The sequence below is a fragment of the Amphiura filiformis genome, chromosome 8 (genome assembly GCF_039555335.1).
Source record: "Amphiura filiformis chromosome 8, Afil_fr2py, whole genome shotgun sequence".
Classification (NCBI taxonomy): domain Eukaryota; kingdom Metazoa; phylum Echinodermata; class Ophiuroidea; order Amphilepidida; family Amphiuridae; genus Amphiura; species Amphiura filiformis.
Window position 1 is genome coordinate 48,248,188 of NC_092635.1, and position 72,089 is coordinate 48,320,276.

The window sequence follows — 72,089 nt, forward strand, 5'->3', positions numbered from 1 at the left end:
AAAACACTCATATTAATACGTCAATCTACGAGTGTAAAGCATCTGTAATGCATCTGTACAAAAACATAATGCGTTTTGTTTTCTGTAGGTGGCATGATGAATAAAATGCGAAATGCGCTTTTTTGAAGTCAGAATTTATCCTAAAATATGCCGTGCAGATTTTAATGGTCAAGTTAATAATAAAATAGATTTAATACGAACTATAAATTATTGTGCGCCACTGAGGGTTGATTTTAATTGATTCCCTTTTTATCTCGTGCCCACTTGTTTCCACTAGAACCCCCCCATAACATTAAAAGATCTGCCAAGGATTATTAAAGTCGGGATCTGACATTTCCTAATTAGCATGTGTCAACTGTTATTTAAGTGGCATATTTATGATGTTTTTTGTACATACTTTTAAAAACAATAATATGCTGACAGGCTATCACCATTAAGGGGGTACTACACCCCTGTGGTAAATTTGCGACTATTTTTGCATTTTTCTCAAAAAATAATAACACACTGGTAACAAAAGTTATGTATATTATTGGGGGCAAGGAATCCAATTACTATACTGAAATTTCAGTGACTCAAGACAAGCGGTTCAGTATATATGATAGGAAACGAGGTACATCATAGCGGTACCTTATTTCTTATTATAAATAACAAATCGCTTGTCTTGGGTCACTGAAATTCCAGTGTAGTAATTGGATTCCTTGCCCCTATAATATACATAACTTTGGTTACCACTGTTTTATTAGTTTTTGAGAAAAATGCAAAAATAGACACAAATTTATCGAGGGGTGTAGTACCCCCTTAAGCCTGGTTAGTTTTTATCGGGGTTTTTATCACACGAGGACACAAATACGAACAACTAGTCGAATATAGCGCCATGATGGAAGTGACGTCAGGTGTCAAATGTTTTCGTGACCAAATACTACTTCTATTTCATATGTCATACCGTGTCACGCATTTCCTTCGTATTATTGATAGCAAGTCCTAATTTCGACATTTACAAAAAGTCATTCCTGCGTCAAATTCGCATAATTGAAAAACAAATCACTGGTGCCTGATGGGATTATTATAGCAGTTTGACCCGGGAGTTTAACTCATTTCCGGAGGGTATGACCTTGCTAGAGGGCGTTTTACTCTCTTCAACAGGTAACAGGTACGATTCACTAAACTTACGACACCTTTATGTGGGGACCTCAATACAATGACCAAGTAAGAGTTTAATTGGAATTATTCCCGGGGAATTATTCATAACCAATCGAAAGCTTGCCTCACTTTGTAGATAGCAAACCAACAGAATTCGTCATAGATATGCGTTGCTAATAGAAAAACCGTGATTTAGTGTCATCCCCTATACCTATTCTTGCCTTTAATCGTGTAAATGCAACAGGTGCCGTGATGCCGTTAATGTCTTTTCGTTCGATTAGAGCAAAACAAAGTCACATCCGCCTACCCTGATATCATCGTTTACTATTTTATACTGCGATGAAAATAAAGCAGTTTGTATGGCGTAATCTGTTTAATTTCATTTTCTTTATAAAATCTATTTCGACAAAGATTTTTACAGGGAATTAATCTGTTATTGTAATATACTCTAAATAATTGAAAGGTGGTACAATATATATCTTTAAAATCATAATTTGAATTTTGTGAAAGATTTTTTTTATGGTATAAGGTACAAATATTAGAAATAGACAGCTGCATATCATAAATCATATTGGTTCATTACCTCAACATTAAATATAATTTTATGATATTTTTGTACAGTACTCTCTGTTTAAATTGGCTATACTTATTCTGTTAATTTGCGTTTCATCATCTTTAATAATTCGACACGGACAATAGTTTTCTATTTTGAAAGTTTTTACGATAACTGGCTCTCCGATATGTTTTGGAAGTAACATTCCTGAAGTTAATGCTATGATATCTTGCAAAGGATTATCCACCATTTTAAGAATTTATAAATTAATAAAACGTATGTTTTATTAATTCCATTGGAATGTATCTATTTTACGCTTTACTCCTGTCGAATTCACTTGGATTTATTTTATCTTCAAAGCAAGGTGACGGACTTTATACCAATGAATTTGCTGTTAAGGTACTTGGTGGACATTTGGTAGCCAAAGAAGTAGCTGGTCGACATGGATTTGAATATATAGATAAGGTAATTAAATAGTGAGTTGTTAGTGTTGTTGTTGTTGTTGTTGTTATTGTCGTTGTTGTTGTTGTTGTTGTTGTTGCAGTATTGTATAGTTAATTTTGTACCTATATATGGATATCAGGCTAACAAACACCACTTTAACCATCTTGCATCATTTCTGGATTCAACCATGCCCGCATTTGGCATTTTTTATCCATTGGGGTTCAGCAGTTAAGATTTGTAGACGCCCGGCCCTCGGGTAAGTTGTAACATGGCGATACTTGACCGATGTCTAGCTGTAATTTTGAGCCTTGTTGGTGAAATATAAACTAAAGGTAAGCAACTATTTTAAACTGTTGCAATTTGGTTGTTCACATGCAGCATTTTGCGGTTGGTAGTGAAATGCACAAATTGCATTGATCATTTCATAGCGAATGTGTAGAAGAATTCAAATATCACAGATATACTTTTGTAGGTCCTGTGGTTGTTGAGTTATGTTGTAAAGAGGGCTGAACCAACAACACTTTTGTAAAATAACTCATTAACAACAATAAATCAAGCAAGTTTTCAAAGTATATGATTTGTAGAAGGAACTTTTGCAAAACATCAAATGGTTGACTAAGTATTGTTGGTCGAGGCAGCCAAAAAGATCAATTTTCATTGTCTAAATACAAATGAAATAAAATATTGAAAAATAACACCTTGATGTTTTGCAGAAGTTCAGCTTACGAATCATATATTTGAAAACTTGCTTGATTTATTGTTGTTAATGAGTTATCATCTGGTTATGTTCGTTTTACAAAGATGATGTTGTTTCAGCCCTCTTTACAACATAACTCAAGAACCACGGGACCTACAAGGGTATATCTGTGATATATGAATCCTTCTATACACGCTCGCTATGAAATGATCAATGCAATTTTTGCCAAAGCTCACTACCATTCGCAGATTTAACTTGACTGATTATATCCACTAAAGCAAAAATAGGTTTCAAATAAATTATCAGACTGGTTAGAATATTGGCGTTATTGCTGTTGTTGTTGTTGTTTTGTGTGATCTGTGGTCACAATTCTAGTAACATGTGTTTCTAATATGCCCATGACTGAGTCACTACTTAAAGTCATAACGATTTCCATCAAATTTTAATTTTGTTATTCTTTACTCAAAAATGCTGTATTAGTAATAACTGTCAATAAAGGTTTTTGTCCAATAAGCTGAAATAAGAAAGTAAAGTGAAAAAACCCACTGGGCGTTTATAACGTGGAGTTCTATGAGGTTCTTTATGTCTGAATACCGTAAAAACTCCATAGTTAGCATATGTGCTTACTATCGAGCGCTTTTGAAAACATGAAATTGTATATACCAAAGTCCGGCGCTTTACCAACTGAGCTAAATGGGGTTGAGACACACATTTGCAGGTTTACTTGTTCGAATGTAAGTACATGTGTATCGATGATTTGCTCAAAACCCTTTACACTTTTGTGGATGGGCTCTTCATATTTGCACGTTTTAAAGGCGCTCGATAGTAAGCACATATGCTAACTATCGAGTTTTTACGGTATGAAATTATGTCCAAATTGCTCTGTTGACCTGACAAATAACACATTTGGCTAATTCCATTTAGTTGGGACATGGGACATGCATGTAAACATTACAAATATGCCAAAACAATCAGGTTTGAACAAAATGAACCAATTAGGCCTATATTATAAGACCGCAATGGCTTTAGCCTTGCACCGTGTGCATACATTATCACGTTGTCGTTGTTGTTGGGTTTTGCTTTTGGAAGGTGAAGTTTTTACTAATTGACGCATGTCTCTCCTATATTGTTTTTATACAGCTATATATGGCTTTATTGTCGTCTTTGTTATTGTGGTTTCAAGCATTTTTTTCTCATCTCTTTCTTTTACCACTTACCTTTCACACCCAAGAGGCGATTAGAAGCTTACAGAATACAAAAAAAGCATTAATACTGCTAGTGTTATCACTTACGTTAGAAACTTACGGACTCAAGGGACTTTCGTTGACTCGTTGTATTATATCAGTTCTGGGGCACTCGTAATTCACGGACGTCTCTGATTTCAAAGACGGGTCAGTGATTTCACATATGACGTCTGTGATATCACATACGTCGAGCTTTGTTGACAGCTGGGCACTCGTTGCAGCACATCGGAACGAAGCTGAGTGTATTAGAATAAGTTTTCCTATGTTTAGCAAATATCTGCCTGTATGTGATTTATGAGACGTCTCTGAAATATGATACTTTTATGTGACATGACGCTTCAAGAGTATTTGATATCAGAGACGTCCGCGAATTATGAGTGCCCCCGAACTGATATAGAGATGTTCGGCCTTTATATTTGCCTTTCTTATTAGACTTTCTTTAGTTTGTATAGCCTTGTATATAAAAAAAAAATCGGCATTATTTGGTTCATTCGTATATGTAAATGTCACACTTCCCCCCCCCCCTTTACACCCCCACAGACACACCTCTATTACATAGCACGTTGTATAATTATAGTCTTTTTCGATTACAAATGTGAGACTGCAGTATAGTCGTTCCTGACATTGAATAGCCTTGTAAAAAGAAAAGCGGGTCTTTTGTAGGTGCTAGGCCCTCATCTCTTCTTATTGCATATAAAGGACATTCACAATAGCGTTTCAAGTACAACCAGGTTATTTGCAGACGACTGCCTCCTTTATCGACCTATAAATTCATCTGCCGACGAAGATGCACTCCAAGAAGACCTTAATACCATGGTTCAGTGATCTGAAGATTGGGGAATGAAATTTAACCCAACTAAATGTGAAACAATACGTGTTTCCAGGAAGAGAAGCCCAGGCACCACTTCTTATAGCATCACTGGAGTCAAATTAGAGGAAACAAACCACACCAAATACCTAGGTATCCACATTGAAAAAGATCTCCGATGGAACAAGCAGACCCATTATGCTGCTGGCAGAGGTATTGGCGTCCTAAATTTCCTCAGAAGAAATTTCCATCATTGCTCTTCCTCCGTCAAAGAGAAGTTGTATTGTACTTTGGTGCGTCCTCACCTGGAGTACGCTGCAGCATCATGGGATCCCTACACATCTAAAAACATCGCCTACTTGGAAAGAGTGCAGCGACAAGCCGCCCGTTTTGTTACCAACACTTATGGCAGAGATACCAGTGTTACCCAGCTGCTCAACACTCTTCAATGGGAGTCCCTGAAGACCAGACGTGAAGCACACAGATTAACATCATTTTACAAAATGCAAAATGATCTTCTGGACATAGACTACCAAAAATTCACCGAGCCAAAATCAGACCGTTGCAGAAGAGGCCACTCAAACCAGTTTGTAATCCCGACTCGAACTACCGACGTGTATGCGAACTCATTTTTTCCGCGCACCATTAAGACATGGAACAAGCTTCAGCAGTCAACTGTTGCGCAACCAGACCCCTTCAAGTTCAAGTCATCTCTCCTGCAAGACCCAGCTCTAAACAAAAACTAATCCACCCTCGCGAGCCTCCAGTTTAAACTTCTTCAAGGAGATTTTTGGAGGTTACCAATACCAAGTAACAAGTACCAAGTGCGAACTATCAATTTAAAATCAATGGTCTTTCTTGGCTATCGCCTGCGAAGAAAAAGCCGTAATGAAGGAATGGAAAATTTGAATTTGGGGGTTAGCTGAAATGATTAAAATATCAAAATCAAGGATTTTTCAGCGCTCTGTTTTGGTCAATTATAGAGGGGTCCTTTGGAGCTGCACGGTCCAAACAGTGAGGTATTTAAGCATAACCACCACGATACAAGCAGCGGCCTCACTGTGATAAAGAAACGTACGGTAGGGAGAACAGATTAGAAGAACATAGATAGAGAGTGCAGATTAATTCACACCACGAAAAACAAAACATACAAAGCTACAAAAATAATATTTCTATGGAACGCCACAGTGGTCAAAACCATATTAAGAAGAAAAAAATCTCCGAGGAAAATAATACTAAACAGAGAATGAGATGACCACAAACGACGTTTTTGAGACGCGGCAGGTGATTATCGATTTTTGGGTTCTATTGTTTTTTCTCGGTGATTTTTTTTTCATCGGTGAGTTTCTCAATAGGCAGGTATTAAAACCAACAGCTATATGTGATGCGATCAAGCAAAATCAGTCGGATAGTAAAAAGGATTTACAAACCTGGATTTTGCAGAAACCCCCATTGAAATTGAACAACCAGTTCCAAAGATATGAGCAATTAAAACGCTTCCAAAACAATAGGAAACAAAAGGAAATATTGCCTTTGTTTGGCTATATCTCAAAATCAATATTTCCGAGTTCCGACTGATTTTGCTTGATCGCATCACATATGTGCAATAAGCGGAAGTGTGAAGTACTATACTGCATGCGGTACTGCACATAAACGGGTCCCAAAAATAGTTCCAATAGGGTTTTGTCACTGTGGGCGTGCCATATTAGAAAACGCAGGTGTAACATCACATTTGTAATAATGCTTCACGGCCATATTGCAAAGACTACACTACGTTGTGTGTGTGTGTGTGGGTGGGGGGGGGGGGGCGCGGTTATAGGAAGGGGTGAAATTATTATCCCCTTTCAACATTAAGCCTAAACCAGGTAAACCAAAAGTACATTTTGTTGTAAAAAGAAAAATAATTATGTGTCCATGTTTTGTACTCTTATTTTCAAAAATATTAAAATTTGACTTTTATTGCCAGTTAGTTCCAACTAAATAATTTGGATTAGCCTATGTTTCGTTTGGCCATTTCTAACATGTATAATCCCCAAAAATATTGCTGTCATTATCTGGCATCGGGAGTGCTTAGGCTAGTCAATACAATAGTAGATTGCTACTTATGCTTCGAAAGGAAGTTTTTGAATGTGTCTTATTTATAGGTTAATGTACAGGGTGTCCCAAAGGTTCCTTTAGCATTTTAAAATGCTGCACCACTTATACACATTTATCTTATGAACAGTGCCGCCGAGAGCCATTACGGGCCCAGGGGTAAAATGAACGCACGGCCCCCTGAGGGGTCTTTTCTTTGCTTTTATGGGTCCATTTCTGTATGTTTTCTTTATTTTTACTAGCCCCTAGGACCCCGGGCCCGGGGGTAAGGCACCCCCTTAGCACCCCTTGTCGGCGGCACTGCTTATGAACAATATGTATGAATTTCTGTAAAGAGGACACTTAAATTGTTTTGATACCTATTAAAACTTGACCAATTTTCTTGTCAATGTTAGATTCAAATAATGATAGACACATTTTTATCGCATAATTAAAGCCATATTATAACATTTCTGTAAAAATAAATTAGTATTTTTTTCCCATAAAATGTTAGCTTTTACTCTCGATATGTCCCCTTTTAATTTTGAGCCGAACAAGTGAGGTAAAGCATAGAAAATTGGAATTTACTACTAGCGCCCATGCATGTTACTCCTGCGGTTGTAATACGGTACGATCCTCTGGGTGTGTGTGTATGTGTATCCCGCACGCCGTGTACGTACTGTGCATACGTGTTCGAATAATATTTCCATCGTAATAAACCGGCGTTTTATTCAAAATATCGGATTTTAACAAAACTACAGCACCTAAAGTCTTGAATTTTGCAGAATATCTTTATTGACTAAAGTACATTACAATCGTGTAAAAACCAGAATTTAAAATGTTTTTGAGGGCGTTCTCCTCAGCAAATGTTATAATAAAAACATACATAAAATATTACAGCATGTAAGTCTGCTTGTGAATTGTTACTGGTTCACTCACAAAAAAATAAGACGCTTTAGCGTCCTCTTTCTTAAAATATGTGACCGTCCACGTCGAAACGCTCGGAAAGTCGGCCCCTGGACAATTTCGTTTTCTTCTCCGTGTTTAGAAAATATATCATTTGACTTCAAACAATATCCAAAAGCGGAGTTATGGCTTGTTAAACTTTGCTCCTTCAGTAAAAGGGTACCCCCGGTACATTATTTTGGTGTTATACAATATTTCTCTTTTTCCACATCGCTGGTATTACATATCAAATTGTCATAATTGGCGGTTAATCATCCTCAAGTCAACGAGGTTCAGGAATGTCCTCTCATTGTAGATTGTTAGGGAACAAACCAAAAGATAGATGACGTCCTATAAACGTAACTAGGTTCGTTTCTCGGCCGAACCCCTCCCTCCCTGCCAGAAACGTTATAATGAAATGTTGACAATTTTGACATAATAATAATAATGACACATTCTTCAGACCGATGTTTTTGTACAAACGTAATCGAGTTTTTTTACCCCCTCCCCCTAAACGAAACTAGTTTCGTTTATAGGACGTCATCGATCTTTTGATTTGTTCCCTTAGTTAACCCACCACTTAAACAGGATTTGGCCAAAGCAAACAAAGACTAGAGCTATTTGCTAACTCTATACATAAGTATAAGCTTATTATCCTCTTCAACAATAGGATTAAAGATTGGCGTTTGACTAACACTAACATGAGTAACATGTAGGACAAACATTAGGTAAATATGAATACAATACAATACTGTAACTCGAAATACAATTTGCCGACTTTACGAGCGGTTTGAGATGGATGGTCACATATTAGCATGAGTTTTAATATTGCTGGTCACCAAACGATGAATAAAATGTACGACATAATGTCTAATTTAGCACCATCTCAAAAATTATCTTAATTTTATGTTAGAGTTTCTACTTCTAATATTTCTGTTGGAGTGCAAGATTGCTTTAATAGGGCAGCTTTTCATTGCATCAAAATAAGTCACTAAAGGAAACATAATTAAATTGAGCAAAATGAACCATTTTCTTTGATTTGATGACGTTTCCTAGTCTTAAATAAAATTCTTAAAATATAACTGTAGTGCCTAAACTTCGAAGTGTATACATACAGGACGATGGTCCGGTCAACACGATTAATTAGGTAGTTGCTTGTTTTGCATCTGTTTTGAGAAACTCTAGTGACCGGACCGAATTTAAACGTCAGAAGGCCAAATCAAATAATTAAATATGGTAATCAATCAATCCACAACAAACATTTCTGACTTTAATAAAAGTTGATATCCGTGCTTTTAAAGGTTAATTGAGCTACAAATGAATTAAATGAAAAAGAAAATTATGTCAAGTTGGCTATCAAAATAATTGTACAAGTTTGCGCTTTTATAATATGTCTTTGGATCTTCTTTATACGATAATACCTGTGAGAGATGTCATGGTTCAAAGTGGGAAAGAGGTTTTTGGGACACCCTGTATATCGTAATTGGTTTTATATAATTTACTCTTTATATAGATCGGAACATTAGTGGACTATTACCTCTTCAAGCAACAATCTATTCCTACACGATCCAAACGTAGCGCAGATACTCACATCAAATCGCTGAATGATGACCCGAAGGTAAGGGACCAAACCAAAAGTTCGATGATGTCCTATAAACGAAAGTCCTTTCGTTACTGGGAGGGGGTTAAAAAATCCGATTTACGTTTGTAAAAAACTAGTTGAGATATCGGTCGAAGTTGGCCTATCGGGTTGGAATTTTCAACATTTTACACTTTCGTTTTAGCGTTTCGAACGGACTTCCATTTATAGGACGTCGCGTCATCGACTCATACATAATTAATTATGGTTTGTTTCATAAGGTGCTTGTTGGAATAATATGAAATGACATGGTATAGTAAATCGTGTACGTGTGGTGCTACACGGTGGTTAAAAAATAAAAAGTGTGTAAAATATAAAGGTTCAAACTAGAACCTATTTGTCATTGTTACAGAACCCTTCTAAAAATGATTTTATAAAGAACTAAAACATACATATAAGCTCTAAAACCAATTTATAAACTTTCATTTATAGGACGTCGTCGAACATGATATTGTTTGTTTTTTCCATAAGGCGCTTGTTGAAATGATATGAAATGACATGGTGTAGTAAATCGTGTACGTGTGGTGCTACACGGTGATTCAAAGATAAAAAGTGTGTAACATATAAAGGTTCAAACTAGAACCTATTTGTCATTGTTACAGAACCCTTCTAAAAATGATTTTATAAAGAACTAAAACATACATATAAGCTCTAAAACCAATTTATAAACTTTCGTTTATAGGACGTCGTCGAACATGATATTTTTTTTTTTCCATAAGGCGCTTGTTGAAATGATATGAAATGACATGGTGTAGTAAATCGTGTACGTGTGGTGCTACACGGTGATTCAAAGATAAAAAGTGTGTAATATATAAAGGTTCAAACTAGAACCTATTTGTCATTGTTACAGAACCCTTCAAAAAATGATTTTATAAAGAACTAAAACATACATATAAGCTCTAAAACCAATTTATAAACTTTCGTTTATAGGACGTCGTCGAACATGATATTGTTGTTGTTTTTCCATAAGGCGCTTGTTGAAATGATATGAAATGACATGGTGTAGTAAATCGTGTACGTGTGGTGCTACACGGTGATTCAAAGATAAAAAGTGTGTAATATATAAAGGTTCAAACTAGAACCTATTTGTCATTGTTACAGAACCCTTCAAAAATGATTTTATAAAGAACTAAAACATACATGTAAGCTCTAAAACCAATTTTGCTTCTTTGAAGAACCGTTTTGAGCTTTAAAGAAGCTTTGCAGAATTTAGTTTACAACCATTTTGGCAAATAGTACTTTTATGGTAATATTACGAGTGTTATTTCTCACGGTTGTTTGATGTGATCATTTATTAATTTTCTAACTAACAAAACATTATTATAATGTTCAGTTTTAGACCTGAATAATACTAACAGCTTCATGTTTAAATATCAAATTATTCATCTTTGCTTTTTGGTGGTAATTTTAATTCTATAAATTGTACATTTGTGTCAAAAATGAGGGCGCTATTTACATTTTAAATTTAAATTGGCCAAATAATATGAGTTATACCTTACATTTCATGATAAAAAGTTTTTTGAATATTCCCTTGTCATTTGTCAGTCTATTTGCTGATGTTCTAATACCATTTAAAATGTCTACCCCTTGTAAAGATGCAAACAAGATTTTAGATAAATAGCGCCATCATTGTTCAACTTTTCTTTGAAATGACTCAGTTTTAAATGCCATCAAACAACCGTGTTCTTGGTTCTCAGCTATACTCTGAGAGGGTTCACGCCAATCTGAAGGGGTTCTTTAAAGAACCTAGGCTCTTTAAAACCAATGTAGAACCATTTTGATGAGGGTTCCACATAGAGGACAAAAAGGTTCTAAAAACGACTGCACAGTGCCAGAAAATGCAGTAGCTGCCCTGTGAACATTTGGCAATTTACATACAGTATATATTGTACTCATTTTTTGCTCAATTTCTATTATGCATCGATTTGATTTATACACCGATTGTTTTGACACAGTTTGAATTAATTTAGATTAACACAAAGTAAGCAAATGGTACCATGTCCTCGCTCTCGAGAAGTGTATTAGCCTATTTAAGAAAATAGAAATAGATACTTTCATATACAATGATATTTACACCCGGGTATTTTACCGTTACTGCATTAAATATAATATAAACATTTAATAGGAAATCAGCACTCTAAACCAAGGATGCACAATATTATGTATACGCGAGCCTTGTTTCAAAATTAGGTTTGTAGAACGCCGGCCGGCCACACGTTCCACAGGTAACTCATATTAACTTGAATAAAAAACAAATAAAATGAAATGAAAATAGGTCAATATTACAAGTATCCGCAGTGTATACGTGTATCATGATCATAAAACGTGCTGAAAAATTGTAGTGTAGTCACACATTTAGGCCTACACGTTTATGAATAGGAAATTAAGGCTGTGTGTTTTTTTAGAGATTGCGATTTCCAAGCGTACGTATCGAACGTACGTGGAATCTATTCAAAATCACTCTCCTGTGACGGGATTTTGAATAGATTCCACGTACGTTCGATGTACGTTTGGAAATCGCAATCTCTCTATAGTTTTGCCGAATTCGGCAGAGTGACGAATCGAGAAGTTTGAGCAAATTGAGTTGATGCATGCTTCTGACTATGTTTTAGGTGATCTTTTATTTCCATCACAAATTAATGGAAAATACACTCTCCCCGACGTAGATATCGAAATTTGGATTTGTCGAATTGCACCAAACTGCGATTAATGAATTTAGCAAAGAGACGAATCATAGTACTTAGCCTAACTGTACAAAATAGGTAGATCTAGCTGAAACCCGCGGATTTTCTGTATTAAGGGATCTGTAATGAGCGTTTTGAGCGTCTCGACATTATTTGTGGGACATGAGAGTACATCAGACATATCGAATTGCATTCTGAATACGAAGAATGTCTTTCTGATATCAAATAATTTTCATTTTTGAAATTCACGATATAATACAAATTTTATGACTTAAAATTTGATATTTTTCACATTTTGATATATAACAGTCCTCGAAGTAAATTTTATAAATCTAATGATATATTCTTAAAGTGTATGTAGCTGGGAGGAAAAGCCGACGATCAATTGAAAATTTTGACCTTTCATATTGAAGATATGGATTTTTTCCCCAAAAGACCTAATTTTTTTGGTGTTTTGGAATTTCAAAAAATCAAAATTATTTGATATCAGAAGGACATTCTTCGTATTCAGAATGCAATTCGATATGTCTGGTGTGCTCTAATGTCCCACAATAAATACTGTCCAAACGTTCATACCCACCCTTTAAATGTCCTGCTATATTTGACACCAATGCATAGTCATGATAGTATAGCTATAGGACTCCTCCATCCAGGGATACCAAAATAAGTACAAACATTCCCCACACATAAATATGACGCTCTACAGAGTATCACAGAGAAATGCATCGCTATGACGTAATAATGTGAGTGCGTCTTCACGATACTGAAAAATCCTTGACATTGTACACAAAATATCTTAAACATTCGATTCCACCAGATTTCTTTCCCAAATATGACAGGAAATTACTATTTATAACTTATATGCCAAGTTTACAATCTATATCCATAGGAAAATCAGCAATTTCTGCAAACACGAAAACAAAATTAATGATGAGTGCTATATAATGATTTATACGTATACCGTATATTTGAATGCTTATTCGACCCTGCATGCAAATTTGTGACCGTCCACCATGCACAAACCAGCTGTAAAGTCGACAAATTGTATTCTGAGTTACAGTGTCAAATGTGCATGAAGCTCGTATTCATAGGTACCTCAAGTTGGTGCTACATGTATCTCATTTTGATAGTGCCAGTCAAACACCTTTTAAACCAATCAATAATCCTATTGTTGAAGAGGATGATAAGCTTCTACCTATGTTTTTGTTTGCTTGGCTAAATCATGTGCAACTGGCGGGTTACAAAGCATTGTATTTTATCTAGGTAATACCTAACAATTAACAATGAGAGGACATTCCTGAACCTCGTTGACTTGGGAATGATTTGAAATGACCGCCAATTATGACTGTTTGATATTTATTACCAGCAATGTGGAAAAAGAGACACATGGAGAACCGACATAAGGTACCATTTTGTTGAAGTACCAACGTTCAACAAACCATAACCCCGCTTCTGGATATCGTTTAAAGCTTATGATATATATTTTCTAAACACGAAATAAAACTAAATTGACCGGGGCTCGACTTTACGGCTCATTTGTGGTGGACGGTCACATTTATGGGCAGCGGTTGGGACTTTTTGGATTTGTCATAAAACCGAATTGCTGTAAATACCCGTTTTCATGGCTATATCAATTTTTTAGAACATAAAAGTTTTTTAAATAAATACTGCACGTTTTAAATGATTGACCTTAAATGCCGTAATAATTATGTCTCTTATCTTATCTGTCTTTGATTTGTGCATTGTTGACCATGGAATGGAAAACCATTATGATTGGATGGGAGCCGTAGACCTAAATGATGTGCACCACTGTTCTAATCTCTCTCTTTTCTTACTGATTTTTTTTTATTTGTTATAATATGTTCAAGGTGGAATGGCATAAGCAGCAAATTTCACTAGTCAGAGAAAAACGTGAAGAAGACAAGAAATTTGATGATCCAAGATGGGACGACCAATGGTACTTGGTGAGCTGGAGGATTTTGTTTCTTTTATTAGGCTATTGACCATTTCGGTAAATCCCATAAGCCTTTGCGAGTACACCTGAGAACTCTTCATTTTACGTCATGCCGATCTGTGCCGATGCGAACATCATTTATCGGACATCGTTACTGCGCATTGCAAGTCGGCGTGACGTCAAATGACAAGTTCTCAGGTGTACTCACAAAGGCTTATGGGGTTTACCGAAAAGGTCAATTGAAAACCACACACCCACCCCCACACACCCCTATGGAAGACATGACTTTAATCTTCCACACAGGGGGTGTGAATTTCAATTGAGGCTACCTGAATGAGTGACTCCATTTGTAATCTGCACCCAAGGTCATGTCTTCCATAAGGGTGTACGTATATCATCTGGAATAACTCATTGGTGAAAAAAGGAATAAATATAATTAGTGAAAAGAAAGAGTAAAGATAAATTGATGGAATGTATGTGCTTTTAACACTTATACTATAGAGTATAATAGTGCTCCATTATAGAGGTTATCTGTGTTCTAAACTGGGCTCAAAAAGATCCTTCTAATTTTTCACAAGATCATATCTTAAAATCCTGTCCATAAAAATGAATCAAAATTGCACACAGGATTACTTCAACTACTCTAAACATTGGTCAGTAACAAAACAGTTGTCCAACTGACACAACAGCACGATGCACTGACATGGAACAGCTTCTTGGACCACATGCACAGCCCAATAGTTGGCACCCAACACAAGAAATCTTTGAGTAAATGGAATAGAGTGGAACAAGACCGGGTTCTTGAAGAAAGTGTGTGAAAAGCAGAAGCAGCTCTGTTACACACTATTCCACTTACTCTTTGGAAATAATTATCACCTGTGTAAGGATCTTGTACGCATTCTCATCGATTTCTTTTGGTGGGTGCCAATTAATTGCCTGTGAATGTGGTCCAGGAAGCTGTTCCGTGTCAGTGTATTTTGCTGTTGGACAACTGCTTGGTTACTGACATGTGTTTAGAGTAGAGTATTGAAATTATCCTGTGCGTAATTTTGGTTCATTTTTATGGACAGGATTTTAAGATATGATCAGCGACTGCTATACCTTGTTTAGGACTTTCAAAAGAAGTACCTGCATGTGCAACTGTGACTGCTTCAAAATAGCCCGCTAAAGTCATGCAAGTAACTCTATAATTATATTGAATTTGTAGACTTCTTAAAATTTCAGTTAACTTGATTTACTCTTAATTCAGAGAGATTCACGGAAACATAGCATGAATGTGGTCCCCGTGTGGAATCGTGGTATAACTGGCAAAGGCGTCGTCGTGTCCGTTTTAGATGATGGTAAGAACCTATACAATTAAATAATGATTCAGAAAATTCCATTTTTATCATTAGTTACAAATTATTTTGCATCTTTGTTCCTTCATTATAATTGAATACCGAATTAAAAGACTAGCTTGCGTCTGACGTCAGCATGGTCAGGGCAAAGGCGCGATGTGATGGTTCCTGACATTCGCAGTACAGCATTTTTGGTCTGGTTGACAGGACGTCATACGCAAACTAGTCTTTTTATTTCGGTCTTCAATTATAGGCCATCTGAATTTAATTAAAGTTCGTCTCAAAGCTCGCATTAGTAAAATCGCCGCACTGGGTAAATTTCAGTTTTTTCCGCTGTTTAATGTTTTTTCTAAATCTACCACACCAAAATATCACGCCTGACATGACGTTAAAATAGCCTAAATCGTTAAACTCAATAAAATTCTTCATCTCGACCACAGTATTCCTCTGGGCTTTAGTATAAAATTGCAGATGTTAACATTGACTTGTGTAGTATGAAGGAATAGGGATCAAGGATGTGACGGGGCTCAAATAAAGAGATGAAGATCAAGGATGTGACTGGGCTATAGCATAGAATGGCAGATGTTAACATTGACTAGTAGTAGTAACATGAAGAAATAAAGATCAAGGACGTGACGGGGCTCAAATGAAGATATGAAGATCATGGATATAACTGGACTATAGTATAGATTTGCAGATGCTTACAGTAACTAGTGTCATATGAAGGACAAGGGATCAAGGATATGACGGGGCTCAAATAAAGAGATGAAGATGTGACTGGGCTATAGTATAGAATGGCAGATGTTAACATTGACTAGTAGTATGAAGAAATAGGGATCAAGGATGTGACGGGTCTCAAATGATGAGATGAAGATCAAGGATGGAACTGGGCTATAGTATAGAATTGCATATGTTAACATTGACTAGTATAGTATGAAGAAATAGGGATCAAGGATGTGATGGGGCTCAAATGATGAGATGAAGATCAAGGATGGAACTGGGCTATAGTATAGAATTGCACATGTTAACATTGACTAGTGTAGTATGAAGAAATAGGGATCAAGGATGTGACGGGTCTCAAATGATATGGTGAAGAACAAGGATGTAACTGGGCTATAGTATTGCACATGTTAACATTGAATAGTGTAGTATGAAAAAAAAGGGATCAAGGATGTGACGGGTATCAAATGATGAGATGAAGATCAAGGATGGAACTTGGTTATAGTATAGAATTGCATATGTTAACATTGACTAGTGTAGTATGAAGAAATAGGGATCAAGGATGTGGCGGGGCTCAAATGATGAGATGAAGATCAAGGATGTGACTGGGCTATAGTATAGAATTACATATGTTAACATTGACTAGTGTATATAGTATGAAGAAATAAGGATCAAGGATGTGACGGGGCTCAAATGATAAGATGAAGATCAAGGATGTGACTTGGCTATAGTATAGAATTGCATATGTTAACATTGACTAGTGTAGTATGAAGAAATAGGGATCAATGATGTGGCGGGGCTCAAATGATGAGATGAAGATCAAGGATGTGACTGGGCTATAGTATAGAATTGCATTATGTTAACATTGAATAGTGTTTATAGTATGAAGAAATAGGGATCAAGGATGTGACGGGTCTCAAAAGATGAGTTGAAGATCAAGGATGTGACTGGGCTGTAGTATAGAATTGCACATGTTAACATTGACTAGTGTAGTATGAAGAAATAGGGATCAAGGATGTGACGGGTCTCAAATGATGAGATGAAGATCAAGGATGGAACTGGGCTATAATATAGAATTGCATATGTTAACATTGAAAAGTGTTTATAGTATGAAGAAATAGGGATCAAGGATGTGACGGGTCTCAAATGATGAGATGAAGATCAAGGATGGAACTGGGCTATAGTATAGAATTACATATGTTAACATTGAATAGTGTTTATAGTATGAAGAAATAGGGATCAAGGATGTGACGGGTCTCAAATGATGAGATGAAGCTCAAGGATGGAACTGGGCTATAGTATAGAATTGCATATGTTAACATTGAATAGTGTATATAGTATGAAGAAATAGGGATCAAGGATGTGATGGGGCTCAAATGATGAGATGTAGATCAAGGATGGAACTGGGCTATAGTATAGAATTGCATATGTTAACATTGACTAGTGTAGTATGAAGAAACAGGGATCAAGGATATGACGGGTCTCAAATGATATGATGAAGATCAAGGATGTAACTGGGCTATAGTATTGCACATGTTAACATTGAATAGTGTAGTATGAAAAATAGGGATCAAGGATGTGACGGGTATCAAATGATGAGATGAAGATCAAGGATGGAACTTGGTTATAGTATAGAATTGCATATGTTAACATTGACTAGTGTAGTATGAAGAAATAGGGATCAAGGATGTGGCGGGGCTCAAATGATGAGATGAAGATCAAGGATGTGACTGGGCTATAGTATAGAATTGCATATGTTAACATTGAATAGTGTTTATAGTATGAAGAAATAGGGATCAAGGATGTGACGGGTATCAAATGATGAGATGAAGATCAAGGATGGAACTGGGCTATAGTATAGAATTGCACATGTTAACATTGACTAGTGTAGTATGAAGAAACAGGGATCAAGGATGTGACGGGTCTCAAATGATATGATGAAGATCAAGGATGTAACTGGGCTATAGTATTGCACATGTTAACATTGAATAGTGTAGTATGAAAAAATAGGGATCAAGGATGTGACGGGTATCAAATGATGAGATGAAGATCAAGGATGGAACTTGGTTATAGTATAGAATTGCATATGTTAACATTGACTAGTGTAGTATGAAGAAATAGGGATCAAGGATGTGGCGGGGCTCAAATGATGAGATGAAGATCAAGGATGTGACTGGGCTATAGTATAGAATTACATATGTTAACATTGACTAGTGTATATAGTATGAAGAAATAAGGATCAAGGATGTGACGGGGCTCAAATGATAAGATGAAGATCAATGATGTGACTTGGCTATAGTATAGAATTGCACATGTTAACATTGAATAGTGTTTATAGTATGAAGAAATAGGGATCAAGGATGTGACGGGTCTCAAATGATGAGATGAAGATCCAGGATGTGACTTGGCTATAGTATAGAATTGCATATGTTAACATTGAATAGTGTTTATAGTATGAAGAAATAGGGATCAAGGATGTGACGGGTCTCAAAAGATGAGATGAAGATCAAGGATGGAATTGGGCTATAGTATAGAATTGCACATGTTAACATTGAATAGTGTAGTATGAAGAAATAAGGATCAAGGATGTGGCGGGGCTCAAATGATGAGATGAAGATCAAGGATGTGACTGGGCTATAGTATAGAATTGCATATGTTAACATTGAATAGTGTTTATAGTATGAAGAAATAGGGATCAAGGATGTGACGGGTCTCAAAAGATGAGATGAAGATCAAGGATGGAATTGGGCTATAGTATACAATTGCACATGTTAACATTGAATAGTGTATATAGTATGAAGAAATAGGGATCAAGGATGTGACGGGTATCAAATGATGAGATGAAGATCAAGGATGGAACTTGGTTATAGTATAGAATTGCATATGTTAACATTGACTAGTGTAGTATGAAGAAATAAGGATCAAGGATGTGGCGGGGCTCAAATGATAAGATGAAGATCAAGGATGTGACTTGGCTATAGTATAGAATTGCATATGTTAACATTGACTAGTGTAGTATGAAGAAATAAGGATCAAGGATGTGGCGGGGCTCAAATGATGAGATGAAGATCAAGGATGTGACTGGGCTATAGTATAGAATTGCATATGTTAACATTGAATAGTGTTTATAGTATGAAGAAATAGGGATCAAGGATGTGACGGGTCTCAAAAGATGAGATGAAGATCAAGGATGTGACTGGGCTGTAGTATAGAATTGCACATGTTAACATTGACAAGTGTAGTATGAAGAAATAGGGATCAAGGATGTGACGGGTCTCAAGCAAATGATGAGATGAAGATCAAGGATGGAACTGGGCTATAATATAGAATTGCATATGTTAACATTGAATAGTGTTTATAGTATGAAGAAATAGGGATCAAGGATGTGACGGGTCTCAAATGATGAGATGAAGATCAAGGATGGAACTGGGCTATAGTATAGAATTACATATGTTAACATTGAATAGTGTTTATAGTATGAAGAAATAGGGATCAAGGATGTGACGGGTCTCAAATGATGAGATGAAGCTCAAGGATGGAACTGGGCTATAGTATAGAATTGCACATGTTAACATTGAATAGTGTATATAGTATGAAGAAATAGGGATCAAGGATGTGACGGGTATCAAATGATGGGATGATGATCAAGGATGTGACTGGGCTATAGTATAGAATTGCATATGTTACCATTGAATAGTGTTTATAGTATGAGGAAATAGGGATCAAGGATGTGACGGGTATCAAATGATGAGATGAAGATCAAGGATGGAACTGGGCTATAGTATAGAATTGCACATGTTAACATTGCATAGTGTATATAGTATGAAGAAATAGGGATCAAGGATGTGACGGGTATCAAATGATGGGATGATGATCAAGGATGTGACTGGGCTATAGTATAGAATTACATATGTTAACATTGAATAGTGTATATAGTATGAAGAAATAGGGATCAAGGATGTGACAGGTCTCAAATGATGAGATGAAGATCAAGGATGTAACTGGGCTACAGTATAAAATTGCATATGTTACCATTGACTAGTGTAGTATGAAGAAATAGGGATCAATGATGTGACGGGTCTCAAATGATATGATGAAGATCAAGGATGGAACTGGGCTATAGTATAGAATTGCACATGTTAACATAATCCGTCGGCCGCAACACATAGTGGCGTACGTGAAGGACAAAATACGTCTCCGAGCAAAACGTTTTTGAAGGATATGCTACTAGTAACTGAGTCGATACTCGTCCATTGTTATCTCTCAGTGGCCCAATTCCATTTGAAATTGAAGTTTAAGGTTCAAACTATTACACTGTACCTTTAATAGTAAATAAAAAATAACTATTATAGTATAATAGCTAGCTCTAAACCAGTACGCCACTATGTGAAACGGAAAGTTTGAAAAATCACTCTACGCCACTATGTGTTGCGACCGTGTATATAGTATGAAGAAATAGGGATCAAGGATGTGACGGGTATCAAATGATGAGATGAAGATCAAGGATGTGACTGGGCTATAGTATAGAATTACATATTATGTTAACATTGAATAGTGTATATAGTATGAAGAAATAGGGATCAAGGATGTGACGGGTCTCAAATGATGAGATGAAGATCAAGGATGTAACTGGACTATAGTATAGAATTGCATATGTTAACATTGACTAGTGTAGTATGAAGAAATAGGGATCAAGGATGTGACGGGTCTCAAATGATGAGATGAAGATCAAGGATGTAACTGGGCTATAGGATAGAATTGCATATGTTACCATTGACTAGTGTAGTATGAAGAAATAGGGATCAAGGATGTGACGGGTCTCAAATGATGAAATGAAGATCAAGGATGGAACTGGGCTATAGTATAGAATTACATATGTTAACATTGACTAGTGTAGTATGAAGAAATAGGGATCAATGATGTGACGGGTCTCAAATGATATGATGAAGATCAAGGATGGAACTGGGCTATAGTATAGAATTGCATAATTATGTTAACATTGACTAGTGTAGTATGAAGAAATAGGGATCAAGGATGTGACGGGTCACAAATGATGAGATGAAGATCAAGAATGGAATTGGGCTATAGTATAGGATTACATATATTAACATTGAATAGTGTTTATAGTATGAAGAAATAGGGATCAAGGATGTGACGGGTATCAAATGATGAGATGAAGATCAAGGATGTGACTGGGCTATAGTATAGAATTACATATGTTAACATTGAATAGTGTATATAGTATGAAGAAATAGGGATCAATGATGTGACGGTCTCAAATGATGAGATGAAGATCAAGGATGGAATTGGGCTATAGTATAGAATTACAGATGTTAACATTGACTAGTGTAGTATGAGGAAATAGAGATCAAGGATGTGATGGGTCACAAATGATGAGATGAAGATCAAGGATGTGACTGGGCTATAGCATAGAATTGCATGTGTTAACATTGACTAGTGTAGTATGAAGAAATATGGATCAAGGATGTGACGGGTCTCAAATGATGAGATGAAGATCAAGGATGGAATTGGGCTATAGTATAGGATTACATATGTTAACATTGAATAGTGTTTAATGTATGAAGAAATAGGGATCAAGGATGTGACGGGTATCAAATGATGAGATGAAGATCAAGGATGGAACTGGGCTATAGTATATGTTACCGGGGTCCCAGGAGGGATAAGGCTGCATGGAGACAAAAATGATGAAAACCATAAGAGAATAATGTTGCTTGACTTCTAGATTCAGTGACTTAATAATAATAATAATCTCTCTTTAAACCATTTGACTATTGATCATTATTACACTTAAGTTATGTTCTTTTCTTATGCATCTGACTGCGTTGAAACAATTGAATAACTACTCGTAATTATGAATCTACGTTTATCTATACTTCATTAATTATTTACATGTCAAACAATCTCATTCTTTAATTGTTGTTTAAGTAAAAGCAACTCTGTCTCTAAATATATATTAATAATCTTTCATCCATGTACCTTTTAAGTAAATACAGTTCTTAAATCTCAATGAACTTTAATCGTTTACATATTTACTAAATTAATCGTGCTGATGTTAATGTTAACTCCACAAACGAAATATTGGCTCAAATATCATAAAGTAATCAAATGTAAATTCTTGATTAACTGAGTTTTAGTATTTGATACTATTTGTAAACTTTGATAATGTAAAACATTATACACTCATTGTCTTATCCTAACAACTACCTTGAAACAATCCATGGTAACATGTTTGGTTCTGAAAACTGGCTATTTACATTATACCAATACCATAATTTAGTTTTTATATGGCCTAAATTTGGTCTCTTGTTACCATGGGCTACTTAGGCAAAATCATGACAATCACAAGTATTTTCAGGGTGCAATAATAGTTTTCTACCTTTTAACCCTGTATGCCTATTAGTTCATACACACTTCATATGCTAAGTACTTTCAAACACCCTATATTTGGTAAACAGCTTAACCTCTTACCTTTCCTGCTTAATCCAAAGAACTAGAATAAATTACACCCAACCATAACCATGTTGCTAGGGTCATTGAAATAGAGCCCAAATAGGTGTTACAATATACCAGACCAAAGACAGTTCCTATAATACCTCTTAGTATTTGGGTGCTCAACCAGAACTTTTGGTGCTTAAAATATGGCAATCCAATTCAATGGAGACAGGGCTTTCCTTGAGAAGATCTAAAGGCTACCGTGTCTTATATATCTATATAGGCATTACTTGTTATGTTCTAAAGCTTCCTGAAGTTGACCTTATTCTCAAATCTACTTCTAAATCTCTAAAAGTTAAGACCTACATTACATTAGGTCTTACAAACTTAACACTAATTAAACTTACTATTTGTATAATATAACATACATTTACCTGATTAAAGATGAAACATTTTACCGATGTTCGCTCTCTTTTGGTAGTAAAGTGTAGCATCTCTGATAATATTTACCATGAAATCCTATCAATCAACCAGTTGTCTGCTCATCTTCATATACTGGTTCTCTCCTTAAGTTCCTTAATATCTATATTCATATACTATTAATATAAGTACATTTAAGTTAAAACACATACCTGCATGGAGACAAAAATGATGAAAACCATAAGAGAATAATGTTGCTTGACTTCTAGATTCAGTGACTTGTTTAATAATATGTCACTCATCTCGAGGTCAACCAAGAAGATGCTCTCAGGGTCAACTCACTATTATGCAGCATGCAGATAAAAAGTTTTGTTTGGGGGTCTACTTTTGATCACTTTTTATGCTCGTAACATATAGAATTGCACATGTTAACATTGAATAGTGTTTATAGTATGAGGAAATAGGGATCAAGGATGTGACGGGTATCAAATGATGAGATGAAGATCAAGGATGGAATTGGGCTATAGTATAGAATTGCATATGTTAACATTGAATAGTGTATATAGTATGAAGAAATAGGGATCAAGGATGTGACGGGTCTCAAATGATGAGATGAAGATCAAGGGTGTGACTGGGCTATAATATAGAATTACATATGTTAACATTGAATAGTGTATATAGTATGAAGAAATAGGGATCAAGGATGTGACGGGTCTCAAATGATGAGATGATGATCAAGGATGGAACTGGGCCAGAATATAGAATTGCATATGTTAACATTGAATAGTGTTTATAGTATGAAGAAATAGGGATCAAGGATGTGACGGGTCTCAAATGATGAGATGAAGATCAAGGATGGAATTGGGCTATAGTGTAGAATTACAGATGTTAACATTGAATAGTGTTTATAGTATGAAGAAATAGGGATCAAGGATGTGACGGGTATCAAATGATGAGATGAAGATCAAGGATGGAACTGGGCTATAGTATAGAATTACATATGTTAACATTGAATAGTGTTTATAGTATGAAGAAATAGGGATCAAGGATGTGACGGGTCTCAAATGATGAGATGAAGCTCAAGGATGGAACTGGGCTATAGTATAGAATTGCACATGTTAACATTGAATAGTGTATATAGTATGAAGAAATAGGGATCAAGGATGTGACGGGTATCAAATGATGGGATGAAGATCAAGGATGTGACTGGGCTATAGTATAGAATTACATATGTTAACATTGAATAGTGTATATAGTATGAAGAAATAGGGATCAAGGATGTGACGGGTCTCAAATGATGAGATGATGATCAAGGATGGAACTGGACTATAATATAGAATTGCATATGTTAACATTGAATAGTGTTTATAGTATGAAGAAATAGGGATCAAGAATGTGACGGGTCTCAAATGATGAGATGAAGATCAAGGATGTGACTGGGCTATAGTATAGAATTACATATGTTAACATTGAATAGTGAATATAGTATGAAGAAATAGGGATCAAGGATGTGACGGGTCTCAAATGATGAGATGATGATCAAGGATGGAACTGGGCTATAGTATAGAATTGCACATGTTAACATTGAATAGTGTTTATAGTATGAGGAAATAGGGATCAAGGATGTGACGGGTATCAAATGATGAGATGAAGATCAAGGATGGAATTGGGCTATAGTATAGAATTGCATATGTTAACATTGAATAGTGTGTATAGTATGAAAAAATAGGGATCAAGGATGTGACGTGTCTCAAATGATGAGATGAAGATCAAGGATGGAACTGGGCTATAGTATAGAATAGCACATGTTAACATTGACTAGTGTTTATAGTATGAAGAAATAGGGATCAAGGATGTGGCGGGTATCAAATGATGAGATGAAGATCAAGGATGTAACTGGGCTATAGTATAGAATTGCATATGTTAACATTGACTAGTGTAGTATGAAGAAATATGGATCAAGGATGTGACGGGTCTCAAATGATGAAATGAAGATCAAGGATGGAACTGGGCTATAGTATAGAATTGCATATGTTAACATTGACTATAGTGTAGTATGAAGAAATAGGGATCAAGGATGTGGCGGGGCTCAAGTAAAGAGATGAAGATCAAGGATGGAATTGGGCTATAGTACAGAATTGCATATGTTAACTTTGCCTAGTGTAGTATTAAGAAATAGGGATCAAGGATGTGACGGGTATCAAATGATATGATGAAAATCAAGGATGGAACAGGGCTATAGTATAGAATTGCAGATGATAACATTTACTAGTGTAGTATGAAGAAAAGGGGATCAAGGATGTGACGGGTCTCAAATGATGGGATGAAAATCAAGGATGGCACTGGGCTATAGTATTGAATCGCACATGTTATCATTAAATAGTGTATATAGTATGAAGAAATAGGGATCAAGGATGTGACGGGTCTCAATTGATGAGATGAATATCAAGGATAGAATTGGGCTATAGTATAGAATTGCACATGTTAACATTGAATAGTGTTTATAGTATGAAGAAATAGGGATCAAGGATGTGACGGGTATCAAATGACGAGATGAAGATCAAGGATGGAACTGGGATATAGTATAGAATTACATATGGGCTATAGTATAGAATTGCATATGTTAACATTGCCTATAGTGTAGTATGAAGAAATAGGGATCAAGGATGTGGCGGGGCTCAAGTAAAGAGATGAAGATCAAGGATGTGACGGGTATCAAATGATGAGATGAAGATCAGGGATGTAACTGGGCTATAGTATAGAATTGCATAGTGTAGTATGAAGAAATAGGGATCAAGGATGTGTCGGGTATCAAAATAATGATGAGATGAAGATCAAGGATGGAACTGGGCTATAGAATTACATATGTTAACATTGAATAGTGTATAGTATGACGAAATAGGGATCAAGGATGTGACGGGTCTCAAATGATGAGATGAAGATCAGGGATATAACTGGGCTACAGTATAGAATTGCATATGTTAACATTGAATAGTGTATGTAGTATGAAGAAATAGGGATCAAGGATGTGACGGGTCTCAAATGATGAGATGAAGATCAAGGATGTGACTGGGCTATAGTGCATATGTAAACATTGACTAGTGTAGTATGAAGAAATAGGGATCAAGGATGTGACGGGTCTCAAATGATGAGATGAAGATCAAGGATGGAACTGGGCTATAGTATAGAATTGCACATGTTAACATTGACTAGTGTATTATGAAGAAATAGGGATCAAGGATGTGACGGGTCTGAAATGATGAGATGAAGATCAAGGATGGAATTGGGCTATAGTATAGAATTGCATATGTTAACATTGAATAGTGTATATAGTATGAAGAAATAGGGATCAAGGATGTGTCGGATATCAAATGATGAGATGAAGATCAAGGATAGAATTGGGCTGTAGTATAGAATTGCATATGTTAACATTGAAAAGTGTATATAGTATGAGGAAATAGGGATCAAGGATGTGACGGGTATCAAATGATGAGATGAAGATCAAGGATGGAATTGGGCTATAGTATAGAATTGCATATGTTAACATTGAATAGTGTATATAGTATGAAGAAATAGGGATCAAGGATGTGACGGGTCTCAAATGATGAGATGAAGATCAAGGGTGTGACTGGGCTATAGTATAGAATTACATATGTTAACATTGAATAGTGTATATATAGTATGAAGAAATAGGGATCAAGGATGTGACGGGTCTCAAATGATGAGATGATGATCAAGGATGGAACTGGGCCAGAATATTATTGCATATGTTAACATTGAATAGTGTTTATAGTATGAAGAAATAGGGATCAAGGATGTGACGGGTCTCAAATGATGAGATGAAGATCAAGGATGGAATTGGGCTATAGTATAGAATTACAGATGTTAACATTGAATAGTGTTTATAGTATGAAGAAATAGGGATCAAGGATGTGACGGGTATCAAATGATGAGATGAAGATCAAGGATGGAACTGGGCTATAGTATAGAATTACATATGTTAACATTGAATAGTGTTTATAGTATGAAGAAATATGGATCAAGGATGTGACGGGTCTCAAATGATGAGATGAAGCTCAAGGATGGAACTGGGCTATAGTATAGAATTGCACATGTTAACATTGAATAGTGTATATAGTATGAAGAAATAGGGATCAAGGATGTGACGGGTATCAAATGATGGGATGAAGATCAAGGATGTGACTGGGCTATAGTATAGAATTACATATGTTAACATTGAATAGTTTATATAGTATGAAGAAATAGGGATCAAGGATGTGACGGGTCTCAAATGATGAGATGATGATCAAGGATGGAACTGGACTATAATATAGAATTGCATATGTTAACATTGAATAGTGTTTATAGTATGAAGAAATAGGGATCAAGAATGTGACGGGTCTCAAATGATGAGATGAAGATCAAGGATGTGACTGGGCTATAGTATAGAATTACATATGTTAACATTGAATAGTGTATATAGTATGAAGAAATAGGGATCAAGGATGTGACGGGTCTCAAATGATGAGATGATGATCAAGGATGGAACTGGGCTATAGTATAGAATTGCACATGTTAACATTGAATAGTGTTTATAGTATGAGGAAATAGGGATCAAGGATGTGACGGGTATCAAATGATGAGATGAAGATCAAGGATGGAATTGGGCTATAGTATAGAATTGCATATGTTAACATTGAATAGTGTTTATAGTATGAAGAAATAGGGATCAAGGATGTGACGTGTCTCAAATGATGAGATGTAGATCAAGGATGGAACTGGGCTATAGTATAGAATTACATATGTTAACATTGAATAGTGTATATAGTATGAAGAAATAGGGATCAAGGATGTGACATGTCTCAAATGATGAGATGATGATCAAGGATGGAACTGGGCCAGAATATAGAATTGCATATGTTAACATTGAATAGTGTTTATAGTATGAAGAAATAGAGATCAAGGATGTGACGGATATCAAATGATGAGATGAAGATCAAGGATGGAACTGGGCTATAGTATAGAATTACATATGTTGATTGAATAGTGTAGTATGAAGAAATAGGGATCAAGGATGTGACGTGTCTCAAATGATGAGATGAAGATCAAGGATGGAACTGGGCTATAGTATAGAATTGCATACGTTAACATTGAATAGTGTATGTAGTATGAAGAAATAGGGATCAAGGATGTGACGTGTCTCAAATGATGAGATGAAGATCAAGGATGGAACTGGGCTATAGTATAGAATTGCATACGTTAACATTGAATAGTGTATGTAGTATGAAGAAATAGGGATCAAGGATGTGACGTGTCTCAAATGATGAGATGAAGATCAAGGATGTGACTGGGCTATAGTATAGAATTGCATATGTTAACATTGAATAGTGTATGTAGTATGAAGAAATAGGGATCAAGGATGTGGCGGGTCTCAAATGATGAGATGATGATCAAGATCGGAACTGGGCTATAGTATAGAATTGCATATGTTAACATTGAATAGTGTATGTAGTATGAAGAAATAGGGATCAAGGATGTGACGTGTCTCAAATGATGAGATGAAGATCAAGGATGGAACTGGGCTATCGTATAGAATTGCATACGTTAACATTGAATAGTGTATGTAGTATGAAGAAATAGGGATCAAGGATGTGACGTGTCTCAAATGATGAGATGAAGATCAAGGATGGAACTGGGCTATAGTGTAGAATTGCATATGTTAACATTGAATAGTGTATGTAGTATGAAGAAATAGGGATCAAGGGTGTGGCGGGTCTCAAATGATGAGATGAAGATCAAGGATGGAACTGGGCTATAGTATAGAATTGCATATGTTAACATTGAATAGTGTATGTAGTATGAAGAAATAGGGATCAAGGGTGTGGCGGGTCTCAAATGATGAGATGAAGATCAAGGATGGAACTGGGCTATAGTATAGAATTGCATATGTTAACATTGAATAGTGTATGTAGTATGAAGAAATAGGGATCAAGGATGTGACGGGTCTCAAATAAAGAGATGAAAATCAAGGATATGACTGGAGTTTAGGTCATACACCACTAATAGTCCTGTGCGATGCATGGAAATACGACGAGTAACTATTTGTTTACATGGCATCTGAAAAGACTGCTTTAAAATCACCGGAATTGATCAAGTTATATAACCAAAAAAGTTTATTTTGGGGTTTGATACTTCGAAATGGTGTATTTTCTCTTATCATATGACATTTTTGTTGTAATATTAACCAAATTCATCCGCAAGGCATCAGCTTTTAGCAAATATTCGGCCTACCATATTATAACTTTCAGTTTCGAGGGCGCACTGCCATTTTAAGGTGATTACGGTTCAGTGCGTTAAACCAAGAAAAGTCTCAGGTCAACCAATGTTGAGGTTTTTGATCATTAGGCATCTAAATCATATATTTTCACTTGATATTAGCAGCGTTTAACTGTGAGAATTTTGAATATGAGAAAATTAATCATTTTCCCATTTAAAACCATGTAATGGATAATAAGTGGCGTTGAACCTTTTAAAGGGATTTTTATTTTTTATTTCTTGTCATTCAGCTGTCCCTGGATGGATGGTTATAGCACCACCACCATTATATTTTTTTTCATTCAGAGGGGACGCTTTGTCGTAACTTACTATTTTAATACATAGTGTGGCATCATTTTGCAGCTAACAGAATTCTCTTCACCTTAATTTCAATCTCATTTCTTTTAATCCTGTGGCCACATGAATGAACCTGATATTCCACACAGCATATAGACTCTATGCACACAGACACTAATCTGAGAAAAATCAAGTTTTTACTCAGCAGTGCATGAACGTATGTGTGAAAAATAATACTGCCCTCTATAGCTAAAAGGTTTGGTTATCTAGGCTGTTGGGTTTTTAGCAAAGATAGATATAGTGTTACTCTGCACGTCCATGACTACAACTCAAAAATTGTGAAATTGTGGGATATCAGGTTCATGCATGGGGGCCACAGAAGGCACGTATCCAGCATTATCCGTCTGGGGGAACCTCAGTATCGTCCCTATTTTTACACTCCCTCTCCTCCGTTTTCCTTTTCGCCCCCCCCCCCTTGCTCCACTTTCCCTTCTCTTTCCCCTCTCCTTCCCATTTCATTCCATTCTCATTCTCACTTCTCTGGGCTTCCTCTTCTTTTTCTCTTTTCTCCCCTTCTTCTCGTCCCCATTCTCCATTTCGCCGTCCCCATTTTAGGTGTCCACCACCCCCCAACACCCCGCTGGCTACGCTCCCCGCCACAGAATTATTTGTGCTTAAAGTTAAACTAGTGGGGACTTTATATCATGTGTTTATATCTTTTATACTCATTTTAGGACTGGAATACACAAACGATGACTTAGTACGAAACTACGACAAGGAGGCTAGCTATAATTATAATGCCAACATTAATGACCCACTTCCTGAGTACGATGAAACCGATTTCAACAAGTAAGTGGGGCCCGAAAATACAACATATTTTTCTAAACATATATATATATAAAAAAAAAGTAACTAACCCACCTTAAAAATGGTCATTATTCAAAAAGGGACTATTGTATTGCAAATCTGTAAAATGCGTTTGAAGCAGAATTTATTTCTGCGCATTTTGACATCTCATTTGATACGATAGCCCAGAAAACAATAAAACACCGGTCAATTTAATGTAGTGAGGTCCAGACTTGAAAGTTGCACTTACATACAATACAAAAACAAATATGATTACACAGATTTCCTTCCATTATACTAAATACAAAATCAATACAATTTACGGCAACTTTCAAATCTTGGGTTTCATTGATTTAAATGTACGATGTGACGTCAATATTTAATCAATAATATTGCTACAAATGAGGTGTCAAAATGTGTGGAAAAGAATTCTGCTTCCAACGGATTTTACAGTTTGTAATACAATCGCCCGTTTTTGAATAATGGTCATTATTTAAGGGGGGTTAGTTACTTTTTTTTGAGATGTTTAGTATGTTTATGTAGAGCATATCACCAACTATCTTGAGTGTCTTAAAACAATATGTACGGAGATATGAAACCTAGACTCTTGAAAACTGACTTTCAATTCTGTGAAAAATTGGGTGCTTTTGTGGGGAAATAGTCAAAATGAGCCCAATTTTATTCGTGTTATTTGAGGGCATTTGTCTCTGCTGAAAGTGAGAGGGCATCACTTTACCAAATTTTTTGAAAATTCGCCTAAAACGAAGACCCACTGGAGAGCCCCAAAGTAAAATATGTTTATTATTATCAAAGAATATAATCAATAATATATCTGTCTTTGTTCTCAACATAATACAAACTTTTTATTCATTCACTAATTAGAAGTAATTAATTTGCAAACTCATTCGACAGTGTGCCAAAATAATGCACAATTTGACAACCTATGTATTAATAATGATAATAATAGGCAACTGCAGTTACACGGTGGCCTATGGCGACGTATCATGATACGACTGTTAGTCATAATGTCAGAATGACGTTTTAGGGGGGGGGGTTACATAAAAACCATGTCGTATCACACTAATTAGTGCCATAATTAATTCATTAACTAATTACATTTATGTCTCAAAACTCTGCGAATATATAGAGTTTCATTCACAGATTTTGAAAGTTTAGATAACTCATTTTGCCCAAAAATCGTCATACGACAGTATGTCAAAACAGCGACGAATTATATTGTACAGGCAGGGAAACTAAATCAATACACGTGTATCTTCTATGGAAAACGATACACGTGCATTGATTTTCAGACAATAGATCTTGGGATAATGATAAATATCTCTCTCCATTTTTGGTTTCTAAAGAACCCAATTGTAAGGCTTACACTTGAATATATGTGTTGAAAGAACATGATAATCTTAAGTGAGCGTATTGACCTTCACTACAGACTGTATCAAAAACAAATACGTGGATTCTGGTCGCTACCGGAAACCAGTTTGTCCGGAATGCCTTCCCGTAATGGAATATACGTATTGCATAACAGTGAAAGACTGTCTCGGCTGACGACTCTCTTACATACCAAAGTGAAACCACTGGAAATTCCCCAACTATAATTATTTATATCACTTCTACCTTATTACATCAACGGAACTTTCTCACATCATTCAATACAATGGTCACATTGAGACATAACTATGATATGTCCCGTGGATGTAATAAGGTAGAAGTGATAGAAATAATTATAGCTGAGGGAATTTCCAGTTTTTTCACTTTGGTTAAGGGCTGGGGTATGAACGTTTGGACAGTATTTATTTTGGGACATTAGAGCACATCAGACATATCGAATTGCATTCTGATTACGAAGAATGTCCTTCTGATATCAAATAATTTTGATTTTTTGACATTCGCAATTTAATACACATTTTATGGCAAATCATTAAAAATTGATATTTTTGATATTTAACAGTACTCGAAGTAAACTTTACAAATCTGATGATTTATACTTAAAGTGTATGTAGGTGGGATGAAAAGCCGACGATCAATTAAAAATGTTGACCTTTCGTATTGGAGATATGGATTCTTTTTCCCAAAACACCAACAAAAAAAGGTCTTTTTTGGGAAAAAATCCATATCTTCAATATGAAAGGTCAAAATTTTCAATTGACCGTCGGCTTTTCCTCCCAGCTACTTACACTTTAAGAATATATCATTAGATTTATATAATTTACTTCGAGGACTGTTATATATCAAAAATTTGAAAAATATTAAATTTTATAATTTGTCATAAAATTTGTATTATATTGTGATTTTCAAAAATGAAAATTATTTGATATCAGAAAGACATGCTTCGTATTCAGAATCCAATTCGATAGGTCTGAGGTGCTCTCATGTCCCTCAAAAAATACTGTCGAAACGCAATAAACGCTCATCCTAGATCCCTTAAGAGAGAGAAGGGACAGTTTCTCTTTGCAGATCTGAGTTAGAATGTGAATGTAGGCTTTCTATGTATTGAAAGTAATTGTGCTTAAAGACAGATGTACCTGTGTACCAGTTTGCAAAGCCAATGGTGTGCTATTAAGGCAGCAACGAAACAGATCTTGAGTACACAAAAGTGCTCATCCCAAAGGGATTAATATTCTTCTGTCAACTTGCTGGAGTGTGGTTAATAAACAACACAACTGTCAATAAAGTGGATCAGTGCAAGAAAAAGCCTATTTTCCGGAAGATTTGAGTGCTTGGTAAAAGCAATAGCATTTTGGGAATTAGCATCTGCGCGAGGATTTTATACGCAAAGGACATATAATTCAAGTGTGCAGTAGACTTTGATGAATATATGGATATACATCAGTCGTCCAGAACATTGAGTGCAACAGAACTTTGTAATCAACAAGAAGAAGACTACCAGTTTAAGTAGTAATTATTAGTGCGATTGTATGTGCCTTTATCATGTTTATTGTTCATGTATACAATCATTATCAATCATATTTGATTTTTCATTAAAGATTTAGATATCAATAACTTAGTTAATCAAATAGTGCATGTGTTTTTCGTTGTGCATTCGTGTGAGGAATGGGAAAATGTGACTTTGGCCTTGAGCATGTTGAGTCATTACGGCTCGTAACAATGGCAATTAATAAATTTGTATAATTATGCACTTTTAGACCGCAAATTGCGCAAAATGGCGACGCCCAGAAAAATGAAAGCGCACTCTCTATTATTATTGAAACTTGTAAATGTGAGTATAGAAACCGCACATCGTACAAGATGGCGCGCGCCAGCCAGTATTACTGTACGTGTCGGCTTAGGTTAATCATGGTGTTATTATTTAAATTGTATTACTTAAATTTGTTACAAGAAAAATATGAAATGGTTAAAATGCAATTTGGTTACCGATAAACAAATGTCATATAACTAAGTGTGAACTTTGAAGAAGACAAGTGAAGTAGATTATGATGATGAAATTGGCCTAGCTACCAAGAAAGTTTGAACTTACCAAAAATACTTGTATATTTTGGCAGAATTTGGTTTTCCAGAGATTACACTACTAAATCAGGTCCCCGACTATCTGATTGAAAAAATAACAACCAGCTTTGCCCCTCCCCCCTACAGTTATCAACCCTCCCCCTCCCCCCATCTGATTGTTGTTTATAATCAAATTAAATATTGGTATAAACATATTTTACGCAGCCATGGAACACGGTGTGCAGGCGAGATAGCAGCGGAAGCTAACAATGGAATCTGTGGAGTAGGAGTGGCGTACAACGCAAAAATTGGAGGTAGGCGGTACGGGGGCACTTAAGTGACGGGTATGTGCTTTACGACTTCGGGAAGTAGGGGCCTATCGGTATAAAAATATGTATAACTTTAGGGAATAAAGTCAAATCGTGCCGAATGAGGTATCAAAATACGCAGGACAAAATTGTCCATCTGTCAACTACTTTATTGTCTTGTAATTTGTTGATGTATGCATGCATGTTTATATGCCCGTATATTGTCCAAGCATATCATACTTTTAAGGGGGTTCGAAACGATGTTTCTGGAAAACAGAAACTGAATTTAGAACCATTTGAATAGATTGAATAAGTTAAGCTAAATACACTGAGCAAAATAGTTTTTGTTTGAAGGAAATCGGACATACGGTTGTCAAGATATGCATGTTTTTAGTTTCTTTGTATTCTATTGTTTTTGCCAATATATTGATGAAGTTAATGAGGAAAATTGGCAAAATGTGTTCATGAATATTCATGTTTTCCAATATTATACCAATATCTTATGAATAAACCTTCATACTACTTTTATTTTATATGATTTTGACATAAAACTTTGCCAATGTGTTTCTATGGCCTAAAACATTACCATGTGATTTTCCCGCCCATCTAATTTGCATATTTGCATAATTAATTAGCATTATACTTAAGGCTAATTAATTATGCAAATATGCAAATTAGATTTGCGGGAAAATCACATGTTAAAGCTTGAGGTCATAGAGACACATTGGCAAAGTTTCAGGTCAAAATTCTTAAAGGTAAAAGTAGTATGAAGGTTTATTCATAAAATATTGGAAAATATTGGCAAAATTAATATTAATGAGCACATTATTTTTGCCAATTTTCTTCATTAACTTCATCAATATATTGGCAAAAACAATAGAATACAAAGAATCTTTCAACAGCAATATCTCAAAAACCGTTTGTCCGATTTGGCTCAAATTTAAGAATTAAGATTATTTTGCATATCTCTCTGCAACAAGTCTATTTTAATCTCAATCAGAGCAACTTGATTTTGCCTTTCGTACCAGCTTAATTAAAGACTTTGAATTTGTTAACTTAATCAAACAGTGTATCATTGTTGTGCATTCGTGTGAATTTTGGTAAAATTGCTTTTTGTTTTACTAGATACGTTGGAATTGTATTATCGGTGTAAGCGAAGAGTGCGGTTCACAGGGTTAGCTAACGGTGCAGCACAGTATTGTTGACGATTATCACCGCTCATAAAAAAAATGATATGCTGCCCTCTAGAACGAAAGCGTTAATCCTTTGTTCACTAATTCAAAATAGTTCATGTATAACATAAATTTACCAAAAGTCGAATATGGATTCGGTTATCTGCCGAACTCATATTGATATGATTAGAGCTGGTCTCTACTTTTTTATCCCTAGAAAAAAGAGAAGTTTTATAATATTCAAACGTCGGGTTTTAAACTTTATTTACACCTTTTCTGTTATTCCCCCATTGGACGTTCTGTCACGCTTACCTTGTTTTTAAAACTATATTTACGTTGAAAAAATTAATTAATTATTGTGTACAAAAAGTATTCAGGTTTAAGAAACTGGTTTGCATAGTATTATAATTCGTTATGAATTCGGCAGACGGCCGAATCCGGATACGGCTTTTGGTAAATTTATGTTACGCATGCATTAGTTTTGAATTAGAGAACAAGGGATCAATGCTTTACCTATATAGAGGGCAGCATATCGATTTTTAAACGGTTATCGTCGTTGACTGTACTGCGATGCACCGTTAGCTAACCCTGTATGCCACCCTCTTTTGATTACTTATCATGCTGTTATCATCTGATCTCCGTTAAAAATTTATATGCTTCCTCTGTTGTGTACAGCATTGATCCCTAGTTCTCTAATTCAAAAGTAATGCATGTGTAAAATGAATTTAGCAAAAGCCGAATCCGGCCGGATTCGACCATCTGCCGAATTCATAACGATAGGCCCACATCATATTCGACATATTGTTTAGCAACACAGGCAGATGAAATTTAACGTACAGTGTTTTCGGTTGGTTCTTTTCACACAGGTATATGTGTACTAGATGGTGATGTAACGGATGCAACAGAAGCTCGAGCATTTGGACATAGGAATGATTACATTGATATCTACAGCGCTAGTTGGGGCCCTTCAGATAACGGCATGACAGTGGAAGGTCCCGAAGAACTTGCTTATGATGCCATTGAAACCGCCTTAGAAAAGGTATATCAAAATAATAGCTTTGATTCCGCTATGTTCCTGATTCCTCATGTTCCTCGGTCACGGTTGTTTGATGGCATGTAAAACTGGGTCATTTTTAAAGAAAAGTTGAACAATGTTGGCGCTATTTATCTAAAAAGTTGTTTGCATCTTCACAAGGGGTAGACACTTGTAAAATTGTATTAGAACATCAGCAAACAGACTAACAAATGACAAGGGAATTTTCAAAAAAACCTTTTTATCATGAAACGTAACGCAAAAATTTAAAATATATGTAAATAGCGCCCTCAATTTGCACACAAATGAACAGTTTATAGAATTAAAATTACCACAAAAAACCCTTCAAGAACCCTTTTTGTCATCTATAATGAAACTCGCAATCAAAAAGTCCTTTAAACTGGAAGAACCCTTTTAAGTTTTCCTTTTCCTCTATAATACCCTTGACATTAAGACTACATTTCCGCGCTTCTTTTTTTGTACAGGGTCGTAATGGCAAAGGCAATATATTTGTCTGGGCCGCGGGCAATGGTGGTTACAACGACGATGACTGCAATTGCGATGGTTATGTTAATAATATAGGCACCATTGCAATAGGCTCTATCGTAGACAACACGATTCCTCAATTTACTGAGAAATGTTCCGCCGTCATGGCCGCCACTTACAGTTTTCCTACAGGGGACAAGAATGATGATCACCTGATAATAACTACTGATCTTCATAATGGTTGTACCGACGAGTTTTCAGGGACATCGGCTTCGGCGCCATTAGCTGCTGGAATCATCGCACTTGCTCTTGAAAAAAAGTAAGATGACCGACTAAGTACCTTACCTTCCAAGTGAAAAATGCACCCGGAATTTTTACCAGCAGATACTTTCTTCTTCTTCCTTATAAGTGCCTCCCTCATATGTATGAGTATTGTCGCACTGCGTACAGACAAGCTGTACTTATTTTTACTCTGGAACCTAGAGTAGATGAGTGTATTTTGAAGTACAGTCAACATGACCGGGATGATCCCCTGCTCTTTTCGAATAGCCTGTGACGTTCTTTAACGTGCACACTACATTAATGTGAGAAAATATGCATGTACACGGGACCGACAGCTTAAAGTGCCCTCCGAAGCACTAAGCAAGTAGAGTGAAGTGTCTTGCTCAAGGACACAAAGAGCCGGACCTGGGATTCGAACCCTTGACCCTTGGGTTCACAGTCCTATGCCTTAACCGCTAGGCCACGCTTTCCTCAGGAACATTAAACACTTTAACCCCATGAGAACTACCTGCCGATTGGCCAAAAAGAAGTTTTCAATATCAATTGGCCCAATCAGCAATATTGTTAGAATAATTTCAATAATTTTTTTTTAAATGAAAATTACCCAATTGACTATTGCATTCAAAACTCATAATCCCTCTGTTGAGGACTTTAACTAAATCTTCCATAGGGGATATGTGGATTTTAAATGGAATAACCCGATTTCATTAATCGTTGCATTTGTGTTGCAGTCCAGATTTAACATGGAGGGATGTTCAACACATCGTAGTTTGGACATCAAAACGAGATGTAGTCAAGGCAGAACCAGGATGGTTCCAGAATGGAGCAGGGTTATGGGCCCATCGAGCAGTTGGATTTGGACTGATGGATGCCGAAGCCATCGTGGAAATGGCAGATCCTAAAATATGGAAGACAGTACCAAAACAGAACCAATGTGTTATAAGTTATAAAGACGTTCACTTCAAAGACATGTAAGATTTGTTCATCTCAAAGTATTTGATGTAGAGAGGGGTAAGGTAAACATACTGTTTGACTAGAACTGAGACGGCCAATTAGTTTAGCCACCAGGTAGCTTTGCCATGCACCTGAATGCTTTATTTTTCTATCCTATTTCTTCGTAATCCTTAAGGGCTGGGGTATGAGCGACCTTGAAGTTCCGGTATCTGGAGAGGGGAAGCAATGAGTTACCCCAAATCACAGCGGCAGGTAGTGACTGGGCCGCCGAGTGCTAATATATATTTATTTTGGAAGGTTCGTGTTTGTTTTAAATTTTGGGGCGTTTTTCCAAAATTTGATATTTTTGGTCATCATATTTCAAAAAAGCGACATGCCAAATACAACTCTTTGGGCACTTAGTTTGTTATTGTTATTGCAGTTCTTTTCCACATACCTACGTTAACATTCGATTGGGTGATTTACTAATATTATATATTTTATGACTGCGTTTTACACGTATCATGAAATTAACGCAAATATCTAGTCACGCTGCTTTTAAAACTTTTACCTGATCGTCGGCTTTTGCAGGCAACAGAATGCAGATTGGCTCACGATAGATGTCGTATTCCTCTATGTGGTTCACTCATTGATAAAATGAGTTTGCGTTCCTTGTAACAACACACACATTGCCGTCTGGAAACCGGGTCTGGTACTGATTTGGGGACAGCCAATAGACTTCAGCGCCGTATCAAATCTCATAAAAACCACACGACTGACGACTATGTGTTTATGTTTCCCGCACGAAAGCTTGTGTCTACATCTATTACTATACTTCTTTGGAAACGTTGACCTTTGACCATTCTTTGTATAACGCCCTGATATGACCTTGATATGTTCGCTTGATTGGGTACGTTATAGCGTCCATTTCATTGAGGTGTTAGGACTTGGTCAGTAGATAATACTTGCAGGGATACAATAGTTTAACATGGTGTGTGAGCATGGTGAAAGACTCATTATTGATTAGGCACGGACATATTAAAGGCACAGGTCCTTTGCGTGTATAGCAGAAAATTATAATAGAATGTGTGAATAGAATGTTTGGAATTTTGCAACTAAAATACTAACTGCATTCTGCATTATGTATTTATTTATTTATTTAGGCCTATGCCTATTTATTTATTTACTGACTTATTTATTTATTTTATTTATTTGGTATATTAGTCAGTAGGCCTAGTTAGTAATATTCCATGATAGGCCTACGTCGGTTTATTATTGATTGTTGATAACTTGAAAACTTGATTGATTGATCGATTAATAGTCATTTCACATTATATTCCTAGTTTATAGGCCAATTTGAATAACATCGTACATTAGATAAATAGACCTATCAGTATTGATTTATTCTATTCAGCAATATCAAGGATTACTATCAAACTTCTCATAGCTGATTGTCAGTTGGCTCAGTGGTAACGCAGTAGGTTTTACAACACCGAGGTCCCGGGTTCGATTCCCACCTCTGCCTATTTTTTGAAAGGCTGAGAAAAAAATGAAATTTCTGGACTGCAAACTTATTTGGCGCGCGATCTGAGCTGGTCCTTTTCTGGTGGCTGTGTCTGTTACAGGCACACTCCCTCTGCATCCAAACCAGGTTCACGCTCATTACACCTCCCTTAAAGTCCCTAGTACACACATTTTGTTGTTCCCAAAACAAAATATTGTCCCATGGGTGGGGGAAAGGTAATTAAACTTTACATGGGGTCGAATTTCAAACTTTATCAAATTGTGTCGAAAACGTTACTAATGTATTCCTCTGGTCATAAGGATTCAGTTATTACCAAAGAGGTCAAAGGTCAACCGTTGACCTCTAAATGGTCAAAATTTTAAACTTAATTTGACTTGAAATTTAAATGTTTTTCCCTTCAGTTATATCAAACGTGATGAAATCGCGACAATTCCTATACCTGTGGATGGTTGCTATGGGACGAAAGATTACGTAAAGTATGTGGAACACGTGGAATTTTTTCTAGACTTAACCTATCCTTATCGAGGATCCATTAGTGTTAATATGACATCTAACTCCGGTAAGCAAGTCATCATGCAGTTATTGTTAACTACATGTATGCGCACACGGCACAACACAGGGGCACTCATAGTAGACAATTGAACCCTACTGGTAGCGCTGTGTTGTAGATATACGAGATGAACTAGTTAGCATCATATATGAAAAAGTATAAAAGCTATGATTTTAGTACTTTCTCTATGTTTCAATTACTTATTCTTTTCAAAATATCTCAATTTTCAACCCGGTACAAGCTTTAATAACGGGGGACCATACATTTGTATGAGAAAGAAATATACCATCTATATCCAAACTCCCGTGTTATTCCAATGCACTTTTTGCTTCACCGGGCCGCCCCGGCTTGGTCACATTTGCAAGAGGCGTGTCACGAAACCGTAATAGGTACAAATTTAGTACTTTCTGTCAGTCAAGTATGGTTTATTCTCTACATGTCAATCTTTAAATCATTAGCATAGTCCTTATAATAACAGTGGACCACCTTGATGAGTAAATGACAGCAAACCAGTGATAAATACCCCAAAACTCAGTCAGTGGAGCTCCGCCCGTACATGTCAATAGCGTCATTATCAATTGGATTAGTCGACCGTAGCGGACAATTCAAGCGCTCATTGGATTAATATTATCACGTGGTAATAAATTTGCGTTGGACAATCCATTACTATAATAAAATCTTCACTAAGCGGGTTTATGGCTGGAAAGGTCACGGTGAATTTGCCGTGGACATAAGTGCACTATGTATGATGATGTTTTCCTTACGAATCCTACATGACATCGACCAAGTTTAAAAAGAAACTGATTCTGAATCGGTGCAAAAATTTTTTTAATGGATCGGGGTATATATTTACAGGCACCACCACGATACTTCTGTCGCCCAGAAAGTTTGATACTTCCGAGGATGGATTATTCTACTGGCCCTTTACGTCTGTACACTACTGGGGAGAGGAGAGCACGTCTAGCGATAACACAGGCGAATGGAAGGTATCCATCTGGGATTCGGTAAGAAAATTTTTTTTTCAAGCTGCCAGGTATAGCCATCTTTATTCTTCATAAAAGAGCGTATGCTGTTGTTTTTTTTTAATGGCAAAGAAGAGCAAATGTAAAATTGAAGCCAACCAGCAGTGTTTTGTAGCTTTTTATATACAGAAAACGAACAAGTACAAAAGAGAAAAGAATAGAGGAAACACTTCTTATTGGCTTTCCATATAAGTATGACTACTATATAATACAAAGAGAACAGGGCACTACACGAACAGACAAAAGTAATGCTTCATTTCAGAGCAGGGGGCCAGATAGAAGCACTTCACTTGACAAAGATGGAAAAGATGCGAGAAGTGATGATGGACATTTTAAACGCAGTGCCAAGATATTGCCATTTTTCTCAGTACTTTTGCCTGCCAATTTTGTTCGTTGAATTAAGCTTAACCAAATTCCGAAAGTTCTGATACGAAAGAGCAAGCTGTTGTGAATGAATATAAGATTTAAGAAAGATGAATAAAATGTTATTGCAAGTACTTTTTGGTAAGGAAGTTTATCCAGATGTGATCCTTTGAGCTCCATGGATGTCATTTACGCTATATGTAAGAACTGTCAGTGGCGTACCGTGGCCGCCCCAACCCCGGGGGGCTGAAGAAGGAACAATTTTGCCGCCCCTTCTTTAACAGCCCGAAAAGGTTGACCCAATTTTTTCACGGTCGTTTGAAAAGTGAAGAGCAAAAAAAAAAAAAAAAAAAAAAAAAAAAAAAAAATTTTAGGCGCTAGCGCCCTAAAAGCAACCATTTTGACCATTTTTTAAGCTTTTCCAATTTTTTGCGCCCTTTTTAATTTGCTAATTCGTTTTGCCGCCCCATTCGTTTTTGCCGCCCCTGTTTTTGCCGCCCTTCTTCTTCCGCCGCCCTTCGTTTTTGCCGCCCTTCGTTTTTGCCGCCCCCGACTTTGACCCCGGGGGGCTGGCGCACCCAAAGCCCCCCCCCAAAAAAAATACGCGCATGACTGTAAAGCAAGATACCATCAAATACAATCTGACGATATTCTTGGAAAAAGAACTGGCAACCGCGCGCGCAACTGAGCAACCAGCATCAGTGGTAAACAAAATATCGTCACAACAACAATTAGTGTATTAAAAGGAGTCTGCTAGACTTCTAAACATCCACAGTGAGTACTGTTTTACTGGACTAGAAATAAGAATAATCTGATATAATATTATGTATACATTATTCTTTGAATGTTGCAATAGTTATTAACTCGTTTTTTTGTATATTTCAAAAATACTATGAATTTCAGCTAGAATTTGCGGAGCCAGGAAAATATTATGGTCCCATAGATGGATGGTATTTGATTCTTCACGGCACGGAGACACTTCCAGAATATCGACAAAAGACAAAACGAACAAAGCGAAAACCCAAAAAATCGGTAGGTAACACTGGACTGATTTTGGTCGTCGAGTCTAAAGATATCACATTGCCTTCCTAACATAATAAATCACCTCGTTACAGCAAATGATGACACTCACATTACTTCGTAAAGGTTCCCTTTGTTTCATTAAGAATAGACTGGCTAAAAATAGTCAAGAAATAAAACATATTTTGCAAGATCTGGATGTGCTCTGTTCATTGAGGTACATTTTGTCACTATCGACCATGATGTTGCACTAGATAGCAAATCAATCCAGAAAGTTGAAATGGAAGAAATGCATTGTGGGAAGTGTAAGATATCTTCTCTGGGTAGTTAGTTACAATGGAAACAGCAGCATCTTATTAGATGTTGATGGCAATAACGTACTGATAAATGGTTACGTTAAAATGCATGGTGTAAATTAAATCTATCCCAACTGATAAGTGCCTTCTTTACCTATAGAACCGTTTCAATAAAACTTTCACGTATATCATTGCAGGATTCTCCGGCGGTGAAAGAAAAGCGTTCTAGCCAGAAATCAGCAGATGATGAACCCGTCGTGATCAAGCGAAGATCGACAAGGAGAGAGAATAGGGACTTTTTGCACTCCTTCACAGACGACGAAAATAAAAACGAGTTTATTATTGACCTTTTAGGTAAATCCCATAATTCCTTGTGTTAGACCACAGATGCCGTCATTTGACGTCATGCCGATGTGCACATCGTTTGGCGAACTTCGCTCTGCGCATTGCAATTAAAGGCCCTTTCAGTGATTTCACAGGAACATTAAAAAAATGGAAATTTGTCAGAGTTGCTTAGAAATAAAGAATAAGTCTACAGAATTTCATTAAACCACTTTTCCCTGAATACATCGACAAATTAGTCAAAAACAGAAGTTTTAGAAAGGTTTTCTACTTCAACTCAGATCGACTCGAGAAAATCGAGATTTTCGTACAGTGCGCCACCAATCGACTGGAAAAACTTCCTAGTCCAGTGTTTCTAACACGGGGAAGTAGAGTCTAAATTGATTTAAAACAGACGCTTAATTTTTGTAGTAGAAAACAAAATAAGCAATTAAACGTCACCGAGGCAAACTAACGGTCAATTCAAATATGAAAAACAGTTAAAATTGTGTATTTTGTTTAAAATAGTAGCTACTGATGTAATAAGTAGTAGAAACAATACGCAACGCGTGTTGGTATGGTGGAGAGTGAGCTTCTTTCGATCTCGAGTCGGACTTTTTGTACTGTCAGTATCAAAAGTCCAGATTCAAGTAAATGCTTTATTTTGTTTAAAATACACGGCTTTCGACCGAACCACTAGCAGGCTATGTTTGCACATCTATGCCAATTACAAAGGTACCAAAATCTGAATTTTGATGATTTTTACGATCGTCCGGATGAGCAAATCACTGAATGGGCCTTTAAGTTGCCTTGCCTTGCTGGCTACGTCATCCCATGTCGGCTGTAGCCCTACTCATGAAAGCTCATGAAGTTTTCATTGTTCTCTGTCTTGTGCTATCCTAGCCCAGGTTGTGCCAATGTAGATGTGATGTCGTCCCGCCATCTGCGTTTTTGTCCCCTTCTCCTTCTGCCTGTTCTAGGTTGCCACTCTGTTAGTCGTTTTGTCCACCTGTTATCATTTGATCTTGCTAGATGTCCTGCCCATCTCCATTTTGCCTCTTTTATTTTCTCCAGAATGTCCTTGACTTTGGTTTTATTTCTTATATGCGAGTTCCTAATTTTGTCCCGTATTGTGATATTCAGCATTCTTCTTTCCATTGCACGCTGCGCTGTTATCAGTTTTTGGTTGTTGTCCACGTTTCGCAGCCGTATGTCATTGTTGGTAGCACATATTGATTGATTTTCTATCACACCGAATATGTCTATATCTGCCAAAGCAGCTCCAGCCAGCCTTAATTCTGATTAGTGCTTCCTCTCTCGTGTAGTCTTCCAGCTTCACAGTCTGGCCAAGATCTTTGTAGCGTGACGTCAAATGACGACATCCGGGGTCTAACCGCAAGGAATCATGGGATTTATCGAAAAGGTCATTTGAAAGCTATTAACTATTTGGGAACCATAATTAATTATACGTAAAATTTACTTCGCGCGGAGAATGAAAATAGTATATTAAACAGTAAATTTTCAATCATAGATTTTTTTTTTAATTCCCGTAAAATTAAAATAAGTAAATACCCGCATGCCGCAGCTTATGATCGAGAAACAGCAAAAAACACCGGATCTTTGTATCCGAATTTGAAGTTAAGCACTGTAACTTTTCTGGCAGGGGCGGGACCATTTTTAATCAGAATTCAGAAAGTATTGTTATTTGTATCACTGTACTTGACTTTTATGTTTTAAGGCCAAAAAAAAAAGGGTTTGTCTCAAAGCTCACGAGAAATTTAAAACAAATGCGAAATGCGATTTTTTTTTAAATTTTATTCCCGACTTTTTTCATGGTATTTTGAGAAAAAAGTCTGATTTTCGCCGAATTTTTCTGGAAAAAACTTTAAAAATTTTTTTTTTTAAATAAAAAAAATTTCCGCATTTGTTTTTGTCAAATCGTGGATTTTACAAACGCGCGCAAGCTTTGAGACGAACCTTTTTTTGGCCTAAAATGGTTTATAATAATTATAGTATGTTTTGGCCCACTGTCAGCGAATTTCTGTAAAGTATGCTGAGGCTTGTGGGTATAATTAATCACTGCGCTTCCATCACTTTAATTAATACAAAACACAAAGTCATCAAACCAATAAGTCTCCAGTAGTAAAATAGTTGCCTTAAATTCGATAATGCAATATCAATCATGATACTTTGAAATCCTTTAAGGGATCTAAAATGAGCGTTTATTGCGTTTCGACAGTATTTTTGTGGGACATGAGAGCACCTCGGACCTATCGAATTGCATTCTGAATACGAAGCATGTCTTTCTGATATCAAATAATTTTCATTTTTGAAAATCACAATATAATACAAATTTTATGACAAATTATAAAAATTTGATATTTTTCAAATTTTGATATATAACAGTACTCGAAGTAAATTATATAAATCTAATGATATATTCTTAAAGTGTATGTAACAGGGAGGAAAAGCCGACAGTCAATTGAAAATTTTGACCTTTCATATTGAAGATATGGATTTTTTCCCAAAAAAGACCTAATTTTTTTGGTGTTTTGGGAAAAAAAATCCATATCTTCAATACGAGAGGTCAAAATTTTCAATTGATCGTCGGCTTTTCATCCCACCTGCATACACTTTAAGTATAAATCATCAGATTTATAAAGTTTACTTCAAGTACTGTTAAATATCAAAAATATCAATTTTAATGATTTGCCATAAAATGTATTAAATTGCGAATTTCAAAAATCAAAATTATTTGATATCAGAATGACATTCTTCGTATTCAGAATGCAATTCGATATGTCTGATGTGCTCTGATGTCCCAAAATAAATACTGTCCAAACGTTCATACCCCAGCCCTTAAGTGGTCATAATTCCCATGTTGATGTGAGGTACAGTTCCAACCCTTTTCCCTTCCTCACTCCCTTTACATGCTTTAGGGAAAATGTACTAACGTCCGCATTCTACATTAGGAAAATTAGGACGCGTTCTCCCTTCTATGGGCTATGGCTATGGGCAATAACATTTTACAACATTTACTTAAAAACTGCCAGTATAATCTTGCATGATGTTGTAATTAGCCAAGCCATATTTACCTTGTCGGATATGACCCAGGCTAAAATCACCTTCTACGGAGTTCACTCATCAATCACCACTATCATTAGAGAATGAATTTGGAGAAGACCTTCTGATTAAATTACAAACACTCGCTGAGCAGCAAGACCTTCCCTCTAAGCTTTTAATCCGATAAGCTGATTATCTATTTGTTTTCATGAATTGTATGATATAAAAAGATGAAGATCAAGGATGTGACTGATGAGATTATCATGAATATTATGGAATATTTTGGGACACACATAACATAATTGATGATGAGGCTTATACGGTTCATAATAAATATAATGCAGAAAGAGAAAGTTGTATCATGTTTTATTATGTGTCGGTTTCACACGGTTGTTTGATGTATATAGAATTGGCTTCATTATTAACTAAATGCAAACTATAGATGGCGCTATTTATCGTAAATCATATGTCTTTATATTTTGCAAGGGTTAGGAGATTAATACTGCCATTAAAACAGCTGGAATCGGTGAAACAAGCAACAAGGAAATTTTATCAACATATTTTATCAAACAAAAGGAATATTTTGTATTAAAAGCTTTAAGAGTAATTTCCAGTAACTAAATAGCGCCACCAATTTTGTCATCTATACATTTTATATCCGAAAAAGCTTAAAAATATACTATAAAAGTGAATAATTTTGTAAAAGAGGGGAAATTAAAGTTGGGAATGGCTCAAAAGCATCTGTATACATTAGCATGATATCACTTTTAGCTGTTTAAGCTTAAAATTTGGTTATACATGACGTTTTGTTTAAAAACTAATAAATGATCCCATCAAACAACCGATTTCAGAATGAAGAAGAGTAGTGTACAGAAATATACTTCTATGAATAATAACAGTCCAATCTTTTCATATTTTCTGAAGATCAAAAACATACCTATATACATAACGACTGCTCAGTGCCAGAAGTCGTTAAGTGCAGTTGCTGCCCTGTGCTCATTTGACCACTTACACAGAGTATCATATTGTACTTATCTACACATGGCAGCTACACATGGCCGCTATTGTACTTCACCACTTCTGGCTCTGAGGAGTAGATAAAATCAAGGAAATGATGGGAAAATTATGAAATTGCTAAAAGTGAATCGTATCATATAAAAAGATCAAGATCAAGGATGTGACGGATGAGATTATCATTTATTTATCATCAATGTTCTATTTAAATAAATCGAAGATCAAGGATGTGATGTGAATATTAGGAAATTATTTAATGTGAATTGTATGATATTAAACGATGAAGATCAAGGATGTGACTGATGAGATTATTTATTTATCATTGATGTTCTATAAAAACTCGAAGATCAACGATGTGATGAGAATATTATAAAATTGCTGAAAGTGAGTCGTATGATATAAAAATGAAGATCAAGGATGTAACGCATGAGATTATCATTCATTTATCATTGATGTTCTATAAAAACTTTCGAAGATCAAGGATGTGATGGGAATATTACGAAATTGTTTAATGTGAATTGTATATAAAAAGATGAAGATCAAGGATGTGACTGATGAGATTATTTATTTATCATTGATGTTCTATAAAAACTCGAAGATCAAGGATGTAATGGGAATATTATGAATTGCTGAAAGTGAGTCGTATGATAAAAATGAAGATCAAGGATGTAACGCATGAGATTATCATTCATTTATCATTGATGTTCAATAAAAACTCGAAGATCAAGGATGTGATGGGAATATTAGGAAATTGTTTAATGTGAATTGTATGATATAAAAAAATGAAGATCAAGGATGTGACTGATGAGATTATTTATTTATGATTGATGTTCGATAAAAACTCGAAAATCAAGGATGTGATGAGAATATTATAAAATTGCTGAAAGTGTGTCGTATATATAAAGATCAAGGATGTAACACATGAGATAATCATTCATTTATCATTGATGTTCAATAAAAGCTCGAAAATCAAGGATGTGATTGGAATATTATGAATTGCTGAAAGTGAATCGTATCATATAAAAATGAAGATCAAGGATGTAACACATGAGATAATCATTTATTTGTAGTAGATGCTCTATAAAAATTCAAAGATCAAGGATGTGATGTGAATATTAGGAAATTGTTAAAAGTAAATTGTATCATATGAAAAGATGAAGATCAAGGATGTGACTGATGAGATTATTTATTTATCATTGATGTTCGATAAAAACTCGAAAATCAAGGATGTGATGAGAATATTATAAAATTGCTGAAAGTGTGCCGTATGATATAAAGATCAGGGATGTAACACATGAGATAATCATTCATTTATCATTGATGTTTCATAAAAGCTCGAAAATCAAGGATGTGATTGGAATATTATGAATTGCTGAAAGTGAATCGTATCATATAAAAATGAAGATCAAGGATGTAACACATGAGATAATCATTTATTTGTCGAAGATGCTCTATAAAAACTCAAAGATCAAGGATGTGATGTGAATATTAGGAAATTGTTAAAAGTAAATTGTATCATATGAAAAGATGAAGATCAAGGATGTGACGGATGAGATTGTCATTTATTTATCATTAACGTTCTATAAAAAAAAACCTCGAAGATCAAGGATGTGATGGGAATATTATGAAATTGCTAAAAGTGAATCCTATCGTATAAAAATGAAGATCAAGGATGTAACGCTTGAGATTATCATTTATTTATCATTGAAGTTCAATAAAAACTCAAAAATCAAGGATATGATGGGAATATTATGAAATTGCTAAATCGTATCATATAAAAAGATGAAGATCAAGGATGTGACGGATGAGATTATAATTTATTCATCATTGATGTTCTATAAAAACTCGAAGATCAAGGATGTGATGTGAATATTATGAAATTGCTGAAAGTGAATTGTTTCATATGAAATGATGAAGATCAAGGATGTGACAGATGAGATTATCATTTATTTATCATTGATGTTCTATAAACACTTTCGAAGATCAAGGATGTGATGGGAATATTACGAAATTGTTTAATGTGAATTGTATATAAAAAAGATGAAGATCAAGGATGTGACTGATGAGATTACCATTTGTCATTGATCATTGTTGATATTCAATAAAAACTTGAAATACAAGGATGTGATGGGAATATTAGCCAATTGTTAAAAGTGAATTGTATCATAATTATGAAAAGATGAAGATCATAGATATAACGCATGAGATTGTCATTCATTTATCATTGATGTTCAATAAAACCTCGAAGATCAAGGATATGATGGGAATATTAGGAAATTGTTAAAAGTGAATGTGAATTTTGTCATATAAAAAGATAAAGATCAAGTATGTGACGGATGAGATTATCGTTTATTTATCATTAATGTTCTATAAAAAAAACTGGAAGATCAAGGATGTGATGGGAATTTTACGAAATTGTTAATGTGAATTGTATGATATAAAAAGATGAAGATCAAGAATGTGACTGATGAGATTATCATTTATTTATCATTGATGTTCTATAAAAGCTCGAAGATCAAGGATGTGATGTGAATATTATGAAATTGCTGAAAGTAAATTGTTTCATATGAAATGATGAAGATCAAGGATGTGACAGATGAGATTATCATTTATTTATCACTGATGTTCTATAAAAACTTTCGAAGATCAAGGATGTGATGGGAATATTACGAAATTGTTTAATGTGAATTGTATATAAAAAAAAGATCAAGGATGTGACTGATAAGATTACCATTTGTCATTGATATCCAATAAAAACTTGAAGATCAAGGATGTGATGGGAATATTACGAAATTTTTAATGTGAATTGTTACGGCCTTGGACTCATAATCTGAGAGCTTGCTTGACGTGCGTGGGTTCGAGTCCCCGTCCCGCCACCGTGTTGCGCCCTTGGGCAAGGCGCTTTGTCACGCTTGCCTCACCCCACCCAGGTGCAATGGGAAGCTGTTAGGGGTAGTCACAGTCGTTGTACTGATGAACCCTGCGCCATTTGTAGGCAGCAAACGTGGTCCGACATATTCTAATAACGGCGGAATAAATGTACAGCGCTTTGAGGCTGTTTACGGCATAAAGCGCTATATACATATCTACATTTATTATTTATTTGATATAAAAAAATGAAGATCAAGGATGTGACTGATAAGATTATAATTTATTTATCATTGATGTTCTATAAAAACTGACGAGATTACCATTTGTCATTGATTTTCAATAAAAAACTTGAAGATCAAGGATGTGATGGGAATATTATGAAATTGTTTAAAGTGAATTTTATCATATAAAAAGACAAAGATCAAGGATATGACGGATGAGGTTATCGTTTATTTATCATTGATGCTCTATAAAAACTCGAAGATCAAGGATGTGATGGGAATATTACGAAATTGTTAATGTGAATTGCATGATATAAAAAGATGAAGATCAAGAATGTGACAGATGAGATTATCATTTATTTATCATTGATGTTCTATAAAAACTTTTGAAGATCAAGGATGTGATGGGAATATTACGAAATTGTTTAATGTGAATTGTATATAAAATGATGAAGTTCAAGGATGTGACTGACGAGATTACCATTTGTCATTGATTTTCAATAAAAACTTGAAGATCAAGGATGTGATGGGAATATTAGAAAATTGTTAAAAGTGAATTGTATCATAATTATGAAAAGATGAAGATCAGATATAACGCATGAGATTATCATTGATGTTCAATAAAAACTCAAAGATCAAGGATATGATGGGAATATTATGAAATTGTTTAAAGTGAATTTTATCTCTTATAAAAAGACACAGATCAAGGATATGACGGATGAGATTATCGTTTATTTATCATTGATGTTCAATAAAAACTCGAAGATCAAGGATGTGATGGGAATATTACAAAATTGTTAATGTGAATTGTATGATATAAAAAGATGAAGATCGAGGATGTGACTGATGAGATTATCATTTATTTATCATTGATGTTCTATAAACACTCGAAGAGCAAGGATGTGATGGGAATATTATGAAATTGCTAAAAGTGAATCTTAACATATAAACAGATGAAGATCAAGGATGTGACGGATGAGATTATCATTTATTTATCATTGATGTTCTATAAAAACTTGAAGATCAAGGATGTGATGTGAATATTATGAAAATGCTGAAAGTGACTTACTTATTTCATATGAAAAGATGAAAATCAAGGATGCGACGGATGAGATTATCATTTATTTATCATTGATATCCAATAAAAACTTGAAGATCAAGGATGTGATGGGAATATTACGAAATTTTTAATGTGAATTGTTACGGCCTTGGACTCATAATCTGAGAGCTTGCTTGACGTGCGTGGGTTCGAGTCCCCGTCCGCCACCGTGTTGCGCCCTTGGGCAAGGCGCTTTGTCACGCTTGCCTCACCCCACCCAGGTGCAATGGGAAGCTGTTAGGGGTAGTCACAGTCGTTGTACTGATGAACCCTGCGCCATTTGTAGGCAGCAACCGTGGTTCCGACATATTCTAATAACGGCGGAATAAATGTACAGCGCTTTGAGGCTGTTTACGGCATAAAGCGCTATATACATATCTACATTTATTATTTATTTGATATAAAAAAATGAAGATCAAGGATGTGACTGATAAGATTATAATTTATTTATCATTGATGTTCTATAAAAACTCGAAGATCAAGGATGTGATGTGAAAATTATGAAATTACTGAAAGTGAATTGCATCATATAAAAAGATGAAGATCAAGGATGTGACAGATGAGATTATCATTTATTTATCATTGATGTTCTATAAAAACTTTCGAAGATCAAGGATGTGATGGGAATATTACGAAATTGTTTAATGTGAATTGTATATAAAATGATGAAGTTCAAGGATGTGACTGACGAGATTACCATTTGTCATTGATTTTCAATAAAAAACTTGAAGATCAAGGATGTGATGGGAATATTATGAAATTGTTTAAAGTGAATTTTATCATATAAAAAGACAAAGATCAAGGATATGACGGATGAGATTATCGTTTATTTATCATTGATGCTCTCTAAAAACTCGAAGATCAAGGATGTGATGGGAATATTACGAAATTGTTAATGTGAATTGTATGATATAAAAAGATGAAGATCAAGAATGTGACAGATGAGATTATCATTTATTTATCATTGATGTTCTATAAAAACTTTTGAAGATCAAGGATGTGATGGGAATATTACGAAATTGTTTAATGTGAATTGTATATAAAATGATGAAGTTCAAGGATGTGACTGACGAGATTACCATTTCTCATTGATTTTCAATAAAAACTTGAAGATCAAGGATGTGATGGGAATATTAGAAAATTGTTAAAAGTGAATTGTATCATAATTATGAAAAGATGAAGATCAGATATAACGCATAAGATTATCTTTGATGTTCAATAAAAACTCAAAGATCAAGGATATGATGGGAATATTATGAAATTGAAGTGAATTTTATCATATAAAAAGACAAAGATCAAGGATATGACGGATGAGATTATCGTTTATTTATCATTGATGTTCAATAAAAACTCGAAGATCAAGGATGTGATGGGAATATTACAAAATTGTTAATGTGAATTGTATGATATAAAATGATGATGATCGAGGATGTGACTGATGAGATTATCATTTATTTATCATTGATGTTCTATAAACACTCGAAGAGCAAGGATGTGATGGGAATATTATGAAATTGCTAAAAGTGAATCTTAACATATAAACAGATGAAGATCAAGGATGTGACGGATGAGATTATCATTTATTTATCATTGATGTTCTATAAAAACTTGAAGATCAAGGATGTGATGTGAATATTATGAAAATGCTGAAAGTGACTTACTTATTTCATATGAAAAGATGAAAATCAAGGATGCGACGGATGAGATTATCATTTATTTATCATTGATGTTCTATAAAAACTTGAAGATCAAGGATGTGATGGGAATATTACGGAATTGTTTAATGTGAATTGTATATAAAAAAAAGATGAAGATCAAGGATGTGACTGATGAGATTACCATTTGTCATTGATATTCAATAAAAACTTGAAGATCAAGGATGTTATGGGAATATTAGGAAATTGTTAAAAGTGAATTTTATCATATAAAAAGATAAAGATCAAGTATGTGACGGATGAGATTATCGTTTATTTATCATTAATGTTCTATAAAAAAAAACCTCGAAGATCAAGGATGTGATGGGAATATTTAATACGAAATTGTTAATGTGAATTGTATGATATAAAAAGATGAAGATCAAGGATGTGACTGATGAGATTATCATTTATTTATCATTGATGTTCTATAAAAACTCGAAGATCAAGGGTGTGATGTAAATATGAAATTGCTGAAAGTAATTGTTTCATATAAAAATGAAGATCAAGGATGTGACAGATGAGATTTTCATTTATTTATCATTGATGTTCTATAAAAACACGAAGATCAAGGATGTGATGGGAATATTAGGAAATAGTTAAAAGTGAATTGTATCATATGAAAAGATAAAGATCAAGGATGTGACGGGTGAGATTATCGTTTATTTATCATTCATTTTCTATTAACAAAAATTGATGATCAATGATGTGATGGGAATATTACGAAATTGTTTAATGTCAATTGTATGATATAAAAAATGAAGATCAAGGATGTGACTGATGAGATTATCATTTATTTATCATTGATGTTTTATAAGAACTCGAAGATCAAGGATGTGATGGAAATATTAGGATATGGTTAAAAGTGCATTGCATCATATGAAAAGATGAAGATCAAGGATGTGACTGATGAGATTATCATTTATTTATCATTGATGTTCTATAAAAACTCGAAGATCAAAGTGATGTGATGTGAATATTATGAAATTGCTGAAAGTGAATTGTTTCATATGAAAAGATGAAGATCAAGGATGTGACAGATGAGATTATCATTTCTTTATCACTGATGTTCTATAAAAACTTTCGAAGATCAAGGATGTGATGGGAATATTATGAAATTGTTAAAAGTGAATTGTACCATATGAAAAGATGAAGATCAAGGATGTGACAGATGAGATTATCATTTCTTTATCACTGATGTTCTATAAAAACTTTCGAAGATCAAGGATGTGATGGGAATATTATGAAATTGTTAAAAGTGAATTGTACCATATGAAAAGATGAAGATCAAGGATGTGACTGATGAGATTATCATTTATCTATCATTGATGTTCTATAAAAACTCAAAAATCAGGGATGTGATGGGAATATTTTGTCTTTGTATAATTTAAGCCTGGTACTTACACCCTCTTGGCCCAATTATTTTGGGCCATCCTTTACCCCTAGTCGGTATGCCTCTGGCCATGCTTACTCCCCCTGTCGGTATGCCTCTTGCCACTGGCAAGTATGGAAGTGTGGATGGGGGTAGCTAGCGGGACCTGGGCGGCTGTGTTTGATATTTATTAGCTGATTACCCAATTCTTATGATTCCAATCATTTATCATAGGCTACTAAATAAAGGAATTGTTTTAGCCGCTGCCGTGCATCTGTAGTCTCATATAACACGGCCGACATCATTATTTTAAGAAAACAATGAGGCGAAGCCGAATTGTTTTACGCCAAAAATAATGTCGCCCGTGTTATGAGACAATAGATGCATGCACGGCAGCGGCTAAAAACAATACCTTTATTCTCTTCAATTCAAATAAAAATATTAATCCTAAATTCATAAGTATACCAAATTTTAATCAAATGAAATCCTACATTTTACAAGGAGTTACCCAGGGCTTAGAATCAATCAGTCTCGTTGTTACTATGCATCTCCAATTGGTTCAAATAGCGAGTACGAGTATCGCGTCGATGCATACGCTCTGTACCGTGTAATATTGTGTAATGTCACATGGCTAAGCACCAATAAGATTGCAGTGTTTTAGAATGTTTTCTACATGCCATTACCAAACGGAACCAAGACCCGAACAAGACCCGGAACCAAGACTCAGAACCAAGACTCAAATTCAAACTCATCACACACTTATTTTCTATCTATAATACTTCTGTATTTTATGAACACTTGTTATCCGATTTTCATACAAATGTACAATGTAGGCCTATACATAACAAGTATTTACCATACTTTTTTCACTAAGCAGTGTGCATCTGCTAACATAGTATCTTCCCAGCAAAATATATATCTTGATTGTGTCTTGTCCTCCACTATACTTGCACAATTTACAGGTTTTTTTATTTACATAATACCAGTATACCACCTACATTTTAATGGTAAAATCGTTATGAATTTGGCAGACAGCCGAATCCATATTCATCTTTTGATAAATTCATGTTAGCATGAATTAATTATTTTGAAATAGTGAATAAGGAATCAACATTTTCGATAGAGGGCAGCATATCAATTTTTTAACGGTGATCGGCGACCGTACTGCGCTGCACCGTTAGCTAACCCTGTATGCCGCCCTCTTTTATTTACTTATCACAGATCACCATTAAAATTGATTATGTTGCCCTCGCTTATCTAATTCAAAATTCATTCAAAACATGAATTTACCAAAGACTAATACAGATTTGGCTATCTGTCATAACGACACGTTTAATACAAATCTTTGTTACAAAATGTATACAGCTGAAGCCATGCTAATTTTGAATCCTATTTCGCCACAAGAAACACACGCGACAGGCTGATCCCAGTAGGAAAATGCTAAGCTTTTTAAAACAAAAGCATGTCAACTTAACATGGGAGGGTCTATAGACAAATCCAATGAGCCAAGTCATAGTCAGGATTTGGTCGGCCATGACGGGTCCCCGCATGCACCAAACTGGTGTAGTGACTGCCCAATTGGGTGGATTAAAGCCACTTAAAATTCGATGTTAGATTCTTTTGTGTTGTACACTGTCATTATTCTTTTGTCTACGTGTAACACAGGTGATAGAATGCAGTTTAAAATACCCTCCAAGGCCGCATCATTTCACATTTTAGGTGAGATGGAGCCGACGGGGACCCAACTTTGGCAGCCATGAAGGAGTAGGAATGCGTGAAATTGGAATCGTCTATAGAATTATTTCCCCCTGAATTTCTATTTCTATCTCACTACAGCGGTGATATATGAAACCAACAGAAATTTACTGAACCAAATTTACTGAAATTAATGTAACACTTACATTACGAGTTATGATAAAATACACAAATAAATGTGGGTATTCTTAAAATCATAAATTTGAAACATCGCAGGGTAATGAAATCCATATACCACTAATATGGAAGACATGACCTTGATTTTCCACATATGGAGTGTGATGGGTGACTCCATTTAAAATCTACACTCCACAGTGTGGGAGATTCAGGTCATATCTTCCATAAGGGTATATGGAACTAAGCCTGATGCTTAAAGATTATCCATGTGCTGGTCACCATCAATGCATAAAACGAGCAGGGGATGATACGCAGGATTTGATGCACTGCACATGTATGATATAACGGGCTATTCAAGTTATAATCCATACACCCCTATGGAAGACATTACCTTAATTTTGTACACAGGGATTGTAGACTTCAAATGGAGTCACCCATTCTGGTAATCCCATTTGAAATGCAAAAATATGTTGTGTTAGTTAGTTCCATAGAGGGTGTATGGCTTTCAACTGGAATTGCCCAATGGTTCATCAATTTGATTTCTGATGTACATGGAAAAGGTAAACATATCTTGCTGTCTCGATTCGCTGAAGTAGTGCAATGGTTATTGGTTCAAGCCTGGGCTCATACACAGGTTGCGAATTATGATATGCCATAGGCTTTGTGTTGTGATCATTTCAGTGGTTCGTAACAAAGGAAACGTGAATCAGTTGACCTAGCAACGGCTGTATTCTAACGTGCACTACGCCAGCGAATTATGAACAGGTAAATCAGAGCTATCATATGTCACTCCTGGGTCTATACACGTCTTTGCACGTGAAAAACAAAGTATGGCTAATAATTGAATGGAGTCGGAGAAAGTGCCTTTATTCAACTGAATTTGACATATAATTTCTATTTACCAAATTTCATCATCGGTTTGTCCAACAGTCCGACAAAACCAACATTAACTATGTCAACACTGAAAACATATTTGCCAAGACGAATGTCAAATTTTGACATATAATCAGCAAAATCGAAGCACACACAATGAAATAGGACTTTATATACACAAAATGAAGTTACAAGGCTTGCGGTGGTATAAAACGATTTTGATGACTACATTACACAGATATATAGGAACTCCATTTGGCAAGTGTGCAAATGAAAGAACTGTTGGTGAAACCTACTTGCAAGTTCTAAAATAAAGTATCAGAACCAACAAAGACATTTTGTTGTTTTGTTTTAAGTCAACCTCTGCGAAGATATCTTACACTTCCCCACAATGCATTTCTTCCCTATATTGATTTGAGGTATTTCACTATTATCCACCCATGTTGCACTGAATAGCAAATCAGTACAAGAAATGCATTGTGGGAAGTGTAAGACATCTTCTCCGAGTCAATCTCATTACGTCTTTTGTCCTGCTTAGCATTTCAATAAATTTGCACTATGTACTGTTATCCGTTTCTGTATTCGGTTGTATCACATGTGACCAATCAAAAGAGAGAATTTTCCTCCATCACAAAACGAATCGGGCGATACTCCACACGGATCTATTTCTCATCTCTGCAAAAGGTTTAACACTACCAACCATCAGAAGTTACAATAGCAAAGAAAACAAACTATTGTTATGCATTATGACAAACAAACAAAACAAAGCCCAAAGCTTTGTCATCTTTCATAGAAAGAAGACTTAATCTAAAGAAGTTAAACTATAGTCTGTCTCGTCTGGAAGTTGAGAGTAAATAGCATGTTGGATTTTGCAGTGGCCAATTCGAATTCATGCATGCTAACCTCATCCCTCGCGACGTATACACACACTTAGAAGGGTGATTTGTCTGTACGCTGGCAATGCAACCGTGTAAATGCAACAATTCGAATCTGCCACTGTTAAATCCAACATGGCGTTAGTCTCAACTTTAGACGAGAAAATTATATAATTAGGAAATATTATACAACCAAATTATGAATTATTGAACTATTCCATTCAACAAAAACAAAAAACCTCTCTCTGTGTCATCTCTACCAATCTAACTATCCAAGGAAGAATATCATACAACATGGTCATGTTGTAGCACTGCTATGCTAAGCTACAGTAAATAAACATTTCATTCAACTCATTCTACAGTGTTTAATAGTTCCACTTGATAACACTTAAATCTGGAGGCCGTAGATGCATTAAATGAAACATTGCAGCTCAATTCCACTATTATAGCTTACTCCATTTTTTTTGCAATATTACTAGTCACCTGTACATAGTAAGGGAACGCTCACTATTCCAAATGTTTGCTATTCCAAAGATCAAATATTCTGAATATCCACGACTCAGAAAATTCAATTGATTCAGAATAGCAGACCTTTATTCCATTTTCAGAATGGCAGATGGCTTCATTCTGGAAAAAAGTGTGCACATTTGGAATAGCGTACCTTTGAAATAACTTGCCTTCCAAAAAACAGTTGACTGTATGTAACCCATAGTACATGAAACAGCTGGCATAAAGGAATAGGAAACGCATACTATTTTGCAGGTCATGTGCACCACGGCCTCATTTGAACAAAATAAAGACTATTTCATTTCATACAAACTAAATTTAACGTCACGCTGGGAATGTTGTTTGAGCAGAGTCTTCATACGCAGACCACGGCACACGTGAATGGACACATGCTGAACAGGGCGCTTCATATCCCTCTATGGTATATTTGTCCCAGGTAACAATATTACACATTTTGCACTGGTTAACATTGAATGATAATATTCACAAGCACCTTTGTTAGTTTTATTTGTATGAAGACTTATGTACAAATGATTTAATATTTTGCTGTTCTATCAAAGATAAACTCTAATACTCTATTTGCTTGTCCCTAGATTGGACTCTACAAAATCAACACTATTTACTTGGTACGATTACCAAATAAGGTGCAACTTGCTAGACTCGAGTCCAGTCCTCGTTTACGGAGTTTAGGGTTAGGGTTTAGGGTTGGGGTGGGGCAGTCTTGTAATAAGACTAGTAGAGTTGCACCCTATTCAATGCAACCCCTATTGCTCCATCTGATCCAACCAGACCAAGGTCAGAATTGCCATACTGATATACAGGTATTGGTCAATAAGGAGTAGCAAACAATACATTTATAAACAAAATTGATATTGCCAAAGTAAATACCTAAACCCCAATGCCTGAAAGGCTTTTTGACAACTGGATGGGAAAGGAAGGAATAGGTTGGCAACCAGCATCAATGGGTGTTTCACTGGCCCAGCCAACAAAAGCGTACATATATTATCACTTACGGTGACTGCGTTATCACATCATGTGGAATGCATGCACGCGCAGTGCATATTATACCTTTCAGCTTAGAATGTTAGGGTCAAGGTGGATCAGAGTGGAGCATGACCAAGCTGTGCTTGCACTCAAATATTGAGACAATAAAGCCAACGTTCAAAAGAAATGGTATGCGTTCTGTAAAGGAGATCCATAGGCTTGATTATAAAGGGTGTCATTCTGGTGCAATCTTCTCTGGAGAGGGAAAACGTCCGAAAGTTTAGTTTTGATATATTCATTGGTCTTAAACTTAAGAACCGCAACAGTTAGCAACAATATTAAGTCGATTCATACCTATATTCCCGTCAGATGAATTGTGAGAATCAATTCAGATTCATGGAGTGCGACGGAATTGAGCCCAACATTGGACAAAAATTAAGAACGAGACTTGTGGAGAACGTCTTCCTTTTGTGGGGAACATGCTCCTCTTCAATCACATATGGCTCTTCTCCTGAATTGCTGCATATTTTTGAAAGACTGGCTTCACTGGAGTTTTAATGAAAATAACAATGAGTTCAAATTGGAAGTTTGGCCTCACTAAATAAGATTCAAAACATTGCTTGATTAATTTATATGTAAACCAGTAGCACTTGTTTAGAGTGCTGCAAGTTGAGTTTGTTTCCTATGTTTTAAAATTTAATTATTATGAAACCATACAAAAAAAATGTTATTCAAATCAAAATATATTCCATGACCATGTCAAACTTGTTAAAGGCTAGATTGAAAATGTCACTCATCCATAACTTATGTCATAATAATAATACATAGATATAGGAGAATCCTCACTCACAACTACCTATGCTAAAGATGGCGGAAAATTTGGAGGCATGCATGTTTTGCTCAGCATACTTTGAAATGCTTCATGTGTGACGGATGCAAAGATTGCATCTACACTACAAGATTCCAATTGTGGCTGCCTGCATGGGTAAACCATCGCCAAATTACCTGACTAGTACACATAGAGTACCTACACAGTACCAATACTGCTACTGTAATTGTAAGACTCACCAGCAGTGGTACTGCACTGGTATTACAAGATACTTCCCTGGTACTGCTAGGAACCAAGTACCTTGGCGATGGTGTACCTGTGCAGCTGGCTGCAATAGGAATCTGGTAGTGTATATGAAGCAACACAAGTGCATCAAAACAATAGGAATCGAGTAGTGTATGAAGCAACACAAGTGTATATTCAATCAAAACAAATTACTTGCTTGTGACAAAACACAGAAATGTTTTTGCTTGTTTCCAACTGCTGCTAACAACTACCCGAATCCTCCATGACTGACCCCACTATCAGTAAATTTCATTTGAAATCCATACACCCCCTATGGAAGACATGACCTTTATCTCCCACCAATGGGTTAGATTTCAAATGGAGTCACTAATTCAGGTAACCCATTTGTAATTCACTCTCTTAGTGGTGTTAGATTTAAGGTCATGTCTTCCATAGGGGGGTGTATGGATTTTATCTGGGATAGCCCATTATGAAAGGCAGTACAGATAGTCTGGGTTCTCCGTTATCCATTTCTATGATATTCCCTGAAATGCAAGAGTTTCTGCATTACAACACTACAAATTGCACCTTGAAAGTACAAAAAGGACACACGTATGTAATAAGCTTTAGTAGAGGAAACGGTTAACATTATGCAAGAAACATCTTTGATATACTATAATCACCATTATAATGATAACAATATCTATCATAATGTCAGGCCCACTAACTCACAGCTAGTAAGCGCAACAATATTTTATTGAGCAAATACACAAAAATATATAATAGTATGTATGTGTGCCATATGAATGTTACAACAAATTACACTGATGTAAGGTATTCTCTTTTACATATACATCATAGTGCATTCTTCACTGTACAGAAAATGTAATTTCCAAGCATTTCATACAATATAACTGATGATCTATATTTTTCATACTATACATTGTCCACATTCAACCATAATAAAGCTCTATTTTACACCAGCCTATACAATGTAGTGAGCTAAAATATCACTAGAGGTTTCCCCTCCTAGCGCAGTCGGTGGCGACGTGGATCATATTCCATCGTGCAAGGGATGTAAGCAAGAAAATGCAGTGTTCTTTACCAAATAGTAACCGTGACAAACCGATTGATAACATTGACCTTCACAATTGGCTGTAGACGTGTTACGTGTACGCCGGGTATCACTGTCGACTGGATCAAACTTTTCAGTCCTGAACCACAATTAAAATGATAACCATGCAAATTGAAAATTCTATTCTGCATGTATCATCTATACAAAAAGTAGTGTGATCCAGTACTATGGAATTAAGAAGGAGAGTGCATACTTTGTTTTACAGGTAATCATTTGTCAGCTGAGAAAGCATACAAAAGATTACCCAAATCAAAGTATGCCCTCTCCTTTTGTGCAAACCATACTTCAAAAAGCCTTATGAGATGTGTACCCACTTTCTAAGTCCCATAGAAACTCATGGTTAAGAGAAAATTTTTAATCGGACCACACCAGAGGTGCATTTCACTAGCACTTCTGACGCATAAGTCCTGAACACATCACAAGTCCAAAAACCTATTGCAACTCTTCCATAGGAATTAACATGTTTAATCGAGTTACGCCAGGTTTGGACCTTCAATGGATATATGGACTTCCGACGCATCACAAATGTTAGCAAAATGCATCCCTGGGGGTTGAAAAGTGATGACAAAAATGAATGAACAAACTTTACGGTAAAAATGTAAGTTCTTGGAATAGTATTGGAAACAATTTTACTCTTGACCTCACATCTTCCTACAAAATGTACAACTTTGTAAATATGTCCATTCATTTCTCTTTTTTTTCACACAATAGTAAAGTTATGATAAGTAGAATAAACTTTGGTTCATTGACTTTCTGACACATAAATGAAAGTCTTATTTATCTACACTCCAGATGAGATATCTTACACTTCCCATAATGCATTTCTCCCATTTCCTGTACTGATTTGCTATCTAGTGCAACGTGGGCCGATAGTGATTAGTGACAAAAAAGAACCTGAACAGAACACATCCAGATTTTACAAAATATGTTTATTTCTTGACTATCGATCCATGTTTAACTATGTCTCAACATGAAAACAAAGGCAACCTGTACGAAGTAATAAAAGTGTCTTTTTGATGTAACAAGGTAATGCATCATGTTGCAAAGGATTCTGGGAAGGGTAAGATATCTTCTCTGTCAACATTGGCGTTTATGTACTCTTGGTATTACAATACATCAGCTATGGCTATGGATCTTGGTTAATCGTTGTAAGACTAGCTCGACAGATTTGACAAAGACGATCCTCTCGCACAACTTCTAGTGGTGGTCACAATATATTCCATGTCACTGCTATGTAGCTCACTACAGCATACAAAATAAGATTGCTATGGCGCCGAATGGGGACTATTTGCAGATGACACAAAAATGCACACCAAAATTACTTTCTTCCTCTTCTCGCATGTCAAGAGTTGAGGTTAAAATAAAAAGATAAAATTGTTTTGCAGTTCCATTTTCCTAACCTCAATTCTTAATGCACTCCGATTGATCATCAGTTAATAAGTCCATCACTTTTGAACCACAGTTCTATCATCAGCTGGCCCCAAGTATGGGTTTATACTGCCAATTTGCTGATTTCCGTCGACTGCTTTCGATGGTGGATGGAAGCTGGCGTTGGGATTGTTTCGCCTGTCGTAACCTCTACGGGTGTTGGAAGGCCAGGTTTGGTTGTTGCAACTGGTGTTTGCCGAAGACCTAACTTTTTGCCCTTTGACATGGCCACGTTGTAATCTCCGGAATCAAAATATTTTTGCTATGGAATCAAAAGAAAATATGACCAGAGTTAAAAATAAAACGTCATCTAACAAATATTTGTTAATTCTACAATAAATCGCAAGATGCGTAAATCAGAGAACAATTATTATATGTTCTACATTTATTTGGAGTAACCTCTATTTTTGTACAGGTATTATTATTTGACATGCTCACTGACTCCACACTATGCAGTTAGGAACAGATCAATAAAGCTTAATTTACCTATTTCCAAGGTTTAGGCCAGAAAAAAATTGTTTGATTGTCCACAAATCCCTTCGAAGATGTAGAGTCTGTCGGTCAGAATTTTTTAACAACATATTGCCAAAACATGTTTGCTTGCTAATTAGCTTAAAAATAGCCCAAATAGGTATGAATTGGGAAATCACTTCATTCGAGTTTTTAAAACAGTTCAGAAGTGTGAGGAACTACATTTAAAATTTTTTATAGGATGTCAAAAATTTTGAAAAAAAAACAACCTTTTTTCTGGAATTTCCAAATTAGGGTAGGTATTCTTTTATTACCGGTAAGTAAAAAAAAAAAAACCTTTTTCTTCAGATTTTCCAGATTAGGACGTCGGATGAGGACAATCAAACACAGGCTACAAAATAACTGAAGGCAATTGCCTTCAGTGCCCCTACCAGTTGCCTTGATGCCCTATTAATTGCTGCTATTCTTTAACATGTAATTGCCTTGTAAAATAGATGTGCCCTTTCAAAATTGCCTTGAAATGGGTGCCCTTCAGAATCCTTATTTTGCAGCCTGATCAAACAACTTCTTTTCACTTTGCCTTACATGTATGTACATGTAATATAACTGCTGACAGACTTTGGCATCACAAGGTTGTATACTGTAAAAAAATTGCCTAATGGGACATATGGGCACAAACTAGAAGTGTCCTCCACAAGCAAATAAGGGCACGGAACCTTAAAGGGCAGGTCTATTGCAAAAATAAGTTTATCTCTATTCGAAGAGAATAATTATTACATTATAAGTTGATACTTGTTGCAATTTTTCTGTGCGTATTTCTCCTGAAAAAGGGGAAATTGTGTGGGTACAGTTCCGCCTTGTACGTGTTCTTCCCCCGCTTGAAGCGCACGTGTTCTCCTCCGCTTGGCTGATGACGAGGTAAATGAAGCGGACACTATACCCTGCTCCCATCATACAATCACAATCACTTTGACAAGTTTGACATTAGCAACACACTCGGCAGTCCACGCTTTATAATGCGTGCCGGTTCGAAATTCTGAAAATTGGTGAAAGCGTGGGGGTTTAAACTTTTGGGTAAAAAGCGTGGACTGATATAAAGCGTGGGATTAAAATAAAAAGCGTGGGGCTTTTTCCAACTGAAAGTATATTTTTATTGAATGATAAAATAATCATAGTTCCAAGAAAAATCGCCAAAACTCGCACTCGCAAGATAAAATTCCATTTGATGCAGGCTTGTTTACGTGAATCCAGCTAGTGCAATGTACACAATATCCTCCCCGGAAGCCCCGCCAAAACACCTACGTCATATGCAAATGTCCGATTTTCCATGATGTGTTATTTTTCTTTACATTGATCGATATGAGTGACGCCATTAATCATGCATAATTGATTGAGCGAAGCAGCACGGAAGAAGTAGGATATAGTCGCTGAACACAGCGTGACGCCAAGTTTCATGACAAGAACAACATTTGAACGCCATAAAAGTACAGTTATTCATTAAAATGCTTATTTTACAGTACAGTAGTAGTTTTTCACATATAATTTGCATTGTTCACAGAATGTATCAGCTTAATGGAGAGAAAACATCGGACTCGCACGCAGTGCAATACATGTAGGTGCAGAATTCGGCGTACTTGATACTTCAAACCAAATTACGTGTGACCACAGATTTTGGAACATCTGTGGTGTGACTTTGTCAGTTTACAAATAGCGGAAAAAGCAAAAAGTGGTGGGGGTCAAGAATTTTCAGTATAAAGGGTGCCTCAGTAAAAAGCGTGGGGTCAGGAATTTTCAGTATAAAGGGTGCCTCAATAAAAAGGGTGGGGGTAAAATAAAAAGGGTGGGAGTCAAACCCCACTGCCGAGTATGGCAATGAGTTGTACTATCATTTACCATAACAATGCTGCATAACAATATACACACGATTGTTCTCATTTCGGGAACAAAGCCAACACAGTATTGTTATATGCGCTTGCTTTGTAATATTTCATCCAACTGAAACTATAATAACTACATGAGTTTGTGGTCTTAACACGGTTTATATGCAAGTCTCAGATGAAATTCTAAGCTCAAATTATGTATTTATTTTTAGGCCTAATATTTCTCATGATATTGATATACATTTGAATTGTAATATCACAATTTACTAATATATAAAAAAAGAACCGGCTGATTTTATCCATAGGTTTAAAACCATTAAATTTGCCATACTTTTTAGAGGTTTTTTCTGTCAACAACAACAGTATACGCTCTGTCCATTGAGAGCGCTTATAGTCTCTTTTTCTCAAAGCGGGCACATCTCATTTCATGACATCGCTTTTATCTAGGTCAAATCTGTCTCGCTCAAGGAACTCACCGCTTAAGTTGTTTTTTATGCGAATATAAATTTTAAACGCCTTATTTTCTCAAAAAGGAGTCATTTTCATTGTCCTTATAATATTAGCTTGCCAATGATATGATGTTGTCCGAGCAATAGACCTGCCCTTTAATTCTTGTTGGCTTTTATAGGAGGTAGCTGTCTATTTGTACCTGAAATTTACTGTAAGGCAAAGGTGCCCATGTGTGCCATTAGGCGAATTTTTTCGGTATATCCCGACCCAACAGCTCCTGCTGGGTCAACTTGAAAGTAAACCTTCCATTTCTTAAGCACTTACTTAACCGGTATAGAACATTTGAGCACAAGTCTTGATTAGTAAAAATCCTTTGAATTATTATAACATTTGTTTGTAACCATGATGTCCACTCATAACCACAGATCCTGGAAAGAAAGTGGATAGATGAAAAATATACAGTCCATTTCCCAATAGGCAAAGTCCCTGTGCTTTTATGCATGAGGGCCAATCATTTGAACGCCTGTGTCTTACAAATCACGCACACACCAAACTCTATGGTGATTTGGTGCCTATGAACATTTACAGAAAAGATGTCACAACTGTACTTTGAAAAAATATATGCTGTAACAGATGAAGAATGGGTGTAGCGTTCTTTTGCGTGTGGCGCTATCATGGTGATTCATGGAATGATTGGACTTTGCCTGATTGGTGAATGTTCTAAATATTTTTAGGTTTATGGTGTACTATTTCTTACCCCTCCTTTATTTAGCCTCATCCTTAAGAAGTCGGAGCCACCAGGTTTGTTGAGTTTGCCATATTTGGATCTTAGCTTAGCTTCTTCTGCCTGCTCAGGTGTGACTTTTTTACCGTCCTTTTGGATACCCTATGAAATGAGCATCAAATTAACATTGGTCACATACACTTGATATCAAATTATAATGGGCTATTCCAGATGAAATCCGTTCAACCCTACGGAAGACATGACCTTAGTCTCCCACACAGGGGGTGTATTTTTCAGGTAACCCCAATTGAAATTCACACTCCCTGGAAGATTAAGGTCATGTCTTTCATAGGGGGTGCATGGATGACAACAGCCACAGGAATAGCTCAATAAATAAACCACCTCAAAGAAAAAAGTGGATGCACTTGTTAGAGCAGTCATAGTCAAAACAGAATTGGTTACAAGCTTGTGCTGTTGCCAAGATGATTTTTCAGGGACTGCCTTTTGAGGAGAGCGAGAGCATTCACTCTCTATACTGCTCTCCTTTAAATCTGATACAGAAGAGTGATTTTTAGCTCTCCTTAGTTGAACATTCTCTCCTTACATTCTATTGTAAATGCTCTAAACAGCTCTCCTTGAAGGCTCCAGAAGAGCTATTTTATGCTCTCCTGCAAATTTCAAATTTTGATGTTGACATGTCAGAATAATGAGATCCTGATGTCGACATTATGTCAACATAGATGGGCACCGGACTACAGTCTGTCCACATAGAAGTACAAACAAAATCTGTGGCACACGTAAAGAGCGTGGTGCACTCGGGAAGTACAAATCGCGCAGCAGTGGCGCGCCAAAGAAGCATTTACAAACAAATGTACACATGCATTGCACTGAAATAATTATTCTCATACCTCCAGTTTCCGAGGTCCATTTACTTTGTACTTCTATGTGGACAGACTGTAGCAATTAATTGGCAACGTACATGTAGGCCTACCTAAGTTCAATTACCATACAGCACTTCAAGCAACAGTAAATTAAAATGTACAATTTTGTCCAGCTTCGAAAAAACCCTCAGAATTTTTAAATTTTTTTCAAGCAGTGGTTCTCCAGTTCCAACCTCTATAAAAAAATTATGGAAAAACGCAATTGCACCCAAAAAATGCAATTGCGGCAGTGAAAACAGCTATCGCATTTTCCTTTGGTGTTTACATTGTGATATATGCAATATGCATGCTTTTAATAGCATATCTTTAAGGTGGTACTACACCCCCTAATAAATTTTGCATTTTTCTCAAAAAATAACTACACACTTAAGGGATCTAAAATGAGCGCTTATTGGGTTTCGACAGTATTTTTGTGGGACATGAGAGCACCTCAGACCTATCGAATTGCATTCTGAATACGAAGCATGTCTTTCTGATATCAAATAATTTTCTTTTTTGAAAATCACAATATAATACCAATTTTATGACAAATTATAAAAATTTGATATTTTTCAAATTTTGGATATATAACAGTCCTCGAAGTAAATTATATAAATCTAATGATATATTCTTAAAGTGTATGTAGCAGGAAGGAAAAGCCGACGGTCAATTGAAAATTTTGACCTTTCATATTGAAGATATGGATTTTTCCCAAAAAGACCTAATTTTTTTGGTGTTTTGGGAAAAAAATCCATATCTTCAATAATGAAAGGTCAAAATTTTCAATTGATCGTCGGCTTTTCATCCCACCTACATACACTTTAAGTATAAATCATCAGATTTATAAAGTTTACTTCAAGTACTGTTAAATATCAAAAATATCAATTTTTAATGATTTGCCATAAAATGTGTATTTAATTGCAATTTCAAAAATCAAAATTATTTGATATCAGAATGACATTCTTCAGATTCAGAATGCAATTCGATATGTCTAATGTGCTCTGATGTCCCAAAATAAATACTGTCCAAACGTTCATACCCCAGCCCTTAAGTTATGTATATATTATAGGGGCAAGGAATCCAATTACTTCACTGAAATTTCAGTGATTCAAGACAAGTGGTTCATTATATAAATGAGGTCAGGGTTATAGCTAGCCCAAGTTGAGTGCCGGCTAATTTTACTATCCAATTAGAGGGCTGGCTCGGGGCACAATCTTTTTAGCGAACACAAGGGATCTGGGAATAGGCTAGGGGGTATACCCCCCAAATTTTTTTGTTTTTTGTTACATAATTTTTTCATGACTGTGTAGGTGACCATTTCATTATTCTATACCATTATTTCATAGATCTGTTACAGGTGTAAACCAGTAACTACCCACATACATGTGATAAATCACAGTTTGTAGTTTACAGATGTAGTTTACAACCACATGAAGGTGATTGTACAACTATTATCAAAAGTTTCACAATATTTTTTACGGGATGAGATCAAGCAGATCAAAATGTGCAGGACAGAGAAGTGAGTAGGTATTCATTATTAATTCATTATTATCCATATACCATGCTCCTACTGCAAAAAAAAATCCCTGAAAATCGACAGAAAGATATTTATGATATATTTAAAACCGTAATTATTTATTTGTATACGTTGAAGTTTGTTAGAAATTAACATTTTATTCAAAATAATGAAATATTTGGTCGGCAATTGTTTTTGAGCAGAGTAGGGTAACGAGAAACTAGGAATCAACTTTCATTAGCCTTATCAAGGGGTGTACTTAGTACCACCTTAAATGAAATTGTATACAAAGATGATTTAGTGGGGAAAAACAAATCACAGCAAGCACAGAAAAGCAACACTTACAGAGAAATGGTATAGTGCATGCATGACATATTAGGTGTAGTACTTTAGACTGCAGACTTGGAATGGGAAAGGAAACAATGAATACGGTAACACTAGTAACACAGATGAACTACATGTAACAGGCAAACACCTATTTGCATGCATGATTTACATGTAAATATTGGATTGAATCATTCAATATTTGGTGAACACTTAAATGGAAGCAGGTTAACATGACGTAAACTTTTAGACAATGTTCAAATTCATGGTAGATTGGTTTGGGCATTTGTTTTTTGTGTAAAGGTGTAATAATTTAATAAATAGGCCCAAGTAAATTTTAAAAATAGGACCTGCTTTACTTTTAAAGTTTACTTAAATTCATCAGAACTTGGGGAGGACATGTCAAGTCAAATGCCACTTGCTTTAAATGCATGTTTAACAAAATAATCATCAACATGATCAAGGATGCATGCGATTTCCTGCATTTAAATGCAAAATTAATTTTCAAAATGTTAATTCTTTAAAACTTTTTCCTAGCAAGTGTAATGCAAGTGGCTATATGATTTGTGCTGTTTGCAGTATTTGGAAAATGGAAGATGAATTCAGATTTTCACATGTGTTTTGCACATTTTTTGCCATCTATTCATAGACATAGGCCTAGGCTACAGTGATTCGAAAAAATATTAAACCACTCATGGATGCTACCATACGCACTCTTGTTATTAAAAAGTCTGATGCAGCAGCCGGTCGAATAAATGTCGGAGCTTCTGCAGAGTATGCACATACATGCATTTGACACCATGCGACGCTCAGCTCGTACTAATTATATTTACATTTATTTATAAGCTTAGCCATGATGTAGATCATGCATTTCACACATGTACATCTGCATTTGCCTGTCTCTCTGCCGTGGCAAAACATGCGTACCACGGCTGACCATGTTATGCAAAAATAAATGTTGAAATATAAATAAATGAAAGAATGAGTGAAAATGAAGTATGAGAGTGCAATTAGCATGATTAGTACTACTAGTAGTGTCTAGTGTAGAATGAAATGAATAGGATAAAATTTATCGTGCATAAATAATGTAACAAAAATGCATAGATCGTGCCAGCTGATGCAAGGATTCATGCCAAGTGATGCAAGTTAAAATGATAGTGATATTTTGTGGTCGAGGTCCTCTTCTAATATGACTTTTTATATAAATATTTGTCATTTTCTTTTGTTGAATCATCGTGAACATGATGAAGCCGAAGTGACCATCATTCATGCCCAGTCATAGCACCTAGTTTTTACAAACCTGGATACCAGGACGAGGTCGCGGAGCTGGCCTTCCAAACTGTGTTTGTTGTGAAAATGGTTTTTGAGCCCCCAACCCACCATGAATGTGACTTGGGACAGCTGGACGAGGATGGGACTTCTGTTGTGCAATAAGTGATGGGGGAACAGCAGACGAATGTGGTGGAATAGACTGTGCTGTAGGAACCTGTTGTTTCGGTGTATCACTATCAAAAGCACCAACGACTGCTGGTCGAGGCTCTAAACATGGTTCTGGAGGCACTGTCACTGGTTCCGGGACTGGTGTATGCATGGTAGCTTTGCTTGGAACTTCTGCTTCCTGTCCTTCTGCAGTCTCTCTTTCTCCCATTGGAGCGCTCGGGGTTTCTCCTCCCTCAGACATGTCGCAAATAAATGTCTCAAACAAGCCCAAGTAGACAAGTAAACGTTCTCAAACTTCGCTGAAGTAAAGCAGATGCTATCTATTTCACTTCTAGTCTATTAGACAGCTTGCAATTTCTCAGGAACACATTATTTTTTACAGAAAATTTCAGTACTAAATCGCGATAAATTTCACGATGTCTTTGCGAGAAAGATGGCGCTGAGAATGACGTCATTTTTCAGTCGATGAGGACGCCCTATTTCACTATTTTAGATCCAGGGGGTGGCGAACAGATGCCAGCTGAATCTCAGAACTATAAAATAAAAGCTTATTTAGGCCCTAATACAACAATGTAGTTCGTTTGTTTTCATGGTTGATTTTAGGTTTAACTCAAATGATTTAAATCAAATGATTTTTGTAATCACTGATTTAAATCAACTTTTTCATTTCTTACCATTTTCGATTAAAAGTTAATTCGTTTATTTTATCAAGCAACTATAAGATCAACTCATATCATGTTCTGATTCAAATCAACTTTTTCATTTCTAACCATTTTCGATTAATTTTAAGTATTTTATCAAGCAACTAAGATCAACCCATATAACAAGATGTTCTGATTTAAATCAGCTTTTTCATTTCTGGCCATTTTCGATTAAAAGTTACGGTAATTTAATTTATTTTATCAAGCTACTAAGATGATAGATCAACTCATAGCCTATAACAAGATGTTCTGTTATCCC

The 72,089-nt window shown here is 35.7% G+C and overlaps 2 protein-coding genes across 2 annotated transcripts; one reads left to right on the forward strand and one right to left on the reverse strand.

The window, feature by feature from the left end:
* The first annotated feature begins 1,875 nt into the window (after positions 1 to 1,875).
* LOC140159135 (neuroendocrine convertase 1-like) lies at positions 1,876 to 43,470 on the forward strand. The gene is made up of 13 exons (XM_072182491.1): positions 1,876 to 2,158; positions 9,418 to 9,522; positions 14,096 to 14,191; positions 15,431 to 15,521; positions 30,458 to 30,572; positions 34,257 to 34,345; positions 36,378 to 36,550; positions 37,030 to 37,349; positions 38,044 to 38,283; positions 40,172 to 40,329; positions 41,176 to 41,324; positions 42,609 to 42,737; positions 43,219 to 43,470. Exons 1-13 carry the CDS (start codon positions 1,994 to 1,996, stop codon positions 43,399 to 43,401), a joined length of 2,013 nt encoding a protein of 670 aa, XP_072038592.1. The 5' UTR covers positions 1,876 to 1,993; the 3' UTR covers positions 43,402 to 43,470.
* An 18,050-nt stretch (positions 43,471 to 61,520) lies between these two features.
* On the reverse strand, positions 61,521 to 71,584 carry LOC140159137 (uncharacterized). Its single transcript, XM_072182493.1, has 3 exons — positions 70,990 to 71,584; positions 66,963 to 67,091; positions 61,521 to 63,666 (listed from the first exon to the last, which is right to left on the reverse strand). Exons 1-3 carry the CDS (start codon positions 71,368 to 71,370, stop codon positions 63,469 to 63,471), a joined length of 708 nt encoding a protein of 235 aa, XP_072038594.1. The 5' UTR covers positions 71,371 to 71,584; the 3' UTR covers positions 61,521 to 63,468.
* Positions 71,585 to 72,089: the final 505 nt, after the last annotated feature.

Coding starts and splice junctions, on each gene's coding strand:
- LOC140159135 (XM_072182491.1), top strand. CDS start 1,994: ATGTATCTATTTTACGCTTTACTCCTGTCGAATTCACTTGGATTTATT. Junction 36,551..37,029: donor TTGAAACCGCCTTAGAAAAG/GTATATCAAAAT, acceptor TTTTTTGTACAG/GGTCGTAATGGCAAAGGCAA. Junction 42,738..43,218: donor AGCGAAAACCCAAAAAATCG/GTAGGTAACACT, acceptor ATATCATTGCAG/GATTCTCCGGCGGTGAAAGA.
- LOC140159137 (XM_072182493.1), bottom strand. CDS start 71,370: ATGTCTGAGGGAGGAGAAACCCCGAGCGCTCCAATGGGAGAAAGAGAG. Junction 67,092..70,989: donor GACCTCGTCCTGGTATCCAG/GTTTGTAAAAAC, acceptor CTCATTTCATAG/GGTATCCAAAAGGACGGTAA. Junction 63,667..66,962: donor TGAGGCTAAATAAAGGAGGG/GTAAGAAATAGT, acceptor TTGATTCCATAG/CAAAAATATTTTGATTCCGG.